The sequence below is a fragment of the Dendrobates tinctorius genome, unplaced genomic scaffold (genome assembly GCF_039654945.1).
Source record: "Dendrobates tinctorius isolate UK_male_01 unplaced genomic scaffold, ASM3965494v1 ptg000020l, whole genome shotgun sequence".
NCBI classification, from domain to species: Eukaryota; Metazoa; Chordata; class Amphibia; order Anura; family Dendrobatidae; genus Dendrobates; species Dendrobates tinctorius.
In genome coordinates, this window is record NW_027361688.1 from 1,672,119 (window position 1) to 1,744,207 (window position 72,089).

General features: G+C 47.3%; 2 protein-coding genes and 1 pseudogene across 3 annotated transcripts in view; 2 read left to right on the top strand and 1 right to left on the bottom strand.

Annotated features, from left to right (window-relative positions):
- The first annotated feature begins 7,109 nt into the window (after window positions 1-7,109).
- On the top strand, window positions 7,110-11,959 carry LOC141083261 (E3 ubiquitin/ISG15 ligase TRIM25-like; annotated as a pseudogene).
- A 20,197-nt stretch (window positions 11,960-32,156) lies between these two features.
- Window positions 32,157-47,565, top strand: TM7SF3 (transmembrane 7 superfamily member 3). The gene is made up of 12 exons (XM_073567431.1): window positions 32,157-32,461; window positions 40,658-40,812; window positions 40,960-41,110; window positions 41,222-41,342; window positions 41,418-41,589; window positions 43,911-44,088; window positions 44,185-44,271; window positions 44,360-44,440; window positions 44,630-44,782; window positions 45,296-45,393; window positions 45,841-46,003; window positions 46,319-47,565. Exons 1-12 carry the CDS (start codon window positions 32,398-32,400, stop codon window positions 46,579-46,581), a joined length of 1,686 nt encoding a protein of 561 aa, XP_073423532.1. The 5' UTR covers window positions 32,157-32,397; the 3' UTR covers window positions 46,582-47,565.
- A 15,406-nt stretch (window positions 47,566-62,971) lies between these two features.
- Window positions 62,972-72,089, bottom strand: part of FGFR1OP2 (FGFR1 oncogene partner 2) — a 12,854-nt gene continuing 3,736 nt past the window's right edge. For both annotated transcript variants that reach the window (XM_073567435.1, XM_073567436.1), the window contains exons 5-6: window positions 64,360-64,473; window positions 62,972-64,273 (exon numbers count right to left, since the gene is read on the bottom strand). In XM_073567435.1, coding sequence (XP_073423536.1) covers window positions 64,136-64,273; window positions 64,360-64,473 — 252 coding nt within the window. In that variant the 3' untranslated portion in view covers window positions 62,972-64,135. The remainder of the gene's footprint in view (window positions 64,274-64,359; window positions 64,474-72,089) is intronic.

Below are 72,089 nucleotides of genomic sequence, written 5' to 3' on the forward strand. Positions count from 1 at the left end.
CATAAGAAAAATTACATGTAACTTTTTTTGTGCGTCGCGCCCGCCAAAACACAATGCATCCGTCTCACGATGGATGCGACGTGTGGCCATGCGTCGCTAATGCAAGTCTATGGAGAAAAAACGCATCCTGCAGGCAACTTTGCAGGATGCGTTTTTTCTCCAAAACGGCGCATTGCGATATATGTCACACGACGCTAGTGTGAAAGTAGCCTTACATGGGAAAGAAAAAGGATCTCTCTGCTGCCGAAAAGCATCAAATAGTGCAATGCCTTGGTCAAGGGATGAAAACATTAAATATTTCCCGAAAACTTAAGTGTGATCATCGTACTGTTAAGAGATTTGTGGCTGATTCTGAGCACAGATGTGTTTGTGCTGATAAAGGCAGAATAAGGAAGGTTTCTGCCAGGCAAACGTAACCCTAACCCTAGCCCTAACCCTAACCCTAATGGGAAAATGGAAATAAATACATTTTCTTTTAATTTTATTATTTTTCCCTAACTAAGGGGGTGATAACGGGGGGTTTGATTTACTATTTATGGCGGGTTTTTATGTTCGGCGGCTGTCACACGCTAAAAGACGCTTTTTATTGTAAAAATAGTTTTTGCATCACCACATATTGAGAGCTATAATTTTTCCATATTTTGACCCACCGAGTCATGTGAGGTCTTATTTTTTGCGGGACGAGTTGACGTTTTTATTGGTACCATTTTCGGGCACGTGACATTTTTTGATCGCTTTTTATTCCGATTTTTGGGACGCAGAATGAACAAAAACCAGCGTTTCATGAATTTCTTTTGGGGGGGGTGCGTCTACACTGTTCCGCGTGCGGTAAAATTGATAAAGCGGTTTTATTCTTCGGGTCAGTACGGTTACAGCGATACCTCATTTATGTCGTGTTTTATGTTTTGGCGCTTTTATGCAATGAAAACAATTTTATATTAAAAATAATTATTTTTGCATCGCTTTATTCTGCGAGCTATAACTTTTTTATTTTTTTGCTGATGACGCTGTATGGCGGCTCGTTTTTTGTGGGACAAGATGACATTTTCAGCGGTACCATGGATATTTATATGCGTCTTTTTTTCCGCGCGTTATTGCACTTTTTGTTCGGCGGTATGATAATAAATCATTATTTTTTGCTTAGTTTTTTATTTTTATTTTTGAAGGGATTCACTAAAGGGGTTAACTAGTGGGACAGTTTTATAGGGCGGGGCGTTACAGACGCAGCAATACCAAATATGTGTACTTTTATTGTTTTTTTTTTATTTCCAAAAAATGAACTTATTAGGGAATATTTTTTTTTTTTTTTTAATTATTTTTACACTTTTCTTTTTTTTTAACTTTATTACATAGTCCCAGGGGGGACATCACTGTCATGTGACAGATCGCTGATCTGTCACATCACAGATCACTGTGACAGATCAGCGATCTGTCACAGGCACTGCACAGGCTTTCCTCATGCCTGCGCTTTGCAGGAACTGAGGAAGCCAGCTCCCTGCAGGCCCCCGAAGGTCCCCGTCGCCATCTTGGATTCGGGGACCTGCAGGGATGGAGCCCCCCGCAGCAGCGCTGCACATTGCGCTGCTGTGGAGGGCTCAGGGAAGCACGGAGGGAGCCCCCTCCCTGCCGATGGTTCCCTTTAACCCCCGGTACACCGCAATCGTGTTTGATCGCGGTTTGCAAGGGGTTAACGTGTCGGGGGGCGGTCCGTGACCGCCCCTGACACATTGTGCCGGGTGTCAGCTGTGATAATCAGCTGACACCCGGCCACGATCAGCGGCGCTCACCACGTGGGCGCCGCTGATCGCTGTGACGTACTATCCCATCCCTGGGAATTAAGTCCCAGGGCACATGGACGGGATAGTACGTCACATGACAGAAAGGGGTTAAAAGAGGTCTGGATACACATGATGAGAGCATTATACTGCCTCTGTACAAATCACTGGTTAGACCGCACATGGACTACTGTGTACAGTTTTGGGCACTGGTGCTCAGGAAGGATATAATGGAACTAGAGCATGTACAAAGGAGGGTAACAAAATTAATAAAGGGGATGGGGGAACTACAATACCCAGAGAGATTAGCAAAATTAGGATTATTTAGTCTAGAATAAAGGCGACTGAGGGGCGATCTAATAACCATGTACAAGTATATAAGGGGACAATACAAATATCTCTCCAAGGATCTGTTTATACCAAGGAAGGTGACGGTCACAAGGGGGCATTCTCTGCGTCTGGAGGAGAGAAGGTTTCTCCAGCAACATAGAAGAGGATTCTTTACTGTTAGAGCAGTGAGAATCCGGAATTCCTCGCCTGAGGAGGTGGTGATGGGTGGTGATGATGAACTCAGTCGAAGGGTTCAAGAGAGGCCTGGATGTCTTCCTGGAGCGTAACAATATTGTATCTTACAGTGATTAGGTTCTATAGAAGGACGTAGATCTGGGGATTTAGTCTGACGGAATATAGGCTGAACTGGATGGACAAATGTCTTTTTTTGGCCTTGCTAACTATGTTACTATATAGGTGATGACACAGGAGGACATGGTGGAGGTGATGAGGACACAGGTGGACATGATATAGGTGATACGGGGACATAGAGGAGGTGATTAGGACACACGGGGATATGATGGAGGTGATGAGGACTCAAAGGGAGTTGATGAAGATGATGAGGACACGGGGACATGATGGAAGTGATGAGGACACAAGGGGAGTTGATGTAGGTGATTGGGGAGTGGACCAGTGGCGTAGCGTGGGGGGGGCGGGGGGGGCGGTCCGCCCCAGGCGGCACGTGTGTGGGGGCGGCGCGGCGGCAGCAGCAATTCAATTCCTCTCCTCTGACTGGGAGAACAGCGCGGACTCCGCGGAGGCACAGTGCAGGCGCTTTCTACCCAGTGGCGTAGCGTGGGGGGGCGGGGGGGGCGGTCCGCCCCAGGCGGCACGTGTGTGGGGGCGGCGCGGCGGCAGCAGCAATTCAATTCCTCTCCTCTGACTGGGAGAACAGCGCGGACTCCGCGGAGGCACAGTGCAGGCGCTTTCTACCTTCTACGCCACTGCCTTGCTGGACTCGGACTCGGAGCCCCGGCTGCTTTCCGCTCCTGAGCCGGTGCTGGGCGGAGGTGTTGGCCGCTCGGGGCTGGTTGTTCGGTCGGAGCTGCCAGAAGAACACGTGGCGTGTGGCTGAGGTGACGCAGGAGGAGCGGATCCCGGGACACAGGAGCCGGTGAGTGAGGGGGACGGCGGGAAGCGCTGCCCAGCCTGCCCATGATGTCTGTGAGGGGAGGGAGACACCGCGGTATGTGATTGCCCCTTGAATTTCATTCCATCATGTAATGTTATGCTACAGGGGGCGGCATCTAGGTAATTACTCCCTCTCCCCCATTTACTAATTCTAAAGTTGAGGCTCCCTAATCCTTGGAGTTGGATTGCCTACATCTTCATATAGCTGATATTATGCAAAACAGTTGGGCTCTGTAGGGAGAGGACATGGGGGGCTGTGCAGAGGAGGACATGGGGGGGCTCTGTAGGGAGAGGACATGGGGGCTGTGCAGAGGAGGACATGGGGGGGCTCTGTAGGGAGAGGACATGGGGGCTGTGCAGAGGAGGACATGGGGGGGCTCTGTAGGGAGAGGACATGGGGGCTGTGCAGAGGAGGACATGGGGGGGCTCTGTAGGGAGAGGACATGGGGGCTGTGCAGAGGAGGACATGGGGGGGCTCTGTAGGGAGAGGACATGGGGGCTGTGCAGAGGAGGACATGGGGGGGCTCTGTAGGGAGAGGACATGGGGGCTGTGCAGAGGAGGACATGGGGGGGCTCTGTAGGGAGAGGACATGGGGGCTGTGCAGAGGAGGACATGGGGGGGCTCTGTAGGGAGAGGACATGGGGGCTGTGCAGAGGAGGACATGGGGGGGCTCTGTAGGGAGAGGACATGGGGGGCTGTGCAGAGGAGGACATGGGGAGGCTCTGTAGGGAGAGGACATGGGGGGCTGTGCAGAGGAGGACATGGGGGGCTCTGTAGGGAGAGGACATGGGGGCTGTGCAGAGGAGGACATGGGGGGCTCTGTAGGGAGAGGACATGGGGGGCTGTGCAGAGGAGGACATGGGGGGCTCTGTAGGGAGAGGACATGGGGGGCTGTGCAGAGGAGGACATGGAGGGCTCTGTAGGTAGAGGACATGGGGGGCTGTGCAGAGGAGGACATGGGGGGGCTCTGTAGGGAGAGGACATGGGGGGCTGTGCAGAGGAGGACATGGGGGGGCTCTGTAGGGAGAGGACATGGGGGGCTGTGCAGAGGAGGACATGGGGGGGCTCTGTAGGGAGAGGACATGGGGGGCTGTGCAGAGGAGGACATGGGGGGGCTCTGTAGGGAGAGGACATGGGGGGCTGTGCAGAGGAGGACATGGAGGGGCTCTGTAGGGAGAGGACATGGGGGGCTGTGCAGAGGAGGACATGGGGGGCTCTGTAGGGAGAGGACATGAGGGGGCTCTGTAGGGGGAGGACATGGGGGGGCTCTGTAGGGAGAGGACATGAGGGGGCTCTGTAGGGGGAGGACATGGGGGGGCTCTGTAGGGAGAGGACATGAGGGGGCTCTGTAGGGGGAGGACATGGGGGGCTGTGCAGGGGAGGACATGGGGGGGCTCTGTAGGAGGGACATGGGGGACTGTGCAGGGGGGTACATGGGGAAGCTGTGTAGGGGAGGACATGGGGGGCTGTGCAGGGGAGGACATGGGGGGCTGTGCTGGGGGGTACATGGGGAGGCTGTGTAGGGGAGGACATGGAGGGGCTGTGCAGGGGGGTACACGGGGGAGGGGGGCTGTGCAAGGGGAGAACATGAGGGCTCTGTAGGGGGTGTACTGTGGGTCTGTGCAGGGGGAAGACACGTGGGTCTCCTTACACTGTTTTATGGTGCAGCTCTCGGCAGGGCAGTGGTGGAGGTTCAGTAGTGTCATCACGCTAATACATACACATATATATATAGAGAGAGAGAACTGCAAGAAGATGAAAGTCTAGAAATTTAGAAATAATAACAGCAGAGTTAGTAGTAGACTAAAAATTAGATCTTCGAGTGTAGTGTGGGCTCTTCGGATTCTTCCGGATTATCAGCGACCAAAGGGGCGGCAAATTTTTCGACCGCCCCGGGCGCCACAAACAGTTGCTACGCCACTGAGTGGAGCTGCTCTCACACATTACCTGATGGGCTCTTTGCTTTGACAATCAAGAGTGATAGCTATGCAAACTCTTCAGAAAATTAACACCTTATAAGCAGGAGAGTATCAATATATGGTACAATCAATAAAACCTAATCAATGATAAAAAAAAAGGAACTACTCAGGAGACCTTCAATCATTATACAAACAAGGTGATAAGCAGCCGATAAAAACTGTATTGTTAGAGCAAGAAAGTGCTCAGTGAAAACAGTGCCAGAAAAAACAGGTTTGATCTCACCCAAATCTTGTAGTGAAGCCAAATCGTGGACAAAGGCAGGAGTGCAAAGTCCATATGGCAAACTTTTGACCTATTATCCACTGTTGTGCCCTGTATGAATCCCGCCCTAACAAGGGCAGTACAGAAGTGTGTCACCTAAAGTTGGGTAAAAAGTAACCTCCAGAAAAGCCTTCTCTTTATTTACCATATATTGATACTATCCTGCTTATACACATTATCTGATATAACAAGAACTGGAAATGTGACCTTCCTATGTGCAGGATCCCGCAGACACATTACTGAATGAAAATATAGTTGATGATGATATTGATATTACAACCAGAAAACTGCAGACTGGAATAAAAAAAATCACTTGTAGCTACTGTATATCTGTGGTGTTTGCAGGTACGCAGGATGCAGTGACGAGTCGCGAGACAATTTGGTGCTTTCTACAATAACGTTTATAAGACTAGAGGGAACTTTCCTCAGTCACGGCCTGTTCGCCAACAGGGGTAACACGGGCTGCCATCGCGGGGGCTCGAGACAAGCAAACACAAATGGGTAGAACACGACTACTTCCGGCAATAGCCGGTCGCTATAGGGTCGCGGTATGGCTGACTACGGGTTCTTAATTGTAAAGTCAACTTAGCTGTCCAAAAGTCCCTCGCCTTTTGGGTTGGTGGTCTTTCGGCGTAGTAGCTGTCCTTGGACAGGTGGGCCGCAGGCTCCGGACTGGGGCAAGCGGTAGCAATGGGTGGTGGCGAATGACAGGCCACCTGCGCAGCTAGCGGCTGCGACGGGGAGTCCGCGGTGAGCAGAGGCCTGGTCCCTGCTGCGGACCAGAGCGGGACAGTGGTGGCTGCCGACGGCACGGTACTTGCCGCGGCCACGGGCGAGAGTGGGGCAGCTGCGGGTGGTGGGTAACAGGCCGCAGCCGCAGGCTGAAAGGAGGCAGCAGCGGCCGCGGGTGACCGTGGGTAGGCTGCAGCCGCGGGCTGAGAGGAGGCGGTAGCGGCCGCGGGTTGAACTGAGGCCGCAGTGGCCGCGGGCTGGAGCGAGGAAGCAAGTCTCGGCCGGTCGCCTTGGCACCATCCCTCTGGAGTCCTCGGTGAGCGTCCTCTCTGGCACTGGTGGGTCGCTCTAGCTTTCAGTTGCTCCCACGCTCTCCTGCAGTCTCTGTCCCGGTCTGCTGACTCATCGTTCGGGGAATTCCCCGCCTTCTTTATACTGGTCCCTCCCCCCAGCCCATCTGTCTGTCAGAACGGTCCGTCCCCGAATTCTGTCCCCCGGGGACAGTTTCCCCCGGAACCCAGATGACGGCTCCTTTGGTTCCGTCCCGGACACTCGACGGGGGCCATTCCTCCCACATATCTATCTTACTTTACAGGATTATTATGAAGTGATAAGCAGCAGGAGGGCATTACTGGGATGAGAAGATCACTGAGAAGAAGGAGTGAGGGGTTGTGTTGTCCCAGTACAGACAGAAGCGGACATCATTCTCTGTTACTGTATAGATATAATAAGCCTGTTCTATTAGCTTAGCTTTTCCTATTGTGAGTAAATCTCAATACAAATGTTTTGCGTTGCTAGCATATCTATGCTGTAAACACAGTTCATAGTGTAAACTGTACAATGCAATATTTACTGGAACACGCCCCATGACACACGCCTTCAGTTTCGATTCTTGTAAATCCTGAAGCGATGGCGTCTGCTATTCTGAGGGACGAGCTTCTCTGCTCCATCTGTCTGACCCTGTATAGAGATCCCGTAACCCTGAGATGTGGACACAACTTCTGCCGGGTCTGTATTGGCCAGTTCCTAAATACACAGGATGAATCTGGAGTTTATTCCTGTCCTGAATGTAGAATAATGTTTCTGGAACGTCCTGAACTGCAGAGGAACATAACTCTATGTAACGTAGCAGAACGCTTCCTGACTACACAATCAAATCAGGAGGAGATCACCGGGATCTACTGCACTTACTGTATTCACTCTCCTGTACCCGCTGTTAAATCCTGTCTGCTGTGTGAAGTTTCTGTGTGCAATAATCACCTGAGAGTTCACCTAGAAACAGCACCAGAACACGTCCTCACTGATCCCAGCACTTCTCTGAAAAACAGAAAATGCTCCATCCACAGGAAGATCCTGGAATATTACTGCACTGAGGACGATGCTTGTATCTGTGTTTCCTGCAGTTTGGCCGGAGAACATCGGGGACACCGGGTGGAGATGCTGGAGGAGGCCTCTGAGAAGAAGAAGGAGAAACTGAGAAATGTTCTGCAGAATCTGAACACAAAGAGAAAGAAGACTGAGCTAAGAGTCCAGAGTCTGGAGGAGAGCAGGAGAAAAGCTCAAGAAAAAGCTTCTCGAGAGGCCGATAGAGTTACTGCCATGTTTAGAGACATTAGGAGACGGTTAGATGACCTGGAGAAGAGGATCCTGAGTGAGATCTCCAGGTCGGAAGAGAAGGTGATATTTTCACTGTCTGATGTGATCGAGAAGCTGGAAATAAAGAAGGACGAGCTGTCCAGGAAGATGAGGCACATTGAGGAGCTGTGTAACATGACGGATCCACTGACTGTCCTACAGGAACCAGACACCGGTGACTTGTGTGATCCAGAGGAAAAGGGAGGTGACGAGACCACAGGAGGACATGATGGAGGTGATGAGGACACAGGAGGACATGATGGAGATGATGGAGGTGATGAGGACACAGGAGGACATGGTGGAGATGAGGACACAGGGGGACATGATGGAGGTGATCGGGGTGCGGAGATGATCTCACACATATCACACACATTATATGATATAATCAGAGATTTAAATGTGACCTTCTATGGGGAGGGCCCTGTAAACATATTACTGGATGTAAACACAGCTAATAATAATCTCCTTATATCAGACAACATGAAAATTGCAACCTTGACAAAAATAATGCAAAATCGACCAGAAACAGCAGAGAGATTCAAGGATTATCCTCAGGTGATGGGCGGGAGAGGATTTACCTCAGGACGACATTACTGGGATGTGAAGATCTGTGGATCAGTGTTGTGGAAGGTGGGGATGTGTTACCCCAGTTTAGAACGGAAGAAAAATCCATCAATTATTGGATATAATAAAAAGTCCTGGAGTTTATATGGAAGACAGGGGTATAATAATCAGTGTTCAGTGATACATGACTGTAATGAGATCCGGTTACCTCACCAGATCTCCAGTGATGGAGTCAGGATCTGTCTGGATTATGAGGCCGGGCAGTTGTCCTTTTATGAGCTGTGTGACCCCATCAGACACTTACACACCTTCACTGCCACCTTCACCGAGCCCCTACATGCTGCGTTATTTGTAGGGGGAGCTTCTATAAAGATATCAAGGGGAGCAGCTGTGAAGAACCGTCATAACAGACGAAATCTACCCAGTGACTGGTGACATCTCAGACAGCGGGAGATGGTTATTAGTGAAGCATTCAGTTAGTAAGGTCAGCAGTGAGATAAAGGATATTAATGCTCCATGGTATCCAGGTGTAAATTAACACCAATTGTTGCATATCACCATTGAAAATAGACACCGTTCCATAGATAAGATCTATCTCATAGAAACCTGGTCCCTCAAAGGCTATTGAGACAAGGATCATTGAAAATGTATGTTTATGTTTTGATTTTCATTATTTAGTTATAGTTGATGTTGTAGAACATTCTCTGCTTTGAGCAGGGGCAGAAATCCAATGGCTGTGAGAGTAATTTTGATTTAAATACTGCACCCTTTCACAACAGGTCAGATCGCCCTCTCATATTCACGAGGGGTCACGCGTACGCCATTCATATTTTATATTTATCCATTTCTTTTAATTGTAAGTTCTTTTATTTTATAACTTTCATGTTATTCAAATCACATGTGAAGACCAAATGTTTGCTTGGAATACAGATTTCCAAATCGGTTGGTGGAGAATGCGGGAACAAGGTCCTGTATTTTCTACAGCTTCAGTGGACTGTGCCAGTCTAGGTGTCACGTGTACCTCCCACCTGCCCTTTGTGACACGACCCGCAGGTCGGTAACTAAAACAAGACAAAAGGGGGACACCGGGGAAACAGTTACAACGGTGGGACCTGCAATAGGGAACGGGGACGTGGAGACCTCCTGCACTCCCCTGAGGCAGTGTCCCTAAACACTCCTAACGTTCCATATACAGGCTCTTCATCTGTCGCCGACCAGAATCCCTCACTAACCCTGCACCTATCCCTCACTAGGGAACTGGCTAGTGCAGACACTGGACCCACCGCTGCACTAATACACACCAAGGAAAATACACCAAACGGGGGAAAACACCAAAAACACTTATCTTTTCTCAGCTGCAGTCACCAGGCAGCAGAGTTCATCACCGGATTAACTTTCAGCAGTGGCTCGACACCTTAGAGCCAGCTGCTCACTTCACCGTGGTTGGAATCCAAAAGGGACCTGCTATCACCAACACCTGCTGATACACCATGTGACCTTATATAGGAAAAGGGAATGGTCACATCAGCAGGGAAACAACATGTAATAACCCCTGTGGCCACCAGGGCAAAAACCCACATTAAGCCCCAGAGGCCTGAAAGGGAAAAAAAAGGTTTACATGAGGAATCCAGAACCTGACACAGATCCAAGAATTGGACTGTGACACTAGGATGGTGAGACTGGGTGACACTTCTGATGAGGAGATTCCTTAAGTTTGGTGGCTGTTTGTAGAAGTGAAGTGGTAGATCTGATAATAGTTCATTCAGCCTTTTGGTCCCTGTGGAACATGAGTTGAGGACCACCTCCAATTCTCATCTATATGCTAATGCGGGGTTTGTATGTAACCATAAGACGTGCCTTACTGCTATCCTCCCTTCTGTGGACTACTACAATATAATTTTAATTTTGTACATCATTCTTCCATGTAGCAACAAAAGTTTTTCTACCTACGATAAATCAATCACTGATTCCGTTTGGAGATCTCAAGCCACCGGCCTTGTTAATTCTATAGGTAATTGTAGCTGGGCAAAATAGATCAGCATAATTAATATAGAGTAGTTTTATAGAATTGGGTGATAGATGATTTTTATTTTTTTTTTTTACCAGTAGCACAGGATGTGTATATTTTGGTAGGGGATGAATAATGTCTTCACAAGTCTGATAGGGCTGTTTATACACAAGATCAGAGCTTAAAGTTAACATCGAAAGATGACTGAATGAGACCTGTTCTTGTGGATGGGTCTCATAGGAGCTTGGTTGAGCAAGTTCTTGGGTTCAATTCCTGGTTTTAGAAAGAAAAAGGATAAGCCTGCAGGTATTGTTGGAATGTTGTTCAATAGATAAGATATTCTCACAGAAACCAGGTGCCTCCAAGTCTTTTGACGCAATGATCCTTGAAAATGTATAATTGTTTTTGCTTTGCGTTGTTCAATTATTGCTGGTGCCGCAACATTCTCTTTTATTCGAGCAATGGCTATGAGACAGAATATTGATTGAAATGCTGCACCCTATCTCTTATTCCTAGGGGTCCCATATATGCCTTTTATATCGTATCGTTATCTATCTCTTTTAATCGTAACTTTTATTATAAATACATTTTCATTTTATTCAAATCTCCTGTGAAGACCAAATGTTTTGCTTTGAAGGGAACAGTCAGATGACTGTATAACACGGACGACGATCGCATTGCAATGCTCGGACTGACCGGCGGCTCTCCTGACCCGAGAGAGAAATACAGGCCGTCATGCCCGGGTCAGACGAGCCGCTAGCCAGTCTGAGCATTGCAATGCGATCATCGTTAGCGTTATATGGCCGTCCGACTGCAACTGAATACAGATTTCCATATCATACATAATAACGACATTAGGTAGTATTTCATTTCATTTTTTTGGGGGGGAAATCTTGTGTCATGCTGTTCAGAATTTCATCAAAACCACAAAAAAAATATTAGAATTCTCAAGACTTTTTTGTCTTGAGAATTCTAATATTTTTTTTGTCATTTTGATGAAATTCTGAACAGCATGACACATGAACTGCTTTCATATATCAGCAGCAGGGTTGTTAAATATGTATATATATTAAAATGAATGGTTTTGCAATCCTGCACAATACCGAGATTTTTTGCTCCTTAGTTGTTCCTACATTGTCGATCCTCATTGATTTCCAGACTTTCAGTTTATAAACAACATAGTCAAATCGTTAATACCATTGAAAAATGAGAGGTGTCTATCAATTTCAACAGAGGGGTAAACACAAAGGGAAGGGACACATAGACCCCCCAAAAGTCAGTACATAGACCCCCCCAGAAACGCATCAGTCTTTCAATATCCCCTCCCTCATCTGTTTTTAAATGGGCTAAAATAAAGATTCATATATTAGCTTAAGATTTATGAATGTGCTCCACCAGATGATTCGGCGACCCACCGCATACAGCAGTTCCCGGCTTCCTGGATGATCGGCAGATGTGGTGAGCTTCGCCATCTCTTGTTTCATGTAATTATATTATTTTTGGTTTTGTAAATTAAAGCAGTTTGTATAAGTTCCATGTTCATTGATGTGGTCATTTGTATGTTTTTCCATCTCCTCACTGATCACTATTGTAGCACGGCTTATTTTCGATATTAGTTTTATTTCCAACAATTGGTTTCTAGTAGAGTTGGGCAAAAATATTCCCAGGATCCTGGTCCGGTAGCCACATCAGTAATCCTTGGCTGTTGGACCATAAATATGCAACCTTACAACCTGTCAGCTTGCCTTTTCTTAGTAGTAGGATCAGCGAGACACCAATGTTGCAGTATACACAATGGGCTGCCTAATCAGAAGAGGCGCTGTAGATACCGACAGTTATAATGAAGAGGTACTGTTATGGACTAGAAAAGAGAGGCGTTCCAGCTTCTAAAATGAATTTCTTTATTTGTTTGTTCGATTAAAACTTGATGTGCCTATGTACTCTTCATATTACAGTGGATGTGCCAGCACGGCATAGAGAGAACCAGCAACGCGTTTTGACCCTAGAATGGGTCTTTGTCACTGTTATGGACTGACCTGAGTTGCAGTAGTGATATTGCAACCACTAGGGGAAGAACCAGCAGGTTGCGTCTTTAGGAAATAACCAGAGGTCAGTACACAGAGCAGCAGTATAGTTGGGAGGATAAGCAGGTATCGTAGCCAGAGGTCAGTACACGGAGCAGCAGTATAGTTGGGAGGATAAGCAGGTATCGTAGCCAGAGGTCAGTACACGGAGCAGCAGTATAGTTGGGAGGATAAGCAGGTATCGTAGCCAGAGGTCAGTACACGGAGCAGCAGTATAGTTGGGAGGATAAGCAGGTATCGTAGCCAGAGGTCAGTACACGGAGCAGCAGTATAGTTGGGAGAATAAGCAGGTATCGTAGCCAGAGGTCAGTACACGGGGCAGCAGTATAGTTGGGAGAATAAGCAGGTATCGTAGCCAGAGGTCAGTACACGGAGCAGCAGGATAGTTGGGAGGGTAAGCAGGTATCGTAGCCAGAGGTCAGTACACGGAGCAGCAGTATAGTTGGGAGGATAAGCAGGTATCGTAGCCAGAGGTCAGTACACGGAGCAGCAGTATAGTTGGGAGGATAAGCAGGTATCGTAGCCAGAGGTCAGTACACGGAGCAGCAGGAAAGTTGGGAGGATAAGCAGGTATCGTAGCCAGAGATCAGTACACGGAGCAGCAGTATAGTTGGGAGGATAAGCAGGTATCATAGCCAGAGGTCAGTACACGGAGCAGCAGTATAGTTGGGAGGATAAGCAGGTATCGTAGCCAGAGGTTAGTACACGGAGCAGCAGTATAGTTGGGAGGATAAGCAGGTATCGTAGCCAGAGGTCAGTACACGGAGCAGCAGTATAGTTGGGAGGATAAGCAGGTATCGTAGCCAGAGATCAGTACACGGAGCAGCAGGATAGTTGGGAGGATAAGCAGGTATCGTAGCCAGAGGTCAGTACACGGAGCAGCAGTATAGTTGGGAGGATAAGCAGGTATCGTAGCCAGAGATCAGTACACGGAGCAGCAGTATAGTTGGGAGGATAAGCAGGTATCGTAGCCAGAGGTCAGTACACGGAGCAGCAGTATAGTTGGGAGGATAAGCAGGTATCGTAGCCAGAGGTCAGTACACGGAGCAGCAGTATAGTTGGGAGGATAAGCAGGTATCGTAGCCAGAGATCAGTACACGGAGCAGCAGGATAGTTGGGAGGATAAGCAGGTATCGCAGCCAGAGATCAGTACACGGAGCAGCAGTATAGTTGGGAGGATAAGCAGGTATCGTAGCCAGAGGTCAGTACACGGAGCAGCAGTATAGTTGGGAGGATAAGCAGGTATCGTAGCCAGAGGTCAGTACACGGAGCAGCAGTATAGTTGGGAGGATAAGCAGGTATCGTAGCCAGAGATCAGTACACGGAGCAGCAGTATAGTTGGGAGGATAAGCAGGTATCGTAGCCAGAGATCAGTACACGGAGCAGCAGTATAGTTGGGAGGATAAGCAGGTATCGTAGCCAGAGGTCAGTACACGGAGCAGCAGTATAGTTGGGAGGATAAGCAGGTATCGTAGCCAGAGATCAGTACACGGAGCAGCAGGATAGTTGGGAGGATAAGCAGGTATCGCAGCCAGAGATCAGTACACGGAGCAGCAGGATAGTTGGGAGGATAAGCAGGTATCGCAGCCAGAGATCAGTACACGGAGCAGCAGTATAGTTGGGAGGATAAGCAGGTATCGTAGCCAGAGATCAGTACACGGAGCAGCAGGATAGTTGGGAGGATAAGCAGGTATCGTAGCCAGAGATCAGTACACGGAGCAGCAGTATAGTTGGGAGGATAAGCAGGTATCGTAGCCAGAGATCAGTACACGGAGCAGCAGTATAGTTGGGAGGATAAGCAGGTATCATAGCCAGAGGTCAGTACACGGAGCAGCAGGATAGTTGGGATGATAAACAGGTATCGTAGCCAGGAGATAGCCAGAGGTCGGTACACGGAGCAGCAGTAGAATATTGAGGATAAGCAACAGGTGGAAAGAAACTAGACTAAAGGCAGGGAGCTCAATAATCTCGGAAGGAAGTGCAGTGCCAGGCTTAAGTAGGGTGTTCACTCAGGAGATCACAGGGTTGATCCAATCAGGAACTCAGGGTGGAGACAATCATGAACAACACAAGTGCTAGTATCTGGTTTAGCAAGGAACGGTGCAGTGAACTGAATAGCTCAAGGGAAGATCTGCCGCCAGGTGCAAACAGCTGCTGGGTTCGAGTCCTGACAGGTACGTAAGGCCAAAAAGCTGACAGAATGATGTCAAATTATATCCCTGCTGAAGCACAATACCTCAGTACATTATAGATGAAAAAATGTGTTCAGTACATAGTGTTATACAGATGCTCCAAGCTGGATCTTCAATGTATTTCATTTGAACTGACTTTTCCCTTTACATTGTTGCCAAACTGATACAATTTATACCAAATCACTAATATTGGCGCTACAAAGCCTATAACTATCAAAAACACTAGCAAAACATGGATGTATAAAACTAGCCTTAGAAACACTTGCACATACTGTATATATTGTAGAATGAGGAGAGCAGTGAATATATATTACCTAACATACAGATGAAAAACTGGAGGCTGAATGAATGATGATCTGATCACAGGAGCTTACACTCTAATATGTAAGGTAAGTTTATATGAGCAGAAATCATCTTCCTTTTACGGATATTGATCGTTCTGTTTCCATCTGACAGATTATAAGGTTAATTGTGATCAGCCATATCTTATACAATGTCATATTTTCTTCAACACGCCCTATAAAATACACCATTTGTAACCTTTCTTGGAAATCTTGAAACAATGGCATTTGCTGATCTGAGAGACAAGTTGTTCTGCTCCATCTCTGTAACCTTTTCTACCATGAATGGTCTATTAATTTTCCAATTATCTGCCATCAGAGACTGTGACTGTTGTGAAGGCCGAACCAACCAGTCGAACTTCATTATTCTGATTTTTCTTAACATGGTTTTATATACTTTATCTCGGGAGACTAGATCTTGGTGCCAAGATGTCAATCTGCGCATGCGCCGCCTCTGACGGCCATTTTCCCGGAGGCCACCGCATTGCAGCAATGGATGTGCGGGAACTCTGGACATTCACAAAATGTTGGCGGAGCCTCGCACCACCATGCATCGCCGAACTTGCCGCACCAGCCTGGGATGGGACTGAGATCATCGCCAGACCAACGAATGCCTCCTGTGACCCCGCTCCACCAGCGCTGCCGATTCCCCCACTCCCGGTAAGCTGAATTCGGCCTGCAAATGGGACACCCACTTGATGCATTCATTTTTCTCCCTATTTTCCTTCTGAAAATTTGGGTTGGGTCTTCTGGTCCAGTGCGTCTTGTAGTCTGAATAATACGGTAAGTTGATTAGCTGCTAGTACATGTTACTATAGGGCTTATTGTATCATCTATGCTAATCAGTAGAGAATCAAAACCAGATAATTTACTGATCCTTATAAAGTTTATTAAAAACATTAAATCGTAATGCTCAACCCTTGTACCTTGATTAACAGCTCTTCACACAATATGATGAAAGCCACAGTCCCCAAAGAATGATGTCCCCACACAGCCCCACAAACAGTATGATATCCCCTCAAAATAATATGATGTGCCCACACAGCTCTATATCCCCACATAGCACCTCTGGTGCAGCAATGGTAGCGCAACCTGCTCTGCAGGGAACCGCTCCAGAGGCTAAGTCCTCATGCCGTGCTACTGGGCATGCCCGTAAGGTGACTGTCAGGAATCGAACCGGGAACCTCTTGTCTGCTGGCCAGCAGCTCAGCCATCTGAGATATGCGGCTGCTTGGAAGATCCCATGCAAAACCAGATACCAGTGATTCTTGTTCTTGATCAGCTCCAACCTGTGCTCTCCTAATTGGCCCATTGATTGCTAATTGCCCACCCTATATAACCTCAGCCAGTACACTTCCTCATTGCGTGATTATTGTGCTTCCAGCCTGTAGTCAAGCTCCTTCTCCTGCTGCTGCTCCATCTGCTAAGTATCGCTGATCCCGTGTACCGACTTCTGGCTTTTCCTCTGACTTCGTTATCTGCCTGCTCCATTGCTAAAGTATTGCTTATCCAGTGTACTGACTTTCGGCTTCACCTGACTACGCTTCCTGCCTTGCTCCCTCTAGTGGTTACAATAACACTGGCTCCAACCTGAACCAGATCGTGACAGAATAATCACGCGCCAAAATGGAGTCTGTTGTAGCCACCCTGACAAAACAAGTTTCTGAACTTCAAAGTTTTTGTACCACTTACCAAGAAAAATATTCTAAACTACAAACAGTAGTATCAGGCCAACAAAAGGAAATAATTGAACTACAAAGGCAACTTCTTGACATGCGCAATTCAAGCCCAGAATCAAACGCACGAATGCCGCTGCCTGCAAAATTCAGTGGGGATCGTCAGCAGTACCGAGGATTCCTCAACCAATGCCGGATATACTTCCAAATGCAACCTGCTCCATTTACCAGCGATAGGAAGAAAGTATTTTTTCTGATTAATCTCCTGACTGATGAAGCTCTTGCATGGGCCTCACCATATGTGGAAAAGAACTATGACATCCTTAATCATAGAATCGTAGAGTTGGAAGGGACCTCCTGGGCCATCTGGTCCAACCCCCTGCTCAAAGCAGGATTCGCTAAATCATCCCAGTCAGATGTCTGTCCAGCCTCTGTTTGAAGACTTCCATTGAAGGAGAACTCACCACCTCTCGTGGGAGCCTGTTCCACTCATTGATCACTCTAACTGTCAAAAAGTTTTTTCTAATATCTAATCTGTGTCTCCTCCCATTCAGTTTCATCCCATTGCTTCTAGTCTTTCCTTGTGCAAATGAGAATAAAGTTGATCCTTCTACAATGTGACTTAATAATAATAATAACAATGTGACTTAATAATAATAATAACTTAGATTCCTTCATCACAGCTATGAATCAAGTTTTTGATGATCCAAACCGTTGTGCCACAGCAGAAACCAAATTGCATAATTTACGCCAAGGACGACGCTCGGTCGCTGAATATACATCAGAGTTCCGTCGCTGGGTGGCCGACACCACATGGAACTCAGCGGCCCAGAGAAGTCAGTTTCGACGAGGATTATCAGAGTCAGTAAAGGATGAGCTTGCCAGGGGCGAAACCCCTGATCAGTTGGAAGACTTTATTCACCTATGTGTTCGAATAGACCAGAGGCTCACCGAGCGGAGAAAGGAGAGACTTCGAGTACTGGAAAATAACCCTGCCTTTTCTTTCTCTTCGTCTAATCATGAACAAAAGACGCAAAGTGTGTCTGAACCGATGCAAATCGATGTTATTCGAAAACCGCTCTCAGCACAAGAAAAGCAGAGGCGACGGGCTGAAAATTTATGTCTCTATTGTGGGGGCTCAGGTCATTTCGCCATCAATTGTCCTAATAAGAGGACTATAGCCTTCATAAGCGACATGACTGCAAGCGATACAGACCTCTCCCAACAGCCATATCCTAGTATGCAGAAGATTTCATCAGTAACGCAGGAGAAAAACAAGATGTGTGCATCATCATCTCATTTTGTCATTCCCATTCAGGTCATAATGGGCAACCAAACAGTACGATGTTCGGCCTTGTTAGATTCTGGAGCAGGAGGGAATTTTATGGACTTAAAATTCACATTGGATAATAATATTTCAAGCAGAACTAAATCCATACCAATCGAAATGGAAACGGTGGACGGATCACCCTTATCTTCTGGACCTGTTACTCATGAGACGATTGAACTTGAGATTTGTATGGAACCTGATCATCACGAAACTGTCAGTTTCCATCTGATTTCCTCTCCAAAATTTCCCGTTATCCTAGGAGTTCCCTGGTTCTCAACTCATAACCCCTCTATCAACTGGACTTCAAGGACCATTACCTTCCCTTCAGAATACTGTAAGAACAATTGCCATAGTGATCCACCTGTTCCTAAACAAATCCAAGTATCTGAGATTTCTCATACGAAGGAAGATAAACTACCACCACAATACCAGCAATTTTCTGATATCTGCAGCAAGAAAAAAGCTGATCAATTGCCTCCTCATCGTCCGTATGACTGCCCCATCGAGCTGCTTCCTGGAACAACTATTCCATTCGGGCGAATTTACAATCTCTCTGAACCAGAACTGAAGGTACTGAGAGAGTATCTGGATGAAAACTTAGAGAAAGGCTTCATCCGACCTTCTACATCTCCAGCTGGGGCACCCTTATTCTTTGTTGAAAAGAAAGACTCAACTCTGCGGCCATGTATCGATTACAGGGAAATTAATAAAATTACCGTAAAAAATCGCTACCCACTTCCGTTAATTCCAGAGTTATTAGAAAGACTCTGCTCTGCTAAAATTTTTACTAAACTGGACCTGAGAGGGGCCTACAACCTCATACGGATTCACCCTGGAGATGAGTGGAAGACCGCCTTCAGAACAAGATACGGACATTTTGAGTACCTAGTGATGCCTTTTGGCCTTAGCAACGCCCCAGCCACCTTTCAGCACTTCATTAATGATGTGTTTCGAGATTTTTTGGATCAATTTGTTGTTGTTTATCTCGATGACATTCTTATATTTTCAGATACCTTGGAGGAGCATCGCAGGCAAGTCCAGTTAGTCTTGGAACGTCTACAGGAGAATCATCTCTACATAAAACTTGAGAAATGTGAATTCGAACAACCCACGATCCAATTTTTAGGATATGTCATCTCCCCAGAAGGTCTGAGCATGGATCCTGGTAAGATCAATGCAGTGGTGGATTGGCCACCCCCAAAGAATTTGAAACACGTTCAGCGCTTCATTGGCTTCGCCAACTTCTACAGAAGATTCATTAAAAACTTTTCAAAAATTATTCTGCCAATCACCTTGCTAACCAAGAAAACCCAAGTTTTTTTTTGGTCTACAGAGGCACAGGAGGCTTTTGACAAATTAAAAAATCTTTTTACTTCTGCACCACTACTAGTCCATCCAAATCCGGAACTACCATTTGTTGTTGAAGTGGATGCCTCGGATTCTGCAGTGGGAGCCATTCTGTCTCAGCGAGTTGGAGATGAGATGCAGCTTCATCCTTGCGCATTTCTTTCTCATACCATGTCACCGGCGGAAAAGAACTACGACATTGGAAATAAAGAACTTTTAGCCATAAAAGTCGCCTTCTCCGAGTGGAGACATCTCCTAGAAGGTGCCAATCATCCGGTGACCGTCCTCACTGACCACAAAAATCTAGAGTTTTTACGCACAGCAAGAAGACTGTCTGCGAGACAGGCACGGTGGACCTTGTTTTTCTCAAGATTTAATTTTGTAATTTCCTATCGGCCTGGTTCGAGAAATGGCAAAGCTGACGCCCTGTCCAGGATTTGTTCTGAACCTCAGGAGAGTTCTAATACTGACAGTACTATTCTGGGCCCCAAAAATTTTTTGGGAATATTGGACTCTAAAGTTTTTTTTGCTCAGATTAAAAATGGCTACCACAACGACCCTTTTCTTAACCATCCTCCTAAAGATGTCAATCTTTTTTTCAAGAAGGGATTTTGGATGCTGAACCACAGGGTTTATATCCCAGAATCGGTGAGACTCGAAGTCCTCAAATTAGTCCATGAGTCTAAACTTGCAGGACACCCCGGAGTCATGAAAACCCAAGAACTACTACTTCGTTCCTTTTGGTGGCCTAATTGTAGAAGGGATGTGAAAAAATATGTGTCCTCCTGTGTAACATGTGCACGTAATAAGACACCACGTTCCTCTCCTTTAGGACTTCTACAACCTCTTCCAGTTCCATCCAGACCTTGGGGATCAATCTCAATGGATTTCATCGTGGATCTACCTCCATCTAAAAAGATGACTGTGATTCTCGTTGTGGTAGACCGACTCACAAAGATGGCCCATTTCATCCCAACTAAAAGAATTCCTACTGCGGAACAAACTGCTGAGTTAATGATCAAAGAGGTTTTTAAGCTGCATGGGACTCCTGATAATGTAGTCTCCGACAGAGGGGTGCAGTTCACATCGAAATTCTGGAAAAGCTTCTGTACAGCCCTGGGAGTCACTGTGAATCTTTCTACGTCTTTTCATCCGCAATCAAATGGCCAGACGGAGAGGACGAACCAGACTCTCGAGCAATACCTCTGCTGCTTCATTTCATATCTTCAAGATGATTGGGTGGACTATTTACCAACAGCGGAATTTGCCTATAACAACGCTAAACACAGCTCTACAGCCCAAAGTCCTTTTTATGCTAACTATGGCTTGCATCCAGTATGTATTCCTAATCTTCCTTTTGAAACTTCTACCCCTGCGGTTGCTGACCGACTCAACAGATTAAAGGAATCCCAGGAGAAATTAATTGAGATATTGCAAAAGGCCCAAGAAGACTATAAAAAAGCAGCAAATAAACACCGTAGAGAACCTCCTAATCTGCACGTGGGTGACAAGGTTTGGTTGTCCACTAAAAACCTAAAAACACACGTGCTATCTTCTAAATTGGGACAAAAATTCATAGGACCCTTCCAAATTGCTGCACAAATTAACAAAGTTGCTTTCCGGTTGGAACTTCCCAGCAGTCTTAAGATTCACCCAGTGTTTCATGTATCTCTGCTCAAACCATTCTGTGAAAATCCATTTCCAGGAAGAACTCAGCCTCCTCCTCCACCTGAAAGGGTCCATGGCGAGGAAGAATTTATTGTGGAGAAGATTCTGGACTCTAGAAGAATCAGAGGTAACCTGCAGTATCTTGTGCAATGGAAGGGTTACGGACCAGAAGAAAACTCATGGGAACCGGAGGAAAATGTTCATGCTTCTAGGTTAACAAGAATCTTCCATCAGAGGTATCCAGATAAACCAGCCCCTGAGATGTCCAGAGGCCATCCTGGAAGGAGGGGAGTACTGTCAGGAATCGAACCGGGAACCTCTTGTCTGCTGGCCAGCAGCTCAGCCATCTGAGCTACGCGGCTGCTTGGAAGATCCCATGCAAAACCAGATACCAGTGATTCTTGTTCTTGATCAGCTCCACCCTGTGCTCTCCTAATTGGCCCATTGATTGCTAATTGCCCACCCTATATAACCTCAGCCAGTACACTTCCTCATTGCGTGATTATTGTGCTTCCAGCCTGTATTCAAGCTCCTTCTCCTGCTGCTGCTCCATCTGCTAAGTATCGCTGATCCCGTGTACCGACTTCTGGCTTTTCCTCTGACTTCGTTACCCGCCTGCTCCATCTGCTAAGTATCGCTGATCCCGTGTACCGACTTCTGGCTTTTCCTCTGACTTCGTTATCTGCCTACTCCATTGCTAAAGTATTGCTTATCCAGTGTACTGACTTTCGGCTTCACCTGACTACGCTTCCTGCCTTGCTCCCTCTAGTGGTTACAATAACACTGGCTCCAACCTGAACCAGATCGTGACAGTGACCTCTCAGTGGAGAGCAGGGGTCACATGCTCAGGTCCTGCGTCGGATCTGATTGGTCCTTTCCAGGGTACTGGAAGGTCCCGGAAGCGCATGGCTATAAAAAGTCAGCATGGCGGCTCGGCCATGCGCTAGTGTAGCATATTATGCTGTGTGTGTATGGTGATGGATGCATGGACTGGTGACTGACTTATTAAGAAACCCCTTCCCTTGGATATTACGAGTGGTGACTGAGTGTGTACATAGGTCAGCGCCAGGTAGTGGCTAACTAGCGCCACTGTGCTTACTGCACCATACACTAGCGTCCGACGGTGTCCGGTCCCCCGGCATCGTCGCTTTGCGGCAGTAGTTACCGCCGCGCTGCTCTTTGCAGCGTCCATTGGCGTTTGCGGCTGCAACGCCATCCGCTGGTTACCCTGTGAGGTTAACAGGGCCAGCGTCTTTATTTAATTTACTTTGAGGCGTCTCTGTGTCTGAGCAGAGCCGGTCTTAGGCTCTCGGGTGACGTTAACCCGAGCGCCGTACTGCTCCTCCTAACGTATCTGCCATTGTCCAGCAGCGGTCTTATCATCTACTGCACGGTGGACCCCGGGCGGCGAACGCACCTCCTATTTATATTTGGTGCGTTCCGCCGTCCCGGAAGGACGTTGCTATAAAAGGGTCGCATGGCCGCTCGGCCATGCGCTAGTATAGACTCAAATTGTTTGTAGTGTATGATGATGGATGCATGTATCTGGTGACTAACTCATTATGAAACCCCTTCCCTTTTGATACATATGTTGGTAGGGTTTAGAGTCCGAGTCAGCGCCTGTCAGTGGCTAGTCTATAGGCCAAAGTGCATACCAGCCGTCTGCACACTAGCGTCCGAAGGTGTCGCCCACTGCAGGGCACTATCGAACCGCGGCAAGTGACAGCCACGCCGCTGCAACGCCTTGCATAACCTGCACGCTTATCTTGCCCAACCCAGGGCGATTAGGGGCGTTCACCTGAACGGCACGGTGCACACTTGCACGCGTTATCTATTTAACCCTTGCTAGCATCGCAGTCGCGGTGCCGAGCGCTAGCGGTCTAGAGGGACTTCAGTCTTGCGGCCTAAGGGCTGAGTTCTGTGACTATACGCTAGCGCTCACACTGCCGAGCTTTGTGAGCAATAACAGGCTACGGCATTTATTATTTGGCGGTTGTGCGGCTCTGAGATAACAGAGTCCGCCTCTGTACACATTGGGTGAGGTTAACCCCGTGTATTCCGTTATTATACCGCCATATCGCATCCGCCATTACCGAGCAGCAGTTAACACCTCTGCACGGTGGACCCCGGGCTGCGAACGAACCTAAATACCATCTTTATTATTTGGTGCGGTACGCCAGCCAGTAACAGTATCCACAGTATGATGTCTCCACACAGCCCCTCACACAGTATGATGTCTCCACACAGCCCCTCACACAGTACGATATCCCCACATAGCTCCTCACACAGTACGATATCCCCACATAGCTCCTCATACAGTACGATATCCCCACACATCCCCTCACACAGTACGATATCCCCACATAGCTCCTCACACAGTACGATATCCCCACACAGCTCCTCACACAGTACGATATCCCCACACAGCTCCTCACACAGTACGATATCCCCACATAGCTCCTCACACAGTACGATATCCCCACATAGCTCCTCACACAGTACGATATCCCCACATAGCCCCTCACACAGTACGATATCCCCACATAGCCCCTCACACAGTACGATATCCCCACATAGCTCCTCACACAGTACGATATCCCCACATAGCTCCTCACACAGTACGATATCCCCACATAGCCCCTCACACAGTACGATATCCCCACACAGCCCCTCATACAGTACAATATCCCCACATAACTCCTCACACAGTACGATATCCCCACATAGCCCCTCACACAGTACGATATCCCCACACAGCCCCTCACACAGTACGATATCCCCACATAGCCCCTCACACAGTACGATATCCCCACATAGCCCCTCACACAGTACGATATCCCCACATAGCCCCTCACACAGTACGATATCCCCACATAGCTCCTCACACAGTATGATATCCCCACATAGCCCCTCACACAGTACGATATCCCCACATAGCCCCTCACACAGTACGATATCCCCACACAGCCCCTCACACAGTACGATATCCCCACATAGCCCCTCACACAGTACGATATCCCCACATAGCTCCTCACACAGTACGATATCCCCACATAGCCCCTCACACAGTACGATATCCCCACACAGCCCCTCACACAGTACGATATCCCCACATAGCTCCTCACACAGTACGATATCCCCACATAGCTCCTCACACAGTACGATATCCCCACATAGCCCCTCACACAGTACGATATCCCCACACAGCCCCTCACACAGTACGATATCCCCACATAGCTCCTCACACAGTACGAGTAGTATTTTTACTGACGATAATTAAACGTTATAGTTTAAGGTAGTTTTTCTTCTGAGCCAAATTTTTCTACCTTCATATCTTTTCCTATACTTGTTGGTACGAAGCACCCTGCAAAATATGATGTTCCCACAAAGATCCCATGCAGCTCAAAGTCCCACAAAGCCCTTACACTGTATGAGGTCTCCACAAGTACTAACAATTTCAAATAAAAATGATTCCCCTAACTCTGCTGCAATGGTCTATGTAGTGTTTTGAGCATTGCACAAAAAAAACAAACAAACAAGTAGCAATAAAACCATCTGAAAACAAACCACCGATTAATGTCAACATTTTAAACTATCAGCAAAATGGCAATTAAAGCTTAACGTTTATTAGGTCATTTAAAAGGAAAAAAAACGGTCACAAGAACATAAAACAGAAAATGAGAAATACCAAAACAAAAATTGAATATACTGCAAAAGCATCTCAGCAGCAGATGCAAAATCGTGTGCTCTAGCAAATAGTCCATCCCATCTATCATGCCTCCTGAAAAGCAATTTGATTAAAATGATGCTAACATAGTAACATAGTTAGCAAGGCTGAAAAAAATACATTAGTCCATCCAGTTCAGCCTACAGTACGTCAGAATAAATCCCCAGATCTACGTCCTTCTAAAGAACCTAATCACTGTAAGATACCATATTGTTACGCTCCAGGAAGACATCCAGGCCTCTCTTGAACCCCTCAGCTGAGTTCGCCATCACCACCTCCTCAGGTAATGATTCCAGATTCTCACTGCCCTAACAGTAAAGAATCCTCTTCTATGTTTTTTCCTCCAGACGCAGAGAATGCCCCCTTGTGACCGTCACCTTCCTTGGTATAAACAGATCCTCTGAGAGATATTTGTATTGTCCCCTTATATACTTATACATGGTTATTAGATCGCCCCTCAGTCGTCTTTATTCTAGACTAAATAATCCTAATTTTGCTAATCTCTCTGGGTATTGTAGTTCCCCCATCCCCTTTATTAATTTTGTTGCCCTCCTTTGTACCCGCTCTAGTTCCATTATATCCTTCCTGAGCACCGGAGCCCAAAACTGTACACAGTCCTCCATGTGCGGTCTAACCAGAGATTTGTACAGAGGCAGTATAATGCTCTCATCATGTGTATCCAGACCTCTTTTAATGCAGCCCATGATCCTGTTTGCCTTGGCAGCTGCTGCCTGGCACTGGCTGCTCCAGGTAAGTTTATCATTAACTAGGATCCCCATGTCCTTCTCCATGTCAGATTTACCCAGTGGTTTCCCGTTCAGTGTGTAATGGTGATATTGATTCCTTCTTCCCATGTGTATAACCTTACATTTATCATTGTTAAACTGCATCTGCCACCTTTCGGCCCAAGTTCCCATCTTATCCAGATCCATCTGTAGCAGAATACTATCTTCTCTTGTATTGACTGCTTTACATAGTTTTGTATCATCTGCAAATATCGATATTTTACTGTGTAAACCTTCTACCAGATCATTAATAAATATGCTGAAGAGAAGAGGTCCCAACACCGACCCCTGCGGTCCCGACTGGTCACAGCGACCCAGTTAGAGAATATACCATTTATAACCACCCTCTGCTTTCTATCACTAAGCCAGTTACTTACCCATTTACACACATTTTTCCCCAAACTCAGCATCCTCATTTTGTGTACCAACCTGTTGTGTGGCACGGGATCAAATGCTTTGGAAAAATCAAGATATACCACATCCAATGACTCACCTTGGTCCAGCGAGTAAAAAAGTCAAACACCACAATTACATTTTCTTGGTCGCCGCAATATTGCATTAAAATGCAATAACGGGTGATCAAAAGAACGTATCTGCACCAAAAAGTTATCATTAAAAACGTCCGGTCGGTGCGCAAAAAATAAGCCCTTACCCAACCCAAGATCATGAAAAATGGAGACACTACGGGCAGGGCTGCCACTAGGAATTTCGGGGCCCCATACTGGCAAAATTCTCGGGGCCCCCTTGAGACTCCGCCCAGGCTCCACCCCTCAACCCATGGTGCCTGTACCGCCATATAGTGCACAGTCATACTGCTATGAGGGGCCTTTACTGCCAAATAGTGCACAGTCACAGAGCTATGAGGGGCCTGTAGCGCCATATAGTGCACAGTCACAGAGCTATGAGGGGCCTGTAGCGCCATATAGTGCACAGTCACAGAGCTATGAGGGGCCTGTACCGCCATATAGTGCACAGTCACAGAGCTATGAGGGGCCTGTACCACCAGATAGTGCACAGTCACACTGCTATGGGTGGCCTGTAATGCCATATAGTGCACAGTCACACAGCTATGAGGGGCCTGTTGCACCATATAGTGCACAGTCACACAGCTATGAGGAGCCTGTACCGCCATATAGTGCACAGTCACACAGCTATGAGGGGCCTGTAGCGCCATATAGTACACAGTCACACAGCTATGAGGGGCCTGTAGCGCCATATAGTGCACAGTCACACAGCTATGAGGGGCCTGTACCGCCATATAGTACACAGTCACACAGCTATGAGGGGCCTGTAGCACCATATAGTGCACAGTCACACAGCTATGAGGGGCCTGTAGCGCCATATAGTGCACAGTCACACAGCTATGAGGGGCCTGTAGCGCCATATAGTGCACAGTCACACAGCTATGAGGGGCCTGTAGCGCCATATAGTACACAGTCACACAGCTATGAGGGGCCTGTAGCGCCATATAGTGCACAGTCACACAGCTATGAGGGGCCTGTAGCGCCATATAGTGCACAGTCACACAGCTATGAGGGGCCTGTACCGCCATATAGTGCATAGTCAGACAGCTATGAGGGGCCTGTACTACCATATAGTGCACAGTCACAGAGCTATGAGGGGCCTGTACCGCCTTATAGTTCACAGGCACACAGCAGTGAGGGGCCTCTAGTCCTGTGCTGCCAGTCACCACTGTCTAGGAGCGGGCTGATACCTTCAGAGGATTTGGAGCTGTTTGGGTGGAAACTTTCCTGTAGCTCATTCCTGGTGCCTCAGTGCTAGTGCTGCAGCCTGCAGCAGTGCGGGACACGTGACTTCTGGGGGTCCTACCTGAAAGCAGTGTGTGACCACTTTCCCTGACACCATGATGAGGCTGCCCGACTGTGTGCTGCTGCCTACTGCTCCTTGTGGCTGGAACCAGAGGTAAGCCTGGCAGTCCTGGGGTGGGCTCGGCCCTGAGACAGCTGAGCTGCTATGTATAGTTGTGTTGTGCACCTGCCTGCTGTCACCTGTGACTTACTGCTCCCAGTCCCCAAGTGGCCACGCGCACTGCTCTGCTGAATGAGGAAGTGGAGCAGAGCGGCGTGTGACGCCACGTGAGGGCGGCACTCAGGCGCTGGACCATGGTGCACAGGGGGAGGGGCCCAGCAGCGCTGCCTGAAAAAGTGGAGTAGCCTGAATAAAATGTAGGGAGGGGGCCCGGGGCCTGAGCGCGGACCGGGCTGTCAGCGTGCTGGGGCGACGGGCGGGCCCCTGGGCCCCCTCAGTCATCGGGCCCCATACACCTGTAAGGGCTGTCATGCCCTGATGGCGGCCCTGACTACGGGTCTCGGAAAATGGAGCAATTTTTTTTGTTTTTAACAAAGTTTGGCATTTTTTTTCACCACTTAGATAAAAAAGAAAGTAGACATGTTTGGTGTCTATGAACTCGTAATGACCTGGAGAATCATAACGGCAGGTCAGTTTTAGCATTTAGTGAACCTGGTATAAAAGTCAAACAAAAAGCAAGTGTGGAATTGCACTTTTTTTTTGCAATTTCACCGCATTTGGAATTTTTTTCCCATTTTCTAGTACATGACATGGTAAAACCAATGATGTTTTTCAAAAGTACAACTCGTCCCGCAAAAAACAGGCCCTCACATGGCCATAGTGATGGAAAAATAAAAAAAAAAGCTATGGCTCTGGGAAGAAGGGGAGAGAAAAATGGAAACGCAAAACCAAAAAAAGCTGTAAACTTTTGACTTTGCAGTAAGTAATAAAACTGTCTTAAAATATTCTCTCTCTCATTCTGGCATTTGGCAAATAATAATTATGGTTATCCTAATTGACCTACAAGGGAAAGGTTTATTCTGATTTCATGTCAGGTATTGAGAAAAACCTGCGGATGTGTCTTTTCAGATAGTGTATGTAAACTTCTGGTTTAAACTGTTTATTTCCAGTGAGTTTTTTTCATGAGTTTCAACACAATTATGTTTATCTTTTCTGATTAAGGGGTTCGATTCTCGTAATTGGAGCAGCTTTATAACACAGCGAGCATCTGTTATGTATAAAGCCATATACACAGAGCACAACGTCTTCTTAAATTAAATGTTCGGCCCCGATAGCCTATCCTCAGCTCCTGGGCTGGCGCCATTCCAGCAGTGTCAGCACTCGCGGTCTCGGGGCTATGATGCGGTGAAATGACACGTGATGGCGTAGCTGTCTCCGCCTTTGCACAAACGGAACATGAAGCGGAAGTCCAGGCTACAGCTGATCGCGGACTTGTGCTTCATGTTCATTTTGACAGAAGGCGGAGACCGTGACGCCAGCGCTGTTCGGGCACCGGGCATCACGTTTCTTTTCACCCCATCACAGCCCTGGGACCGCAAGTTCAGACACCGCAGGAACAGAGCCAGTATGGGAGGTGAGAATATGTTTATTTTATCAGGCCCAAACATTTAGTTTAAGTAGGGGTTGTCCTAGTAGTGGACAACCCCTTTAAGTTTACTCTACAGAGAAGAGTGTGCTCATTATTGTGAAGTGTGTGCAATTTCATTTATGAACACTAGATGTCCCTGGTGAAATCACTTCTGATCACCTGTTATATACTTGACACTTATATATGCATTGTGTGCAGTTATAAGATGTGCACAGTAGGAAGAAGGTGTATAGAGGTCGAACCTAGGCCTAAATGCCAAAGTGAACATAGAAAGAGGTACAGTTGTGGCCAAAAGTTTTGACACCCCTGCAATTCTGTCAGATAATACTCAGTTTCTTCCTGAAAATGATTGCAAACACAAATTCTTTGGTATTATTATCTTCATTTAATTTGTCTTAAATGAAAAAAACACAAGAGAATGAAGCAAAAAGCAAAACATTGATCATTTCACACAAAACTCCAAAAATGGGCCAGACAAAAGTATTGGCACCCTCAGCCTAATACTTGGTTGCACAACCTTTAGCCAAAATAACTGCGACCAAACGCTTCCGGTAACCATCAATGAGTTTCTTACAATGCTCTGCTGGAATTTTAGACCATTCTTCTTTGGCAAACTGCTCCAGGTCCCTGATATTAGAAGGGTGCCTTCTCCAAACTGCCATTTTTAGATCTCTCCACAGGTGTTCTATGGGATTCAGGTCTGGACTCATTGCTGGCCACCTTAGAAGTCTCCAGTGCTTTCTCTCAAACCATTTTCTAGTGCTTTTTGAAGTGTGTTTTGGGTCATTGTCCTGCTGGAAGACCCATGACCTCTGAGGGAGACCCAGCTTTCTCACACTGGGCCCTACATTATGCTGCAAAATTTGTTGGTAGTCTTCAGACTTCATAATGCCATGCACACGGTCAAGCAGTCCAGTGCCAGAGGCAGCAAAGCAACCCCAAAACATCAGGGAACCTCCTCCATGTTTGACTGTAGGGACCGTGTTCTTTTCTTTGAATGCCTCTTTTTTTTCTCCTGTAAACTCTATGCTGATGCCTTTGCCCAAAAATCTCTACTTTTGTCTCATCTGACCAGAGAACATTCTTCCAAAACGTTTTAGGCTTTTTCAGGTAAGTTTTGGCAAACTCCAGCCTGGCTGTTTTATGTCTCGGGGTAAGAAGTGGGGTCTTCCTGGGTCTCCTACCATACAGTCCCTTTTCATTCAGACGCCGACGGATAGTACGGGTTGACACTGTTGTACCCTCGGACTGCAGGGCAGCTTGAACTTGTTTGGATGTTAGTGGAGGTTCTTTATCCAACATCCGCACAATCTTGCGTTGAAATCTCTTGTCAATTTTTCTTTTCCGGCCACATCTAGGGAGGTTAGCCACAGTGCCATGGGCTTTACACTTCTTGATGACACTGTGCACGGTAGACACAGGAACATTCAGGTCTTTGGAGATGGACTTGTAGCCTTGAGATTGCTCATGCTTCCTCACAATTTGGTTTCTCAAGTCCTCAGACAGTTCTTTGGTCTTCTTTCTTTTCTCCATGCTCAATGTGGTACACACAAGGACACAGGACATAGGTTGAGTCAACTTTAATCCATGTCAACTGGCTGCAAGTGTGATTTAGTCATTGCCAACACCTGTTAGGTGCCACAGGTAAGTTACAGGTGCTGTTAATTACACAAATTAGAGAAGCATCACATGATTTTTCGAACAGTGCCAATACTTTTGTCCACCCTCTTTGTTATGTTTGGTGTGGAATTATATCCAATTTGGCTTTAGGACAATTCTTTTTGTGTTTTTTCATTTAAGACAAATTAAATGAAGATAATAATAACAAAGAATTTGTGTTTGCAATCATTTTCAGGAAGAAACTGAGGATTATCTGACAGAAATGTGACCATTTTCATAGTTTATTATACTTTGTGGTTCCGGATCCCGTCGAAGATTTCACATTATTGATGTAGGACATTAGATTTAGGGCTCACTCACACGTCCGATGTTCTTGTATGATTGCTATCCGTGGTTTTCGGGGATAGTACTCATTCCTGTGATATTCACTTTTCTGTAGACAGGTTCGATTTTGATCTGAGTGATGGATTCAGCTTAGGCAATGCAAGTCTATGGGGACTGTGAAAAAATGTGTACGGCGCTCGGATAATATTGCAGTGTTTTTATCCCGATTTTTAAAAATCACAGGGAAAAATCTAAGCATTTTTACAACAATTTTAGAAAATTCCAGCCAAAATGCAGGGAGGTTTCATTTTGTACCCGATGCCACCTCCATGCGTTTGGGCTGAAATTCTCTAAAATAGCTGTAAAAATTCACCGTTTACGTCGTGATTTTCAAAAATCATGCCAAAAACAATAACAGTTTTCCTGCATCTTGGGAAAATTGTGGCAAGAAAAACGCTGTGTGATTGCATTGTCGCCTCTACATAATTCACATAATTCTCCAGATAAGTACCATGACCGCGATATCAAACTCTTATTATTTGAAGGCTTAAAAAAATTGAGAACTTTGTAAAAAAAAAAAAAAAAAAGGTTTTCGTTGCCAGTTTTGAAGACCTGTAACTTTTTAAAAAATTTTCATTGATTTATACAGTGAGGTAACATTTTAATATTTTGGGGTACATGTATAATATTTTGAGCACTTTTATTGTAGGGCAGCACGGTGGCTCAGTGGTTAGGTCCTGGGGTTAAATCCCACCAAGGACAACATCTGCCCCTTGAGAAAGGCACCAGTGAAACGCGCGTCGGGGCGGGTGGGTCGGTCCAGTTAGGCGTTTCACTCTCCACAAGGTATTTATCTATTACACTGTGATTCTATGTTACATGTAAAAGGTTATCTATTCACCCTGCTGTGTCACCTGGTATGGATTGTGACCTATTGACTGGTTTCACCCATAATGTCCATCAGAATTCTTTTACCAGGACAACATCTGCAAGGAGTTTGTATGTTCTCCCCATGTTTGTGTGGGTTTCCTCCCATACTCCAAAGACATACTGATAGGGAATCTAATCACAACCAATTAAAAAGCAGCTTTCAACTTCCATTAGATAAAATGAAAGCCACAATCTGATTGGTTGTCCTGGGTCACCTGCTTCCTGTGCACCTATTATGTGTCCCCTGATGCCGTATATATGGGTAATTACAGCCTATGAGAGATCACAGTGCGGCACTTATCACCACAGAACCAGATGTTATCGGCGTACACCGGAAGTGAGCTGTGCACCGAGCTGAACGACCCGGAAGCTGCGTTCCACGGACCGGAAGTTCACTGCGCTTTGTCTTTATTGTCACAGCTGCTTGTTACAGTCCAGAGGCGGGGCCGGAAGTGCGTTCCAGTCGGGGCGGTTTGGTGGTGCTTGATCTCTGGCTGATGTGATCACTGTGTGTCTGCAGCCAGGACAGAGCAGCGACATGCGGGGCTGGTGGACGATCACCGCGCTGGTGCTGCTTGGAGGCTCCTGTGCGGCCTCTGCGGGTAAGAAAGGCCTGAGCCTGATGTGTGTCCCCCCCCACCCCCCAATACCGGGGTCTGTGCCCTCCTCCCCCCATTATACCGGGGTCTGTGCCCCCTCCTCCCCCCATTATACAGGGGTCTGTGCCCTCTCCTCCCCCCATTATACAGGGGTCTGTGCCCTCTCCTCCCCCCATTATACCGGGGTCTGTGCCCTCTCCTCCCCCCATTATACCGGGGTCTGTGCCCTCTCCTCCCCCCATTATACCGGGGTCTGTGCCCTCTCCTCCCCCCATTATACCGGGGTCTGTGCCCTCTCCTCCCCCCATTATACCGGGGTCTGTGCCCTCTCCTCCCCCCCATTATACCGGGGTCTGTGCCCTCTCCTCCCCCCCATTATACCGGGGTCTGTGCCCCCTCCTCCCCCCATTATACCGGGGTCTGTGCCCTCTCCTCCCCCCATTATACCGGGGTCTGTGCCCTCTCCTCCCCCCATTATATTGGTGCCTGTGTGCTTCCCCTCTTTACCTCCAGCATGCCTGTGCACTCCAACCCCCCTCCCCCCATTGTACCTGTGTGCTTCCCCTCCCCCCATTGTACCTGTGTGCTTCCCCTCCCCCCATTGTACCTGTGTGCTTCCCCTCCCCCCATTGTACCTGTGTGCTTCCCCTCCCCCCATTGTGCCTGTGTGCTTCCCCTCCCCCCATTGTGCCTGTGTGCTTCCCCCTCTTTTCCCCCCATTATACCATTACCTGTGGGTGCTTCCCCTCCCCCCACTGTACTGGGGCCTCTGTGCTCCTCTCCCAGTTTACCAGTATCCCAAAATAACAAGTTATTCCGTCTCCATGGAACTGTGGTCTCGATCTGTGGTGCTCGGTGTCGGCTCCATTCATCATATGTGGGCGATGAATGGAGTGGGGGATCGGGGCGTTCCAGTGGTCAGCCCCCAGTGATCAGCAGCTTATCCGCTATCATCTGTGTCCTTGTTTCAGGGGGTCTCTGTTTTGTAGGACAGCTATGGGTTGGAGGTCTCCGCTTGGCCGTCTGGGTGGAGGGCGACTTCTCTCATTGGATCGCTCTTCCGTTCCTCTCCATATAGCAGCATTGTCGGCCTCTATTAACGCGTTTCAGGCCCTGTCACAGGTCCCGTCATGTGTTTTGCTCCGAGCTGTTACTCCTCCCTGACTCCCAGGGTCCGTCCAACGACCACCACAGAAGTTCTAGGAGGAGGATGTAGCTCGTGCGTCCATTTTCTGGTGTTTTTATCATTTTAAAGGGACGGCTGCAATGTTCCTACTTAGATTATTTATGGTTGTGAAAATTCCCAAACTGGTTTTTTTTTTTTTTTGTTCCTCTATCGTGTCGGTGGCTGCCCCCCCTCGGCATCCATCAGGATGAATACAATGAGGTTACAGTGAGCGACAAGGATGTCGTATCTTGTCTGTCGGGGTTTTCCAGCTTTCTTTGTCGGGGAAACTCCTGGAAATTCCTGTCTTGGGGAGCCCCTCATCCAAAAAAGAAATATGCGAGTATTTTACGATCACAGTGCCCTCCCCATATAAAGTCAGAGCCCAAAAAGACAGACCCCCTCCCCCCGTGAGTAATTGGGGCCCCAGATGACTTTAGACTCCAAATTCAACCCATTAAGAAATATGGATCCCCGACTTATCGGGAGCCTGAATAAGTGCATTATCCAATCAGTGGGTGATCTGCGTAATGGATTCCATAGGAAATCAGCATTGAGAAAATCCTAGGTGGCACATAACACTAACGAAACATCCAGCCTTCCCCGCGTAGCTTCCCTTTTCAAACGTCTTCTCACAACTTCTGCAGTTTCATCGACCTTAAAAGCTAATTTTACTCCAGTATTTTCCCCTCAACAAAATTGCGGGTTCTGTGTCTTCTTGGGAAATAGTTTTCTTTTCTTACATAGAAAGTCAAATGACGTAAATATTATGTAATGTGATCACTGTGGGCATCATAGGATTAGGGCATACTATAATACTGCCCCTATGTACAAGAATATAACTACTATAATACTGCCCCTATGTACAAGAATATAACTACTATAATGCTGCCCCTATATACAAGAAAATAACTACTATAATACTACCCCATGTACAAGAAAATAACTACTATAATACTGCCCCCTATGTACAAGAAATTAGAATAGATCTACTATAATACTGCCCCCTATGCACAAGAATATAACTACTTTAATACTGCCCCCTATGTACAAGAATATGACTACTATAATACTGCTCCTATGTACAAGAATATAACTACTATAATACTGATCCTATATACAAGTATATAACTACTATAATACTGATCCTATATACAAGTATATAACTACTATAATACTGCCCCTATGTACAAGAAAATAACTACTATAATACTGCCCCTATGTACAAGAAAATAACTACTATAATACTGCCCCATGTACAAGAAAATTACTATAATACTGCCCCCTATGTACAAGAAATTAGAATAGATCTACTATAATACTGCCCCCTATGCACAAGAATATAACTACTTTAATACTGCCCCCTATGTACAAGAATATGACTACTATAATACTGCTCCTATGTACAAGAATATAACTACTATAATACTGATCCTATATACAAGTATATAACTACTATAATACTGATCCTATATACAAGTATATAACTACTATAATACTGCCCCTATGTACAAGAAAATAACTACTATAATACTGCAACTATATACAAGAATATAACTACAATAATACTGCCCACTATGTACAAGAATAGATCCACTATAATACTGCCCATATATACAAGAGTATCACTACTATTATACTGCCACTATATACAAGAATATCACTACTATAATACTGCCACTATATACAAGAATATAACTACTATAATACTGCCCCCTCTATACAAGAATAGATCTACTATAATACTGCCCCTATGTACAATAATATAACTACTATAATACTGCCCCTATATACAAGAATATAACTACAATAATACTGCCCACTATGTACAAGAATAGATCTACTATAATACTGCCCCTATATACAAGTATATAACTACTATAATACTGCCCCCTATGTACAGGAATATAACTACTATAATACTGCCCCATGTACAAGAAAATAACTACTATAATACTGCCCCCTATGTACAAGAAATTAGAATAGATCTACTATAATACTGCCCCCTATGTACAAGAATATGACTACTATAATACTGCCCCCTATGTACAAGAATATAACTACTATAATACTGCCCCCTATGTACAAGAATATAACTACTATAATACTGCCCACTATGTACAAGAATATAACTACTATAATACTGCCCACTATGTACAAGAATATAACCACTATAATACTGCCCCCTATGTACAAGAATACTGCCCCTATATACAAGAATATAACTACATTAATACTGCCCACTATGTACAAGAAATTAGAATAGATCTACTATAATACTGCCCCCTATGTACAAGAATATAACTACTTTAATACTGCCCCCTATGTACAAGAATATAACTACTATAATACTGCCCCCTATGTACAAGAATATAACTACTATAATACTGCTCCTATGTACAGTGAGGCAAAAAAGTATTTAGTCAGTCAGCAACAGTGCAAGTTCCACCACTTAAAAAGATGAGAGGCGTCTGTAATTTACATCATAGGTAGACCTCAACTATGGGAGACAAACTGAGAAAAAAAAATCCAGAAAATCACAGTCTGTTTTTTTTTTTCATTTTATTTGCATATTATGGTGGAAAATAAGTATTTGGTCAGAAACAAGCAATCAAGATTTCTGGCTCTCACAGACCTGTAACTTCTTCTTTAAGAGTCTCCTCTTTCCTCCACTCATTACCTGTAGTAATGGCACCTGTTTAGACTTGTTATCAGTATAAAAAGACACCTGTGCACACCCTCAAACAGTCTGACTCCAAACTCCACTATTGTGAAGACCAAAGAGCTGTCAAAGGACACCAGAAACAAAATTGTAGCCCTGCACCAGGCTGGGAAGACTGAATCTGCAATAGCCAACCAGCTTGGAGTGAAGAAATCAACTGTGGGAGCAATAATTAGAAAATGGAAGACATACAAGACCACTGATAAACTCCCTCGATCTGGTGCTCCACGCAAAATCCCACCCCGTGGGGTCAGAATGATCAGAAGAACGGTGAGCAAAAATCCCAGAACCACGCGGGGGGACCTAGTGAATGAACTGCAGAGAGCTGGGACCAATGTAACAAGGCCTACCATAAGTAACACACTACGCCACCATGGACTCAGATCCTGCAGTGCCAGACGTGTCCCACTGCTTAAGCCTGTATATGTCCGGGCCCGTCTGAAGTTTGCTAGAGAGCATTTGGATGATCCAGAGGAGTTTTGGGAGAATGTCCTATGGTCTGATGAAACCAAACTGGAACTGTTTGGTAGAAACACAACTTGTCGTGTTTGGAGGAAAAAGAATACTGAGTTGCATCCATCAAACACCATACCTACTGTAAAGCATGGTGGTGGAAACATCATGCTTTGGGGCTGTTTCTCTGCAAAGGGGCCAGGACGACTGATCCGGGTACATGAAAGAATGAATGGGGCCATGTATCGTGAGATTTTGAGTGCAAACCTCCTTCCATCAGCAAGGGCATTGATGATGAAACGTGGCTGGTCTTTCAACATGACAATGATCCAAAGCACACCGCCAGGGCAACGAAGGAGTGACTTCGTAAGAAGCATTTCAAGGTCCTGGAGTGGCCTAGCCAGTCTCCAGATCTCAACCCTATAGAAAACCTTTGGAGGGAGTTGAAAGTCCGTGTTGCCAAGCGAAAAGCCCAAAACATCACTGCTCTAGAGGAGATCTGCATGGAGGAATGGGCCAACATACCAACAACAGTGTGTGGCAACCTTGTGAAGACTTACAGAAAACGTTTGACCTCTGTCATTGCCAACAAAGGATATATCACAAAGTATTGAGATGAAATTTTGTTTCTGACCAAATACTTATTTTCCACCATAATATGCAAATAAAATGAAAAAAAAACAGACAATGTGATTTTCTGGATTTTTTTTTTCTCAGTTTGTCTCCCATAGTTGAGGTCTACCTATGATGTAAATTACAGACGCCTCTCATCTTTTTAAGTGGTGGAACTTGCACTATTGCTGACTGACTAAATACTTTTTTGCCCCACTGTACAAGAATATCACTACTATAATACTGCCCCTATATACAAGAATATAACTACAATAATAATGCCCACTATGTACAAGAATAGATCTACTATAATACTGCCACTATATACAAGAATATAACTACTATAATACTGCCCCCCATGTACAAGAATATTACTACTATAATACTGCCCCCTATGTACAAGAATATAACCACTATAATACTGCCCCTATGTACAAGAATAGATCTATACAAGAATATAACTACTATAATACTGCCCACTATGTACAAGAATAGATCTACTATAATACTGCCACTATGTACAGGAATATAACTACTATAATACTGCCCCATGTACAAGAATATAACTACTATAATACTGATCCTATATACAAGAATATAACTACTATAATACTGCCCCTATATACAAGAATATAACTACTATAATACTGCCCCTATATACAAGAATATAACTACAATAATACTGCCCACTATGTACAAGAATAGATCCACTATAATACTGCCCATATATACAAGAATATCACTACTATAATACTGCCACTATATACTTGTATATAGGGGCAGTATTATAGTAGTGATATTCTTGTATATAGGGGCAGTATTATAGTATTATAATACTGCCCCCTATGTACAAGAATATAACTACTATAATCAGAGGTCGCATTAACGCCTGTCTGGGCGTCTATGACGCACAGGCAGGCGAAAAAACGCCTTCAGATTAGTACGATACGTCCAGGGGTCCCCAACCGCCGGTCCGCGGCCCAGCACCGGGCCGTTGCAGTGCCCTTGCCGGTCCGCAGACAAAAGAGGAGCCGGGGGGCGGTACAGCAGCTGATACTCACCCTGCATCCCGCGGTGGCTTCATCCAGCGCTGAGCGGTCACGTGCTACCGCTCATTTAAGGTCATGAATATGGACGCCACTCATCTCCCATAGGCGTGGCATCCATATTCATGGACCTTAATGAGCGGTAGCACGTGACCGCTCCGCACAGGAAGAAGCTGAAGCGCCGCGAGATGCAGGGACGTGCAGCGACGGGAAGGAAGCTCAGAGACGTGAGGGTAAGTATGATGGGGAGGATGGGGGAGCCAAGCGGAGCCATAAATATAAGGGAGAGAGAGTGGGAGTGGAGCCATATACACAGGGGAGGGAGAGTGGGAGCGGAGCCATATACACAGGGGAGGGAGAGTGGGAGCGGAGCCATATACACAGGGGAGGGAGAGTGGGAGCGGAGCCATATACACAGGGGAGGGAGAGTGGGAGCGGAGCCATATACACAGGGGAGGGAGAGTGGGAGCGGAGCCATATACACAGGGGAGGGAGAGTGGGAGCGGAGCCATATACACAGGGGAGGGAGAGTGGGAGCGGAGCCATATACACAGGGGAGGGAGAGTGGGAGCGGAGCCATATACACAGGGGAGGGAGAGTGGGAGCGGAGCCATATACACAGGGGAGGGAGAGTGGGAGCGGAGCCATATACACAGGGGAGGGAGAGTGGGAGCGGAGCCATATACACAGGGGAGGGAGAGTGGGAGCGGAGCCATATACACAGGGGAGGGAGAGTGGGAGCGGAGCCATATACACAGGGGAGGGAGAGTGGGAGCGGAGCCATATACACAGGGGAGGGAGAGTGGGAGCGGAGCCATATACACAGGGGAGGGAGAGTGGGAGCGGAGCCATATACACAGGGGAGGGAGAGTGGGAGCGGAGCCATATATACAGGGGAGGGAGAGTGGGAGCGGAGCCATATACACAGGGGAGGGAGAGTGGGAGCGGAGCCATATACACAGGGGAGGGAGAGTGGGAGCGGAGCCATATATACAGGGGAGGGAGAGTGGTCGCGCAGGGCGCCCTCCATCCATAGCAAGGTCGCCTGTACGGTACTAATCCCCGGGGACTCGCAGGGGGAGGGGGGCTGTTATTGCCGCTGTGCTGAGGCCTGTGGCCAGTGACCTGTATGTGCATGCTGTTATCTGCCGGACTGCTATAGGCAGAGCCGACCACCGGTGTCTGGGGGCACTGATTTGTTTCCATTGTTATCATGGACAATGTGTACAATTGGGTCCTGAGCGTCAGCAATCATATGTGTAACAAATGGATTATGTCACTGAGGGGGCTGTGCAATGGTGTGTGTGTGTGTGTGTGGTGGTGGTCTGTGGAATGGTGTGTGTGTGTGTGGGGTGGTCTGTGCAATGGTGTGTGTGTGTGTGTGTGGTGGTGGTCTGTGGAATGGTGTGTGTGTGTGTGTGTGGGGTGGTCTGTGCAATGGTGTGTGTGTGTGTGTGTGTGTGTGTGTGTGTGTGTGTGTTTGGGGTGGTCTGTGCAATGGTGTGTGTGTGTGTGTGTACGCCTCCGTGGTGAAAAATACTCCTCAAAAATATTGGGAGGAGTATTTTTACTCCTCTGAAAAATATGTAGCGCGACCTCTGACTATAATACTGCCCCCTATGTACAAGAATATAACTACTATAATACTGCCCCCTATGTACAAGAATATAGCTACTATAATACTGCCCCTATGTACAAGAATATAACTACTATAATACTGCTCCTGTGTACAAGAATATAACTACTATAATACTGCCCCCTATGTACAAGAATATAGCTACTATAATACTGCCCCCTATGTACAAGAATATAGCTACTATAATACTGCCCCCTATGTACAAGAATATAACTACTATAATACTGCCCCCTATGTACAAGAATATAACTACTATAATACTGCCCCCTATGTACAAGAATATAACTACTATAATACTGCCCCCTATGTACAAGAATATAGCTACTATAATACTGCCCCCTATGTACAAGAATATAACTACTATAATACTGCCCCCTATGTACAAGAATATAACTACTATAATATTGCCCCCTATGTACAAGAATATAACTACTATAATACTGCCCCTATGTACAAGAATATAACTACTATAATACTGTCAGATTTTTTTCTTTTTTTAATGCATTGATCTGAGGTCCAGGTCAGCGCTGGATCCATATTAATTGTTGCGGTCTTCTATTTCCAGGACTCGCAGAGGTGTCAGTAGGAAGGTTTGTGGACATTACACTCAATCATTCGTCCCCCACGGAGTTCGTTCTACATAACATTCCCAGCAATGTCTCCTTCATCCTATTCCAAGTGCACAGTCAGTATGCGAACATGACACTGTCTGTCAGCAAGGTGCGTAACCCCCATGAACTGTATTGCCTTTTCCAGAGCTGCACTCCCTATTCTTCTGGTGGATTCACTGTGTGCACAGATTACCCATCCTGCAGTAGACTCCAGAGCTGCGCTCACTGTAGCTATTTTCTTTCTTTTCTCTTTTAGGTCCCAACCATTAATGCCTCTGAGACAGGCAGTGACGCCGGCCTCCTGAGCGTCCTCACTCCCAGCCAGACCTCGTGCTCCTGGTACCTGGACACGTCCTCCCCGGCTCTACTGCTGGCATCGGTCATCACAGTTTCATACTCCGAGCGAGGTACAGATCTGTCTTACTCCATTTCTCTGGGTCACATCTTGTAGGAGCTGGCACAGCAGCCATATTGGTTGCCACTCGGCTTTCCTAGACACAACCCTTTCCTGTCCACAGACCCCATCCCTGGCGCCTGTAACTTGGAGTTCAGTTTGGACATCGACCCGAACGTGCACCTGCAGTACAACCTGTACGAGACGGTGATTGTGTTTGCTCCGGCTAACTTGGGCCACACCAGGTACGGGTCATATTGGTGTCCTAGAGAGGAGGGCGGGCGTCAGTCAGGGTGATACCGTCTGATTCTTCCCTGTAGAGCGGCGCAGCCTCCGCCCTGCGATGTCCAGACAGGCCAGGACTCACGGTTTCGCCTCCAGTATGACATCTACCAGTATTTCCTGCCGGAGAACAATCTGAATGACTCTGTGCTGCTGGCACATTTGCAGAGGATGTCCATGGTGCCGCAGATCTCCGCCAACGGGGTCAAGGTAAGAGGGTACTGAGGAGTCACACACTGAGCCTTACATAGTGGTAGGGGAAGTGTTTCCCAGCAGCGCTGAGTATTTCAGGATATGGGGTATTGTTGACGACATCTGTATCCCTGATGGTTGGGCGTAAAGGGGTTGGCGACGGCGTCCCTTGTGGTCTAGGGCAGAGAAGGGATTATCATCAGTGTTACTGGGGGTCTAGGACAGAGGAGTTACAATCGGCTTCACTGGTGGTTTATGGCAGAGAAGGGGTTAGCGTCAGCATCTCTAGTGGTGTAGGGCAGAGAGGGAGTTGGTGTCGGCATCTCTGGTGGTGTAGGGCAGAGAGGGAGTTGGCGTCGACATCTCTGGTGGTGTAGGGCAGAGAGGGAGTTGGCGTCGGCATCTCTGGTGGTGTAGGGCAGAGGGGGAGTTGGCGTCGACATCTCTGGTGGTGTAGGGCAGAGAGGGAGTTGGCGTCGGCATCTCTGGTGGTGTAGGGCAGAGGGGGAGTTGGCGTCGGCATCTCTGGTGGTGTAGGGCAGAGGGGGAGTTGGCGTCGGCATCTCTGGTGGTGTAGGGCAGAGAGGGAGTTGGCGTCGGCATCTCTGGTGGTGTAGGGCAGAGGGGGAGTTGGCGTCGGCATCTCTGGTGGTGTAGGGCAGAGGGGGAGTTGGCGTCGGCATCTCTGGTGGTGTAGGGCAGAGGGGGAGTTGGCGTCGGCATCTCTGGTGGTGTAGGGCAGAGGGCGAGTTGGCGTCGGCATCTCTGGTGGTGTAGGGCAGAGGGGGAGTTGGCGTCGGCATCTCTGGTGGTGTAGGGCAGAGGGGGAGTTGGCGTCGGCATCTCTGGTGGTGTAGGGCAGAGGGGGAGTTGGCGTCGGCATCTCTGGTGGTGTAGGGCAGAGGGGGAGTTGGCGTCGGCATCTCTGGTGGTGTAGGGCAGAGGGGGAGTTGGCGTCGGCATCTCTGGTGGTGTAGGGCAGAGGGGGAGTTGGCGTCGGCATCTCTGGTGGTGTAGGGCAGAGGGGGAGTTGGCGTCGGCATCTCTGGTGGTGTAGGGCAGAGAGGGAGTTGGCGTCGGCATCTCTGGTGGTGTAGGGCAGAGATGGAGTTGGCGTCGGCATCTCTGGTGGTGTAGGGCAGAGAGGGAGTTGGCGTCGGCATCTCTGGTGGTGTAGGGCAGAGGGGGAGTTGGCGCCGGCATCGCTGGTGGTGTAGGGCAGAGAGGGTTAGCGTCGGCATCTCTGGTGGTGTAGGGCAGAGGGGGAGTTGGCGTCGGCATCTCTGGTGGTGTAGGGCAGAGGGGGAGTTGGCGCCGGCATCTCTGGTGGTGTAGGGCAGAGGGGGAGTTGGCGCCGGCATCTCTGGTGGTGTAGGGCAGAGGGGGAGTTGGCGCCGGCATCCCTGGTGGTCTGCATCAACTCACGCTGCAAAAAAACAAGCCGTTCCATGACTGTCAAGACGAAATATTGAAAAATTATGGCTCACAAAATGTCGATGCAAAACTTTTGCAACAAAGAGCATCTTTTAGTGTATGACAGCAGACAAACATAAAAACCTAATATAAATCTGGTAACACTGTATAAACGCACTGACCCAAAGAATAAAGTCATCTAATCACTTATACTGCACGAGGAACGGCATAAAAAAACAAAATCAATTCTTCACCTGCTGTTGATTTGTTCAGTCTGCCTCCCGAAGATCACAGTAAGGCTCGGTGCACATTTATCCTGCGCTCTACGCTGAACGCTTGCATCGGGGGGTTTCCGTGTAAATCTGTAAAGTATGTAATTCAGATGGAATCTCTGGTGGCGGAAGATTCCCTATAATGAGGCAGATGGAGGCACTGTGGACGCAATCTGGCCTATGATCTGGCGGTGTCCGTCTTTTTAGGATTGCGTAAAAATGCTGTCCGCCACAGTTTTGTGCACTTGTGAAAGACATCACTAAACAGAGGCCAGATGGAGTGCAGAGTAACTCTGCTGCCTCATTATAGTGAATGGATCCCTCAGTTTTCATCTGAATAGCGTCATTCTAAGATTTAAATGGATGCGCTAAAGTAAGTGCTCAGCATGGAGTGCCGGATAAATGTGGGTGGGTTAGGGCAGAGAAGGGTTTAGTGTCAATAGTCTCTGGTCTAGAGCAGAATAGGGCTTAGCGTTAGTATCCCTGGTAGTCTACGGCAAAGAAGGGGTTAGCGTCGGCATCCTTGGTGGTCTACGGCAAAGAAGGGGTTAGCGTCAGCATCCCTGGCATTTTAGTGCGGAGAAAGGCCCTAGCAGCGTCCTACGGCAGACACTGCTGAATCCTTCTGATGGGGCTCCTCTGTTATGTTCGCAGCTGGCTACTCTGACTTCCAACGACAGAACCACCATGTCCTTCTCCTCGGTCCCCGGACAAGGAGTCATCTACAACGTGGTGGTCCATGATCCCGTGCTGAACACGTCGGCCGCCTATGTTCCCGTCCACACGTACGCCTGCAACTTCACTGCAGCCATGGACAGCTGCTCCACCCTGGGTAAGGGAGAGCAAGGGGTGGTCAGTAGGATGTGCCCATTTCGGGGTCCTCACCGTTGGGCCCCGCAACATTTATAATATTCTCTTCCCTTTGCAGGTAAAGTGTCCACCAAAGTCTTCTTCACGTTGTGCGCCGTCTTCGGTCTCCTCATCTGCTTCTTCGGCCACCGCAGTCTTAAGCTCGGTGAGTCCTCCACTGTGTCCTTCATCCTCCGTGTGTCTGAGGCCTCTACTCCCTCAGGACGGTCATCATCTCTGCCTTTTCTCCCCAGGTTTCTTCTGCATGGGGTTTATAATCTTCGGATTCTTCATCTTCCTCCTCCTCACAAGCGTCACACATCTCAACCACGATGGTAAGACTTTGTGTTTTCAGGAAGTAGATGTCAGCCACGTTCCTTCAGCTGTTCCTCCTGGCACACAGTGTGTGGTGGGGTCTCTCTCGCTATTCCTGTCACTGTGCTGAGAGGGACTGGTCTATATCGATGGAGTATCACACAGTCCAGCGTCAGAGCCTTCACCCGCCACCATTTTTCTCTCCGCAGCTCGTCTGTTGCTGACAGCGCTGGCCGGGGTGGTCGGGGGGATCCTGCTGGCCGGTTACTGGTGGAGATTCGGCTGCATTTACCTCTGTATAATGTTTGTGGGGTTGGTGCTGGGATTCCTGGTGTCGTCCATTGTGTTCTTCACCCCAATAGGTAAAGTATAAAGTCTTAAAACGGCAGAAGGTTGCTTTCATTATTAATACCGTTGTGAGTATGCAGCACCCAGGCAGATCTATGTGTCTCCATAGTTAGACTACAAACACCTTTGTGTAGTCCGATCCTGCAGCCGTATGTTATCTGGGAAGAGAGTGGCACACAGCTGCAGGATGGGACCATGTGAGGTGTGTAACCATGGAGACACAGTCCTGCGTGAGAGCTGCATGCACAAAACGGGACATTTTAAAATCAACTCTGTATCAAAGCAATACAGAGGCTGCAGATAACAAGCTTCAGAAGCTTTCATGCATAAGTGGGGGGTGGATTCGCTCCTTAACCCTACAGAGTCAGCGGTGATCTCCACCCGCAGCATACGAACTGTGCACTGATGTGCCGCAGGGTCAGACCTGTCAATCACTCTGCAGCCCCGCCCACATCTTTATACAGTTCTTTTTCCCCTTGTGGACAATCCCTTTAAGGCAGCCCTTTTAACTTTTGTCTTTTCCGCAGGCGAATATTCCTCCTTCCGGAACGACACCATATTCTGGCTGACGTTCGCCTGTATCGCCCTGATGGTGCCGGCGTTTCTGCTCCCCTTCCCAAAAACGGTGAGTGTTAAGAGGACGAGATCCCTTTAAATAAATTTGTGCATTGCCATGTACTGCCCTTCCCGACCCTGGGAATAAGGAAAGCTGGACCGTGAGAGTGGCTGCCGCCGTCACGTGAGGTCATCCGCGTGTTGCTCAATTAACTGTTTCTCGTGGGTAACGGTACGCAGCTCACATGACGAGAAGTGGCGTCACGGCGCCACCTTGTGGCCGATTCCACTTGTGCAATACATATATTTTTTTCGTAGTTTTCTGCATGATGTGTCAGACAGGTCACATGTCAGCGCACGACACAAAGGTCAGTGGAAATCATGTGAAAAGGGTGTCGACCAGCCGCGGCTATGAAAGGAGAACTCCAGCATTATGTATATATTAGATGTAATATACTTGAATAAGTATACACGCCCTGTTGTGGGTACTGATGGGATTTCTCTCCTCTTCCGACAGCTGAACATCCTGAGCTGCGGTGCGGTCGGCTCCTATGCGGTGGTGCTGGCGATTGACAGCTTTGTGTACACCAGTCTCAGCTACATCACGTTAAATGTCCTGAAGAGGGCGCTAAGCAGGGACTTCAGCTCAGCCTATAGCAGCGTGCCGTTCCAGAGAAACGGTAAGTGCGACGACGTCCGCAGTCACATGCGACCATTGCTGTAGTGTAAATCATGGAGAAAGGGGCCAGAGCTGCAGTGTAAAATGGGGAAGCTATGTAGTGTCCAACCCACAGGATCAAATGGCAGTTCTGCCCATCTCCTTTCCCCTTGTGATTTACACTGCAGCTCTTACCACCTCATACCCTTTGATTTACACTGCAGTTCTGCTCCCCCTGCTGGCACCACGTGTAGTCAGTCCAGGACGGGACACAGTTCCCCAAAAATATTTGGCTCCTCTTCGCAGCCCTAATGTCTTTCTCTCATCTCCTCCGCAGACTTCATCATCATGGCAGTATGGATGATCCTCGCAGTCAGCGGCGTCATCACCCAGCTCTACCGGGAGAGGGAGCGGCCTGCGTTCCCCCCGACCCCCTACGTGGTGTGGAAACGTCGGCGGGAGCGGCGGATCACCAACATCCTGGATCCCAGTCACCACCTGCCACCCCTGAAGGATCGTATCCGGGCCGGCCTGACGCAGTTCAGAGATTACTTCCGCCAGCCGCAGTCACATGGGGAGAGGACGCCCCTGCTGCTATAGCCGAAGGCTGGACTTGTCACAGTTGCAGGGCGTTGCCTGCTCAGATGTTTACATAGGACTGCACAGGGGCAAGACTCAGTATTAAGCTGCGCCGTCTTCCCACTGACTACTGACGTCATTAGCTGCTTTATATGATGGCAACCCAAAGTGTTTATCGTGTTTTTAGAGAGGTTCTCCCCAGAAATCTGATTACTGAAGCCGCCCATGATGGCGGAACGCTCGTGGTGAGTAGCGCTCCTACTACAGCCGTGCTGTCTGCTCAATGCCAGGTAGCTAGGTGAAAGGCCTGACCATCTGCCTGCGGCCAGGTCCTGGCACTTCTCCCATCCTGCTTTATTAATCAGATTTTTTTTCTACAAGTGGATTACCCCTTTAAATAATGCCAGATACTTGTAATTTCACAGACATTCCTCCAGTGTTGCACATTTCTTCATATTTTTTTTTTTTCTTTTTTTTTTTTAGAGCTTTTATACCACAGTAGCGACTTTGAAACACTATGGTGGTGCTATACCATTTTTTTTTTTTTAAGGGGGTCCTCCGGCAGTTTATAAAACTAAGATTAAATACCCATGTCTAATGGAGATTACAGCTCTATTTCATAAAACACTGGCGTGCCCCTTTAAGGGAGGGGATCAAACAATCAGGAGAATGGCGTTTTTGGTTGAATAATTGCAAACCACAAGTCCCAGCATGCGCTAACAGCCCGGGGAATGGCTGGGAGTTGTGATTTTTGCAGCAGCCAGAGGTTGGAGACCGCCGCTCTTCTATTACGGGGGTGTCTCCGGAATCTTGCTGACCCCCCCACCTGCTCGGTTACCCGCCTTATACCACTATCACGGACGCTTCTCTCAGGGCTCGCTCCGCACTCCCCTCCCCAATAATAACCGTGTCTCTTCTGTGCGTTTTCGTATTCTGAATTTTTTTTTGTATGTAAAGTTACTGATAAAAATAAAGTATTACTCGGTGTCATTTCCAGAAATGTCACTTTTGCTTTTTTTTTTATTTTCTTTTTTTATTTAATGGGACCTTGTGCGCAAAAAAAAAAAATTAAAAACCATAACTCTACCTCTGAAATAAGCTCAGAGCAGTTAGGAAAGAGCCTGATTCTGACGATGTCACTTACTGGGCTGCTTGCTGTAGTTTTGATAGAATCCCTGTTTTCTCCTTCCCCATGACGGCACCACAGAGAGGGGAGATTCACCCTTCAGGGACAGGAAACCTACACATAAAAGGGCGGTACCTCTCCCTCACATCTGTTGGTTTCCTGTCCCTGACGGGGAACCTTTAGTTCGGCGTACCTGAAGAGATCCGGAAGAAGATGGTCCACGCCCGGTCAGTCCAGTTCAGGCAGTGGGGAGGCCGCGGTTGGTGCGGTGCTCTGAAGCCACCACTGCTGGGACTGAGGGGTCTTGCGGGGGTAGCGCAGCTGTCACCAGATTTGGGTGCATGGTCTCCGGTTGGCGTACCCGTGAAGCGCCCTGATGATGCTGCCGGGGCGGTCAGTGCAGAGGAGGTACTTCCTGGGCAGACCAGAAGTAGGGCTGAGGATGCCGGGCGGCAGACTTAAAAATTGGGGGAAAGCGTGGAGTCGCTCCTTGCTACAAGCGGTCTCCGGCATGATGGAGGGGCAGCAACCTAAGAGGCATGTTTTTGCAGGCAAGCGAAGCGGACGTTCCAGCAGCGCAGCAGAAAATCTGTCACGATGGTGGACAAATCTCCATCCTCTAAAGTCCACTTAATGGATCCTATTCCTCCAGAAACTGTACCCGCGGCTGCGTCTGGTGAGTGATCTTCGTGAAACTTCACCTCGTAATTGGGGTTCCCTTCTATTCTTTCATTATTCAGAGAAGGAAGAGATGGGGAAAATCCAAGCACAGATGTTGCCTCATCTATAGCAAAGAATTACCAGTTACGTGGGATAAGGGACTATGTCGTTACTGCATAGAGTAAGTGTTGTGTGAAGAAACCCCAGACTTCACTTCCGAGTTGAGATCCGTGGTCGAATCGGAGGTGGAAATTGCCTTTAGATCTTTCCCACAGGGGGGATAAGGTCAGAGAGCCCGCCAAGTACCCCCAGTCCGAGTCCTCTAGCTCCGAGGAAAAAGACTCGGATATATCAGATTCTTCCTCATCCTCGGACGATGGAATGGGGGTGGGACGCCACTGGTTTAATCTAGAGGTGGTAGAAACCCTGGTTAAGGCGGTAAGATTCGCTATGGGGGTGATAGACCCTCGCCCTGAAAAAACAGTACAGGACGTAATGTTTGGGGGGGGGACTGGGCTAGAGGAAGCGGAGAGCATTTTTATTCGGTCGTCCATGACAGCACCACCTGAGAGAGGGGATCTGCCCTCCAGGAACAGGAAATCCTACAGATACATAAGGGCGGCACCTCTCCCACGCATCAGTTGGTTTCCTGTTCCTGGAGGACAGGATTCCCTACAGATCATGCCATCATGGATGAAGGAATCCCCAGGCCGGCTGTCTGACTCAGGTAGCGGTGGGGTCTCCTACCTCGGGCAGTGCGGAGTCCCCTGGAAGCGTCACGGTGGCCCGGGTAGGGTTCCACGTCAGTGTGCGGGGCAGGTGGGAGCGGGGTCCGGCGGATGCCAGTCTCCTGGGCCGGCAGGTAAGTATGGATCCTCCCCCGGGACCTTGGTCCTGCTGGTGCGGTCTCCCTTCGTCTGGGCCGCGGGCGTGCGGCTGTGCGGGGTCGGGCGCTGGTGGCCTGCGCGTCCCCTCAGACCGGAAGTGACGCAGGGGGCGGGACCGGAAGTCGGATGCCGGCCGGCTTTTTCTCCCCGTGCGTCGCCGGGCGCAGCGGCACACTGACAGCGGCGGGGGGGGGGGGGGTCCATCGGGAAGTACCCATGGACATCGGAGGGGGGGGGGGTGAGAATCAGCCCCTGGCCATGACACCTGTGAACCTGGATTGCCAGGGGGAGAAGAGGGCACAGAAGCACTGCAGAGCGGCTTCAGCTCAGGTGCAGGAATGGACGGGCCGTAGGCTCCCGTGGCCCAGCTGGCCCGAGAGCAGGAACGTACCTCAGAGAGGTCCCAAACCAGCTCCCAGCAAAAGAAAAAACGAACTGGACAATCCGGCCATAGAAGTTCCTCAGGGCCGAAGGATCCAGCTCGCGCCCCCCCCCCATTCTTCGTGAATGTGCCCTGATGCAGTGTTCCGCTTATGTTTTCCTCCTATAGGGGAAGAAATGCACAGACAAGGCTAAAAACAGGGAATACGCCCTTTGCAAATGCCCCTTGCCGGATGCCTACCCTAAAAGGCTGTGCCAGTCATGCAGACGGTTAAAAAAAGGGGGGCATAGTACCAAAAAATTACCAGGCATACTTCCTTACTCTGTCCCCCCTCCTGTGGGTGGCGGAAGAAACCCCTGACTTCGCCTATTAGTCTAAAGGAAATTATTAGGATGGAGGTTAAAGCCCTAAAATCTGTACCCCAGGGGGAGTCGTCTAGGAAGAGAAAGAGAGCAAGTTTCTCAGGGTCTTCAGCTGACCCTAGAGGAAATGAAGACTCCTCAGAGCCCTCCACCTCCGCGTCTGCATCCTCTTCAGAGGGAGACGCTAGTCGTTTCTGCCTAGGTCTGGAACAAGTGGACAAACTAGTCAAGGCAGTCAGGGCTACCATGGGGGTAACGGACACAAAACCAGAATGGTCAGCGCAGGACCTAATGTTCGGGGGTTTAGACCCCAGGAAACGTAAGTTGTTCCCGTTAAACGACAAGGTCCAAAATTTGATTAATAGGGAATGGAGGAAACCAGAAAGGAAAGGCTCCCTACCACCAGCTTTTAAACGGCGATATCCCTTTGAGGAGCCCGTGGTAAATAAATGGGACAGCCCCGAAATTGGATGCAGCAGTGGCTAAGGCGTCCAAAAAATCCGCTATCCCCTTTGATGAGATGGTCTCTTTAAAGGATCCGCTGGATAAAAAGGCGGACTCCTACTTGAAAGGCACATGGGAAATGTCGGCTGGCGCCCTGAGACCGGCAGTAGCAGCTACCTGCACAGCCAGATCTATGATGGTCTGGCTGGACCAGCTGGAAACCAAGGTGGAGGACAGAGCCTTGAGGGAATCTATCTTGAAAACCCTACCCACCATCCAGGATGTGGCAGCCTTTTTAGCCGACGCTTCGGCAGATCCCGCAACAATGGCTGCCCTAGAGACCGAAGTTGTTGACCTATGTCAGAAAGCAATACTGATAAAGGTACCAGAGGCGGAGAAGGGTGAAGGCTTCTACTCCCCCCTATTTTTGGTCCGTAAACCAGATAATTCTTACAGGACCATAATCAATCTAAAGGCACTCAACAGATACATGGTCATTTGACCTTTTAAGATGGAAACTATCAGTTCCACAATAAAATTACTGTTTGAAAATTGTTTTATGGTGGTGTTGGATTTAAAAGACGCTTATTACCATATACCCATCTATGCGTCTCATCAGCGTTTCCTTAGAGTGGCAGTTCATTTACAGGGGTCGTTGCAGCATTTTCAATATGTCGCACTTCCCTTTGGTATAGCAGTTGCCCCAGAGTGTTGACTAAAGTTATAGCGGAGGTTATGGCCCATCTACAGGAAGCAAACATCCTAGTAATCCCTTACCTGGATGACTTCCTTATTGTAGGCAAAACAGCAGTCTATTGTCTGGATCAATTGCAAAAAGCTAAATCAGCTCTGGAGCGGTTAGGGTGGCTATTAAATAGTCCCGCCTACAGCCCATGAAGGTCCAGCAGTTCTTGGGCTTAACCCTAGACTCGCAGAATCAGGAGTGTCGTCTTCCACCCGAAAAATTAGTTTGCCTATGTCAGCAGGTCTTGAACGCCTCCAATAGCCCTACCATGTGTCTCAGGAAGGCAATGTCCCTCCTGGGTTCTCTCTCATCCTGCATCCCCGCTGTCCGATGGGCCCAGTTCCATACAAGGGTGCTACAGGGCAAGGTTTTACGCCATCAAAAGATCCTGGGCGGTTATCTAAAAGGCCAGTTGACTCTCCCAACATACCTTGAGATCCCTTGAGTGGTGGCTAGATGAGAATAATCTAGCCAGAGGGGTGCCCTGGGAATAAAACATAACCTGGGTAGTCACCACAGACGCAAGCCCTACGGGTTGGGGGGACCACATGGGGGAAATCTTGATCCAGGACCCGTGGGAATGCCATCAGTTGGGAATGTCCTCCAACCTGAAAGAGCTAACAGCCGTAGAGCAGGCAGTCAAAAACCTTTTTCTGTATCTACAGGGTCACCATGTTCGAATATCCTCCGACAATCAGGTCACCGTGGCTTACATCAACCACCAAGGTGGGACTCGTTCCAGGCCCCTGATGGAGGTAGCAGAACGGCTGTTCCAATGGGCAGCGCAATATCTCCTGTCTTTAACAGCTCTGCACATAAAAGGAAAAGAAAACACCACAGCAGACTTCCTAAGCCGCAACCTTCTAAAGCAGGGGGAATGGTCCTTAAAAACGTCCATCTTCGACCGAATCGTACAAAAATGGGGGCAGCCAGAAGTGGACCTCTTTGCCACCAGAGAGAACGGGAAGGTGCCTCAGTTCTGCTCTCTAAATCCCAGGGAGAGTCCTCTGGCAGTAGATGCTCTTCTGGTCAAATGGGACTTCGGGCTAGCATATGCCTTCCCTCCCCTAGCTCTACTACCCCTGGTGATGAGGAAGGTCAGGAAGGACAAAGCAAGGATTATAGTCATCGCCCCGTTTTGGCCCAGGAGGGCATGGTTCTCATGCCTCAGGACCATGTCGGTGTCCGACCCTTGGGTCCTACCAAACATCCCAGACCTCCTATCCCAGGGCCCAGTTTACCATCCTCAGGTAGCTGGCCTACATCTGACGGCGTGGATTTTGAACGGGCACTACTAAAGGAGAAAGGTTTCTCTCTGGCCCTAATTAACACCTTGCTCAAAAGCAGAAAACCGATTACAACCAAAATCTACGTTAGGATCTGGAAAAGATTCCTTCAGGGGTAGTAGCTGGACAGTCCACTCCCATAGCACAGATCTTACGAGTTCTTACAAAGAGGTCTGGACATGGGACTCTCCACCAGCACCCTTAAGGTACAGGTGTCGGCTCTAGGGGCGCTTTTCAACTGCAACATCACCAGTAACTATTGGATCAATAGGTTTATTAAAGCAACAGGCAGGTCCAGACCGGTAGTGAGAAATAAATTTATGCCATGGGATCTAAACCTAGTTCTTACGGCCATGACAGAGGCCCCGTTTGAGCCTATTTCATCAGCTTCCACAAAAACCTGTCCCTTAAAGTGGCTCTCCTGGTAGCGTTGACATCAGCCCGGAGAGTTACTGACATCCAGGCGCTATCTAGACTCCCTCCTTACATACAATTCAGGGACGACAGGGTAATTCTTACACCCGATCCAGCATACCTGCCTAAAGTAGCCTCCAGTTTTCATAGATCTCAGGAGATAGTTCTTCCATCCTTCCTCCCTAATCCCACGAACGATAAGGAAAGGAAATTACACACTCTAGACGTTAGGAGATGTCTCCTACAGTACCCGACAGTTACCGACCCCTGGGAAAAAGATAATGCCTTGTTTATTTCCTATCAGGGCACTAGAAAGGGCCTTAGGGCTTCAAAAAGCTCGCTAGCGAGATGGATTAGGGAGGCCATTTCATTGGCATACACCTCAAAAGGCAAACCGGCCCCTGACAAGCTGAGGGCGCATTCCACCAGGGCCATGGCAACCTCCTGAGCAGAGAGATCGGAGGTCTCGATCGACCAGATATGTAAGGCAGCTACTTGGTCCTCTCCGAGCACCTTCTACAACCATTATAGACTAGACCTGGGTGCTTCCTCAGACCTCTCCTTCGGTGTCAGGGTTCTGCAGGCGGTAGTCCCTCCCTAAAGTAATCATTACTCTCTGTAATTCTCTCAGGTGGTGCTGTCATGGACGACCGAATAAAGTCGTAGTTACTCACCGGTTAACAGTATTTTTCGGAGTCCATGACAGCACCCGTATATTCCCTCCCTTTAGTTTAGTTTGGGTGTGCACTTCTTCCTCTTATATGTACACGGGTAATTAATAGTCGTGTAGAGTAGTGTGTATAAATTATGCTATTAACCTTGGTGGTCCTCTTGTGCTCTGTAAACCAACTGATGTGTGGGAGAGGTGCCACCCTTATGTGTCTGTAGGATTTCCTGTTCCTGGAGGGCGGATCCCCTCTCTCAGGTGGTGCTGTCATGGACTCCGAAAAATACCGTTAACCGGTGAGTAACTACGACTATCCTGAATGAAAACGTACAGGCCCTGATCAAAAAAAGTAGAAAAAACCCGATCGGAAGAATTCATCAGTGCCATCCGTAAAAAGGAAAAACCCCTTTTGAAGATAAAATCAACATCATGGGATAAAGCCACGAAATTAGATGTTGCGGTTGCCAAGGCTTCTAAAAAAATGTTTCCCTTCCCTTTGAAGACATGGGAACCTTGAAAGACCAATTAGATAAAAAGGCTGATGCTTTTCTTTAAAGGGGCATGGGAAACATCGGGGGGTGATCTTAGGCCCGCTCTAGAGGCTACTTGCACCTCTAGATCCCATATGATATGGGTGGATCAGCTAGAGAAACAGCGTCAGGATGGAGTACCCAGGAGCAAAGTGCTGGAGTCCATCCCCTTGATACGGGGGGGGGGGGGGGGGGGCAGCAGCCTTCTTGGCGGATTCTTCAGCTGACTCAGATTAGCATCCAAGTCTGCAGCTCTCTCGAACGCAGAGCTCAAATGCTGGCCGGGAGATTGGCAGCCCAAATTAAAGCTATGCACAATCCCCAGTGAAGGGAGAGTTTTTGTTTGGCGAGATATTGGATGACCTCCTGCAGAAGGCAGGGGATAAGAAAAAAAAGGGTTCCCCCTAACCTAGCCGCTCCCACGCTCAAGCGGTCCTTTCGGAGTAGAAAATTCTTCCTCCGGAGGCCCCAAGGGATCAGAGATGGGATAAGGGGAAGAAGAAAGACAAGGGTTTCCTCTTCGAAAGCTACTCCCGTGATAGGAAGCCCTCGAAGTGACTGTCTTTCCAAGGTGGGGGGGCAGACTATCCCGCATCCTTCCGGCCTGGGAAAAAAAAAATCTCACAGTCCCTGGATACTAAATCTTGTCGGGACAGGTCTTTGGATAGATTATCATTCACTCCCTCCCCAGAACTTTGTCGTGACTCCCCTACGGTCCTCTCCGGATTGTGAGGTTTTGGACCTTTAAGCAAAACCGTTCTCCAGGAGGTCCCTCCTCGAGAAAGGAGGGAAGGATCCTACTCCCCATTGTTCCTGGTAAACAAACCAGATGGTTCATACTGCACAATTATATACGAGATGGAGTCAAAGTAGACTGTCAAATTACTGTTTCCAAATTGCTTCATGACGGCAAAGTCATCATGTACGAATATTTTCGGACCGTCAGGTGGTGGTGGCATATCTAAACCATTGGGTGAACCAGGTCTGGGGGGCTGGCTATCCTGGATGCTTGGCTCAGATTCAGCAACTGAAGAGTTGGGATCAGTGTGGTGCACTGGAGAAAAATGGGTGACTGGCAATTCAGAACAGCCCCAGGAGAGTACCAATGTATATGGTAGACACCCGGGGAGGGGGAAACAAATTATCTCAAGCTCCAACTCTGGCCATGATCTATAAGGTTTGGGATAGAGGAAAGCACCTGTTGGGTGGTTCTGATTGCTCTTTGTTTACACCATTGTGGCATATTCCTAGTCTTCTGGAATTTCAAACTTGAGAAGGGTGCTCTGATTGGGAGGCGAAGGGGGTGATGACGGTGGCAAACATTCAGTCTAAAAATACATTAAAACTGTTTGAACAACTGCGCACTGAATTTGACCTTCCCCATAGGTTCTTCTACAGATTTTTACAGCTCCGGCATGCGTATGCAGCTCAAATCAAAACTAGAGCTCTTAGTATAGACCCTAATCCCTTGACAATGTTGATGGGGGGCTTGGGCTCCAGAAGAGGACTGATTTCCTCCATCTGTAGAATACTTCTCAATGCATTCCACGATGAGTACCCCCTTTGCACCAATGCAAGATGGGAGGAGGATGTTGGCCAGCTCTCAGATGATCAGTGGGACTATGTGTTGAGTTCAGTGCCCTGTCTTTCCTTATCGGAGGCCCAGAGATTATCGCAGGTGTATCTAATACATAGGAAATATAAAACGCCTGCGTTCTTGCACAAAATCGCGATAAGGAGTGACTCGTGCTGCCCCCGATGTAGCCTACCTGATGCACACCTTATGCATATGTTCTGGGAGTGTCCTCGGCTTGGACGGTTCTGGAATAATGTTCTGAATACATTGGCAAGAGTTTATGGTACAAGCTCCCTGATCGAAAGGTCTGTGTGCTGGGTATTATACCGGATATTCCTGTGGAAGACCCGCTGGCGATCGGTATGGCTAGAATTCTACCTATAGCATGGAAAACCATTGCCTCGCACTGGAACCAATCTGCACCCCCGACGGTGGAGGAGTTTATTAATAGAGTCAATAGTTCTAGAAGGCTGGAAAAAGGAGTGTATATTAAAAGAAAGGCTATCGGAAAATTTGATAAAATCTGGAGCCCCTGGCTTAACACCCCGGGTTTGCCATCCCAAATTTTGCTGCTGGAGAATCTGTTCTTTATGCTTCGTTAATTATGGTTCCCCTTATTCCCTCTTGGTTCCATATGATCTCTTGCTTTATGAATAGGTTTCATGAATATGTCTATTGTAATGACACACAGCTCTGCTCTCCTTCACTTGTAATCATAGGAGGTGTTGCCAGTGGGATCTGAGTGACTTGGCGAGGAGACCAGAGCTGTGTGTCAGTACATCCACCGCTCTGCACCTATCCCAGGTATCTGGGAATAATGCCTCAGTATATGGAGTGGTGTATATGACAAACTGCAGCTCTCCTCTCACAGCGGTGACAGGAGAGCAGCGCTTGTGTTATTACATACACAGCTCTGCACTTGTAATCACACACAAGACACCACAGCAGATAAAGTAATAACATGCAGCTCTCCTCCCTCCCAAAGTTGTCAATGCTGTGAGAGGAGAGCTGCAGTATGCCACATACGTCGCTCAGCAGTGTTGCCAGTCACACGGCTTAGCGCTGTTCTGTTCCCCAGGTCACACAGATCTTCACTGTCGAAACCTAATGTGATTACAAGTGAAGAGCAGAGCTGTGTGACACTACAAACACCTCTCTCCATCTATTCCAGACACGACTCTCACTGTCGAAACCTAGTGTGATTTACAAGTGCTGGGTGAAGAGCGGAGCTGTGTGACACTACAATTGTCTTTTTAGGGAGGAAAAAAAAAAATAAAGCCAAACTGTAGTGTCACACAGCTCTGCTCTTCGCTCGCCACTTGTAATCACACTAGGTTTCGACAGCGAGATCTGTGTGACCTGGGGGAAGAAAGCAGAGCTGTGTTTGTCATGTCACACAGCTCTGCTCTTCTCCTGCCACTTGTAATCACCGTAAGCTTCAGCAGTGAGATCTGTGTGACACAGACACCAGTCTTACCATATCGGACAACGAAAGCCGTGTTTGACATTATTTGTAGGCATGTTTTTCCCCCACTACGTAATTAAGCAATGATAAACAAGAAGGTCCGATGGGTGTCGCGGTCTGGTCCGGCGCCTCCCATCTTCTAACAGTGACGTCCTCTTCTTTGCTGCCTGACGTGGCTCCGGCGCAGGCGCACTGCTCTGCCCTGCCCTTCGTCTCATTGGGGGACACAGAGACTGTGGGACGTCCTAGAGCAGTCCCTGGGTGGGAAGACAACTCACCGCTCCAAGCCGCATGCCCTCCTGTCTAAAGGTGTGCCACTGCTGCCTGGAGAATTTTCCTACCCAGGCTCGCATCAGACGAAGCCTGAGTATGCACATTGTAGTGCTTACAAAAAGTGTGCAGGCTGGACCAGGTTGCTGCCCTGCATACCTGCTCTGCCGAAGCCTGGTGCCGAAGCGCCCAAGAGGCGCCCACTGCCCGAGTAGAGTGCGCCCCTATTCCTGTAGGAACCGGCGTGCCTCTAAGACGGTAAGCCTCCTGAATAGTTAGGCGAATCCATCTGGCTATGGTTGACCGTGAGGCTGCGAGCCCCTTCCTGCGCCCTTCAGGGATCACAAACAGCGAGTCTGTCTGGCGGAAAGGTGCTGTCCTTAACACATACCTCCTGAGAGCTCTTACCAGGTCCAACGTGTGGAGCGCTCTCTCCACTCTGTGAACTGGTGCCGGACAAAACGAAGGCAGAACAATGTCCTCATTAATATGGAAAGAGGACACGACCTTCGGCAAAAAAGGCGGCGGCGGTCTAAGGACTACCTTATCCTTAAAAAAAGTCAAAAATGGAGCCCTACAAGACAATGCCCCCAACTCCGAGACCCGCCTAATGGAAGTTATGGCTACCAGGAATACCACCTTCCTGGAGAGATATGCCAACGAAACCTCCTGTAAACAGCTCAAACGGGACCTCCTGCAGGACACTCAGTACCAGATTCAGGTCCCAGGCCTCCAAAGTTGCCCTAAAGGGGGGTACCAAATGAGAAACCCCTTGAATGAACGTCCTGACCTGCATGATGGTAGCGATCTTCCGCTGAAAAAGGACCGACAAGGCAGATATCTGCCTCTTAAGGGAACTCGGAGCCAGCCCTGCGTCTAGGCCGGACTGGAGAAAGGCCAGGATGTTGGGGACCGAGAAGGATAATGGCGCCACTCCGCGTTCTCGACACCACTGAAAGAAAACCTTCCAAGTGTTATGATAGATTCTCACCGAGGCCGGTTTCCGGGCGCTAACCATTGTAGCCACCACATCATGCCCGAACCCCGCCTGGGTCAGAACCCAAGATTCAACGGCCACGCCGTCAAACACAGGGCCCCTAAGTTCGGGTGGCAGATCGGCCCGAGACAGCAAGTCTGGACGTTCTGGTAGCCGCCAGGGTACGTCTGCGAGGAGCTGCACCAGATCCGCATACCATGCCCGACGGGGCCAGGCTGGGGCCAGCAGAATAGCCGGAACCCCCTCGGTCTTGATTTTTCTGATGACCCTCGGGAGAAGCGGCAGCGGGGGAAACAAGTAAGGGAGCCGAAACTGGTTCCATGGCAGGACCAGCGCATCTACTGCGATCGCTCGCGGGTCCCGAGACCGGGTGACAAACACGCCCACCTTGGCGTTTTCCCTGGAGGCCATCAGGTCCACGTCCGGAGTCCCCCACCGCTGGCAAATTTGCTGAAAGACATCGGGGTGCAGAGACCATTCCCCGGCCGCGATCCCCTGCCGGCTTAGGAAATCTGCTGCCCAATTTTCCACGCCTGGTATGTGAACTGCTGAGATCATCGAGTGGTTCCTCTCGGCCCAGCGGAGTACATGCTCTATTTCGCGCATGGTTGCCCTGCTGCGCGTGCCTCCCTGGTGATTCACGTATGCTACTGCCGTGGCGTTGTCTGACTGAATCCGGACCGGGCGCCCTGCCAGCAAGTGCTGAAACTGCTGCAGTGCCAACCGCACTGCTCGAATCTCCGACAAGTTGATAGGGAGACGCGCCTCTTGAGGCGACCATTGCCCCTGGGCCGTGTGATGGCGGAAGATTGCCCCCCAACCGAAAAGACTCGCATCGGTCGTGATCACTAACCATTGATCCGGGGGAAAGGGCCTCCCCTGACGGAGAGAGGAGTCGCGCGTCCACCATTGAAGCGCCCTTCGGACCTGAGAGGACAACCTGCACTGATGATCGAGCGAGAACGGACTTTTGTCCCATGACGCTAAGAGAGCATGCTGCAGGGGACGGAGATGAATTTGCGCAAGCGGAATTGCTTCCATCGCCGCCACCATTTTTCCTAGAACCCTCATCCCAAACCGGATAGTGTGGGGCCCCGGCTGTTGAAGGGTTCGAACTCCCTGCCGAAGTGCCCGAGCCTTGTCCTGAGGGAGAATCACCAACCCTCGGGAAGTATCGAAAATCATCCCTAGAAACAGAATCCTCTGGGCCGGAGTAAGGGATGATTTCATCCCATTGACCAACCATCCTAGACTAGGGTATCCAGAGTGATGCTGACATTCTCCTCGCAAGCTCGAAAAAACGGACCCTTTACCAGGAGGTCGTCCAGGTACGGCAAAACCACTATGCCCCGAGAATGCAGAGTGGCCATAACGACCGCCATCACTTTCGTGAATATCCTGGGGGCCGTGGCCAACCCGAAAGGTAGGGCCACAAACTGGAAATGTCGCCCATCGATTGCGAACCGCAGGAACTTTTGATGCGGGGGAAAAATAGGGATGTGCAGGTAGGCATCCTGGATATCGATGGAGGCCAAATATTCTCCCTGCTCCATGGACGATATGACCGACCGGAGAGATTCCATGCGGAAATGCCTGACCCTGATGAACCAGAACCGGCTTTACTGTTCCATCCTTCTTGGGTACCGCGAACAGGTTGGAATAAAAACCCCGGGTTTTTTCGCCCTCTGGTACGGGGACAATGACCTCGTTGCGCTGCAGCACCTCGATGGCCTCTAGCAAAGCCTGTGCCCGAACTTCCGTCTTGGGAAGCCGCGAAAGAAAAAATCGTTTTGGGGGATCCCTGATGAATTCTATTTTGTACCCGGAGGACACCAATTCTGCCACCCATGCGTCGCGCGCCACTGCGACCCAGGCGTGGCAGAACCTGAGCAGGCGTCCGCCTACCCAGCTGTCCACGGGTACTGGATGTTTCGAGTCATTTTGTTGAGGTCCTCTGACACCTGGCCCCCCTTGATCTGGGCGGCCGGCCCCGCATCCTGCCCAAGGGGTTGGCCTTGTACGTAACCTGACGCTCTTTGTCTTGGCCATAGCGAGCTGGGACGGAGGTACCGGCCGCTGCCATCCACCCTGGGGCACGAAATGCTCGAAAGCGCGCCTGCGGTTGACGAAACTGCACTTTACTCCTCTGTTGTGGAAGAAAGCTGCTCTTTCCCCCCGTGGCGTCTGAAATAAGCTTATCCAGTTTCTCCCCAAATAACCGGTCCCCCTGAAAGGGCAGAGAAGTCAACGATTTTTTAGAGATTGAATCTGCCCGCCAGAGCCTTAACCATAAGGCTCTCCTAATGGCGATTGCGTTTGCCGCCGCTAGTGCTGCGCCATTAGCCGCATCTAAAGATGCACTAATAGTCCCCTGCCATTGCGATCTGACTTGCTAGCTCGCCTACTTCTGTCGGCAATTCACTATCCTGCAGGATCTTGTTTAAAGAATCCGACCATGACATCATGGCTACCCATGTCGCTGCAAAAGAAGGAAAGAGTGCTGATCCTGATGCCTCATACACCGAGCGGGCTAACCTCTCTATGAGCCGATCCGTGGGGTCCTTAATGGCGGAACCACTGGGAACTGACAACAGGGATCTTGAGGCTAGGCGAGACACTGGGGGATCCACTACCGGGGATTCCGCCCATTTTTTACAGAGTTCTGATGCGAACGGATACCTTGCTTCTAGCGTTTTTTGTCCCGAAAAACGCTTATCTGGACGTTCCCTGTGCCGCTGCACAATGTCCTCGAACTCAGGATGAGTGCTAAACACTCTATGTGGTCTCCTGGTCTTTTTAAAAGACACCTTATGACCTGCAGCTGGGGAGACATCATCCTCAATCCCCAGAGTCTGATTGACAGCTTCAATAAGACTGTCTACCGTCTCCCGACACCCCGGTATATCCAGGTTCAAGGATTCTTCTACGTCGTCACCTGAACTCTGCTCGCTCCCGGAAAAAGGTGACGGTGAGCGTGATGCCACACTCGCGGATGCTGACGCACCGGAGGGGCCTGGAGACGCAGTATGGATTCTTTTCCTGTGCGTCTGCCTAGAGAGTGTGCGGCCCCTGCAGGCCGGAGGCTCCTGTGAGGTGGACGACCCCTCCCACACAAGCGAGCCGTCGTCTCTACCCCTCTCCGGGGCCTGAAGGGTCTCAATCGCCTTTGTAAGTGAAACCATGGACCGAGACAGTGATAACACCCATTCCGGGGATCCAGACCCCTGGGCTATGTCGCAGGGGAGGGCTCCTGGGCGCGTTCGGAGTCGCAGGCTTCACACAATTTGATAGTCTGTGCTTGTGGGAACATCACCCCACAGGAAACGCATGCGGCATAAAGGAACGTGTGCGTTTTCCCTTTTCCAGACATAATGCCGCTTACTCCTATCACCAGTTAAAGGGGAAAGGAGGAGGGTAACCCTTAAATGTACCCGCGCAGCTCCAGGACGGGGTCGCACTTACCCTTCTTCTGTGTGCCCCCCTTCCAGCGTGACTCCTCGCCTCTGGGTAGGTCACCCGCGTCTGTTTCCAGATGCGGCCTACCCTGCTCTGAAGTCGGGGCCTTGATTTAAACCAGCGCCCGCCCTTGGCTGGGGGGCGGCGCCGGATACGATGTCACGCCGGGGGCGGCACCGGCCGTGACGCCGCGCCGGGAGATTGCCCCCCCCGGGACCCACCGGCGCCCAGGCCGAAAACCGCGGCCCACCAAGTCGCCCCTATCCTGCTCAACACTCACCCCCCCGACGGTGACACCTACTACCCCGGCTGCAGGTACTCTGAGGCGAGGAGCGAAGGCGGGAGGCGGAGGCGGGGGGCGGGAGCGATGGCCGAGGGGATCCCTGGCTCCTACTCGCTGCCCAGAGCCCTCCCCAGCTGCATACTTACCGGTATTTGCTCTCTGGACGGTGCAGGCACCCTAACTCCGTCTGCCCTGCAGGGGCAAGGAGAGGGACCGTCCGCCGCCTTGCAGCACCGCCGTCTAGCGTTGGTGGAGCAGTGGGGGCGCACAGACTAGTCTTGTGCCACTGTGCAAGCCCATGGTTTCCCTACCTAGGGGTGGACAGGGCTAAGTCTGGCATAATGTCCCACGTCGCGGGAGAGGGAACGTGGAGGAACACTCGCACGTTGTCGCCGGTTGCTGGTTTGGGGAAATCGGATCCTTTCAATAGGATGCGTTGCCCCTGTCTTATCTTCATAAAATAACAAACACGGAAAAAATAGATGTCTGGGGAAAAGTCCCAGAGATGTCCCTCGGTGCGGGAAAGGATACGCGGAGCGATGCTCAACGCGTGCTCGCCCGTTGTTGGTTTGGGGAGATCGGACCCTTTCTATAGGATCCGTCGCCCCTGTCTCCTCTTCATAGCGAGAGAACCGAAAAGAAATAAAAAAAAAAAAAAAATAGTCTGGAGAACTCCAGACTGCGTGTGCCTCCAAAGACACTAAGCAAAAAACTGGTTTCCGCCCGGTACTGGGGCGAGGGTGTATGTGGCGGAGGAGGAGCTAACTTGTTTTTTTGTATACCTAGTGTCAGCCTCCAGACGGCAGTAGCACACACCCACAGTCTCTGTGTCCCCCAATGAGACGAAGGAGAAAAGAGAAGAACCATGTAAATATTTAATGTATGAGCTTCACGATCAATGTCTGTACAATACTGGTGACAACGGCAGGTCACACAGCGAGATCATCATACAACAGGAATAACGACTACAGCCATCAAGCATACAAACACGACTGACAATACCTAATAGGATGGGGGTACCAAGAATAATGCCAAAACATCCCCTCACTAACCCAAAACAAAAAAATATGCATATATACTTCTCCATAAAGGGGTCCTCTGCTGCGTGTAAGTAATCGCTGCTAGATCGGATATCTTGGTAAGAAAATGGTGCCGAAACCTGGAATAATCAACTGTGATCCGAAGGTAAACCTGGTGGTAAGTTTCCAGTTTCTGTGCAGCACTCCCGCAGGAGAAAAGAAGTATTACACAGTTCATTCATCCCCATAAGCTGTCTTCCAGATAACTGCATTTCACAACAGCTCTGCTTAAAGGACCTCATAATCAAAGGTTTTCTAACCTGGAACGTCCCTTTAAAACTAATTTAGTACATACATTTCAAGGAAAGTTGTGTGAGATCCAGTATCTCTGCAGCAGGGAAGCTGGGAGAACACCCCAATGGGGGTCATTGTGGCCATCACCCAGCTTTCTTCCAAAAAGAGCGCCACCCCTGTTCGATGGTTGTGTCTAGTATTGCAGCAGTGCTCTTCACTCTAATAAAGCTCAGCTGTAATACCATAGACATCCTGTGGACTGGGGTGGCAGTCATGTCTATCTAATCCTGAACAACCCCTATAAAAATAATTTTAAAAAAAGTCTCGGAACAATGGCGACCATCTCTGTGTACAAGAAACATGTGATATCATGCAATCGCTCAGGTAACGGTAGAACGGTCGAGGAATGTGACTGAGAAATGTCCGTCCGCACGATAAAAATAATAATCTTCACAGACATCAACTACAAAAATAGCACTTCAGGGTTTTCAAGTTTTCGGAGTAAAATATTTGATTTCTCTGCAATGCCCTATAAATTAATGGCGCCATTTGGTGCCAATAGTAAAATAACATCTCTCCCATAGGCAGCGGTAATCTTTACTATACACGGGTGGTCACCGAGAAGATGAAATGTCAGTTCTCCAGTGTACCACTAGGTGGCAGGAGAGTCAGTCTCACATCCGGATCCTCTGATTGGTTGCCTTCCGGACGCTCAGCTTTTTCTTAAGTTGTGATCATTGCTGTGGACTAAGACGGAGAGAGACGGGTTCTCCTGCACCTCCTCTTTCCTTAGGCTGAGGAACGACTCCCGAGTGATCTGCAGGATTTCCCGCAATCCCCTGTTCTCTTGCTGCCGAGGAAAGAAGAAAAAATAAACAACTTACATCATCGTTATTAAGAGAAAGATCAGATCTAAATCCGCAGATCACAGCTCACCTCCAGCTTCAGGATCCGGTCACAGTCACCATTACCAAACTGATCATCTATCTCAATAGCGCGTTTCATCACAGCCGTCATCTCCGAGATCTTATCCATGTGATCCTGTAACTCCTGATAAAACCAACACGGGGCGGCATTATAGTAGTTATATTCCTGTACATAGGGGGCAGTATTATAGTAGTTATATTCTTATACATAGGGGCAGTATTATAGTAGTTATATTGTTGTATATAGGGGGCAGTATTATAGTAGTTATATTCTTGTACATAGGGGGCAGTATTATAGTAGTTATATTCTTATACATAGGGGGCAGTATTATAGTAGTTATATTCTTGTACATAGAGGCAGTATTATAGTAGTTATATTCTTGTACATAGGGACAGCATTATAGTAGTTATATTCCTGTACATAGGGGGCAGTATTATAGTAGTTATATTCTTGTACATAGGGAGCAGTATTATAGTAGTTATATTGTTGTATATAGGGGGCAGTATTATAGTAGTTATATTCTTGTATATAGGGGCAGTATTATAGTAGTTATATTCTTATACATAGGGGCAGTATTATAGTAGTTATATTCTTGTACATAGGAGCAGTATTATAGTAGTTATATTCTTATACATAGGGGCAGTATTATAGTAGTTATATTCTTGTACATAGGGGCAGTATTATAGTAGTTATATTCTTGTACATAGGAGCAGTATTATAGTAGTTATATTCTTGTACATAGTGGGCAGTATTATAGTAGTTATATTCTTGTACATAGGAGCAGTATTATAGTAGTTATATTCTTGTATATAGGGACAGTATTATAGTAGTTATACACTTGTACATAGGGGCAGTATTATAGTAGTTATATTCTTGTACATACAGTCATGGCCAAAAGTATTGACACCCCTGCAATTCTGTCAGATAATACTCAGTTTCTTCCTGAAAATGATTGCAAACACAAATTCTTTGGTATTATTATCTTCATTTAATTTGTCTTAAATGAAAAAACACAAAAAGAATTGTCCTAAAGCCAAATTGGATATAATTCCACACCAAACATAACAAAGAGGGTGGACAAAAGTATTGGCACTGTTTGAAAAATCATGTGATGCTTCTCTAATTTATGTAATTAACAGCACCTGTAACTTACCTGTGGCACCTAACAGGTGTTGGCAATAACTAAATCACACTTGCAGCCAGTTAACATGGATTAAAGTTGACTCAACCTCTGTCCTGTGTCCTTGTGTGTACCACATTGAGCATGGAGAAAAGAAAGAAGATCAAAGAACTGTCTGAGAACTTGAGAAACCAAATTGTGAGGAAGCATGAGCAATTTCAAGGCTACAAGTCCATCTCCAAAGACCTGAATGTTCCTGTGTCTACCGTGCACAGTGTCATCAAGAAGTGTAAAGCCCATGGCACTGTGGCTAACCTCCCTAGATGTGGCCGGAAAAGAAAAATTGACAAGAGATTTCAACGCAAGATTGTGCGGATGTTGGATAAAGAACCTCCACTAACATCCAAACAAGTTCAAGCTGCCCTGCAGTCTGAGGGTACAACGGTGTCAACCTGTACAATCCATCGGCGTCTGAATGAAAAGGGACTGTATGGTAGGAGACCCAGGAAGACTCCACTTCTTACCCCGAGACATAAAAAAGCCAGGCTGGAGTTTGCCAAACTTACCTGAAAAAGCCTAAAACATTTTGGAAGAATGTTCTCTGGTCAGATGAGACAAAAGTAGAGCTTTTTGGGCAAAAGCATCAACATAGAGTTTACAGGAGAAAAAAGAGGCAGTCAAAGAAAAGTACACGGTCCCTACAGTCAAACATGGCGGAGGTTCCCTGATGTTTTGGGGTTGTTTTGCTGCCTCTGGCACTGGACTGCTTGACCGTGTGCATGGCATTATGAAGTCTGAAGACTACCAACAAATTTTGCAGCATAATGTAGGGCCCAGTGTGAGAAAGCTGGGTCTCCCTCAGAGGTCATGGGTCTTCCAGCAGGACAATGACCCAAAACACACTTCAAAAAGCACTAGAAAATGGTTTGAGAGAAAGCACTGGAGACTTCTAAGGTGGCCAGCAATGAGTCCAGACCTGAATCCCATAGAACACCTGTGGAGAGATCTAAAAATGGCAGATTGGAGAAGGCACCCTTCAAATATCAGGGACCTGGAGTAGTTTGCCAAAGAAGAATGGTCTAAAATTCCAGCAGAGCATTGTAAGAAACTCATTGATGGTTACCGGAAGCGTTTGGTCGCAGTTATTTTGGCTAAAGGTTGTGCAACCAAGTATTAGGCTGAGGGTGCCAATACTTTTGTCCGGCCCATTTTTGGAGTTTTGTGTGAAATGATCAATGTTTTGCCTTTTGCTTCATTCTCTTTTGTGTTTTTTCATTTAAGACAAATTAAATGAAGATAATAATACCAAAGAATTTGTGTTTGCAATCATTTTCAGGAAGAAACTGAGTATTATCTGACAGAATTGCAGGGGTGTCAATACTTTTGGCCATGACTGTAGGGGCAGTATTATAGTAGTTATACACTTGTACATAGGGGCAGTATTATAGTAGTTATATTCTTGTACATAGGAGCAGTATTATAGTAGTTATATTCTTGTACATAGGGAGCAGTATTATAGTAGTTATATTCTTGTACATAGGGGCAGTATTATAGTAGTTATATACTTGTACATAGGGGCAGTATTATAGTAGTTATATTCTTGTACATAGGAGCAGTATTATAGTAGTTATATTCTTGTACATAGGGGCAGTATTATAGTAGTTATATACTTGTACATAGGGAGCAGTATTATAGTAGTTATATTCTTGTACATAGGGAGCAGTATTATAGTAGTTATATACTTGTACATAGGGAGCAGTATTATAGTTATATTCTTGTACATAGGGGCAGTATTATAGTAGTTATATTCTTGTACATAGGACCAGTATTATAGTAGTTATATTCTTGTACATAGGGAGCAGTATTATAGTAGTTATATTCTTGTACATAGGGGCAGTATTATAGTAGTTATATACTTGTACATAGGGAGCAGTATTATAGTAGTTATATTCTTGTACATAGGGGCAGTATTATAGTAGTTATATACTTGTACATAGGGAGCAGTATTAAAGTAGTTATATTCTTGTACATAGGGGCAGTATTATAGTAGTTATACACTTGTACATAGGGGCAGTATTATAGTAGTTATATACTTGTATATAGGGACAGTATTATAGTAGTTATATACTTGTATATAGGGACAGTATTATAGTAGTTATACACTTGTACATAGGGAGCAGTATTATAGTAGTTATATTCTTGTACATAGGGGCAGTATTATAGTAGTTATATACTTGTATATAGGGACAGTATTATAGTAGTTATATTCTTGTACATAGGAGCAGTATTATAGTAGTTATATTCTTGTACATAGGGGCAGTATTATAGTAGTTATATTCTTGTTCATAGGGAGCAGTATTATAGTAGTTATATTCTTGTACATAGGGGGCAGTATTATAGTAGTTATATTCTTGTACATAGGGAGCAGTATTATAGTAGTTATATTTTTGTATATAGGGGCAGTATTATAGTAGTTATATTCCTGTACATAGGGAACAGTAGTGGGTATGTGCACACGCTGCGGATTGGGGTGCGGATTTGGCTGCGCGGATTTTGTAAAATCCGCAGGTAAATCTGCAGGTCAAAAGACCTGCGGTTTTACCTGCGGATTGCTCTGCGGTTTTGCCCTGCGGTTTTTCATCTCCACAATGGAGGAGATGGCAAACCGCAGCAGAATCTGCAGAAAGAAGTGACATGTCAGTTCTTTCTGCGGTTTCAAAACCGCAGCAAAACCGCGCTGAAAAATCCGCACCGTCTGCACTGCGGTTTTTTATTCCCATAGGGAATAATGGTACTGTACACCGCAGCAAAAACTGCTGCGGACCCGCAGCGGCCAAATCCGCTGCGGAACCGCAGCAGAATCCGCAGCGTGTGCACACACCCTTACAGTAGCTATATTCCTGTACATAGGAGCAGTATTATAGTAGTTATATTCTTGTACATAGGGGCTGTATTATAGTAGTTATATTCTTGTACATAGGGGGCAGTATTATAGTAGTTATATTCTTGTACATAGGGGGCAGTATTATAGTAGTTATATTCTTGTACATAGGGGGCAGTATTATAGTAGTTATATTCTTGTACATAGGGGGCAGTATTATAGTAGTTATATTCTTGTACATAGGGGGCAGTATTATAGTAGTTATATTCTTGTACATAGGGGGCAGTATTATAGTAGTTATATTCTTGTACATAGGGGGCAGTATTATAGTAGTTATATTCTTGTACATAGGGGGCAGTATTATAGTAGTTACATTCTTGTACATAGGAGCAGTATTATAGTAGTTATATTCTTGTACATAGGAGCAGTATTATAGTAGTTATATTCTTGTACATAGGGGCAGTATTATAGTAGCTATATTCCTGTACATAGGAGCAGTATTATAGTAGTTATATTCTTGTACATAGGGGCAGTATTATAGTAGTTATATTCCTGTACATAGGGAGCAGTATTATAGTAGTTATATTCCTGTGCATAGGGGGCAGTATTATAGTAGTTATATTCTTGTACATAGGGGGCAGTATTATAGTAGTTATATTCTTGTACATAGGGGGATAGGGGGCAGTATTATAGTAGTTATATTCTTGTACATAGGGGGCAGTATTATAGTAGTTATATTCTTGTACATAGGGGGCAGTATTATAGTAGTTATATTCTTGTACATAGGAGCAGTATTATAGTAGTTATATTCTTGTACATAGGAGCAGTATTATAGTAGTTATATTCCTGTACATAGGGAACAGTAGTGGGTATGTGCACACGCTGCGGATTGGGGTGCGGATTTGGCTGCGCGGATTTTGTAAAATCCGCAGGTAAATCTGCAGGTCAAAAGACCTGCGGTTTTACCTGCGGATTGCTCTGCGGTTTTGCCCTGCGGTTTTTCATCTCCACAATGGAGGAGATGGCAAACCGCAGCAGAATCTGCAGAAAGAAGTGACATGTCAGTTCTTTCTGCGGTTTCAAAACCGCAGCAAAACCGCGCTGAAAAATCCGCACCGTCTGCACTGCGGTTTTTTATTCCCATAGGGAATAATGGTACTGTACACCGCAGCAAAAACTGCTGCGGACCCGCAGCGGCCAAATCCGCTGCGGAACCGCAGCAGAATCCGCAGCGTGTGCACACACCCTTACAGTAGCTATATTCCTGTACATAGGAGCAGTATTATAGTAGTTATATTCTTGTACATAGGGGCTGTATTATAGTAGTTATATTCTTGTACATAGGGGGCAGTATTATAGTAGTTATATTCTTGTACATAGGGGGCAGTATTATAGTAGTTATATTCTTGTACATAGGGGGCAGTATTATAGTAGTTATATTCTTGTACATAGGGGGCAGTATTATAGTAGTTATATTCTTGTACATAGGGGGCAGTATTATAGTAGTTATATTCTTGTACATAGGGGGCAGTATTATAGTAGTTATATTCTTGTACATAGGGGGCAGTATTATAGTAGTTATATTCTTGTACATAGGGGGCAGTATTATAGTAGTTATATTCTTGTACATAGGGGGCAGTATTATAGTAGTTATATTCTTGTACATAGGGGGCAGTATTATAGTAGTTATATTCTTGTACATAGGAGCAGTATTATAGTAGTTATATTCTTGTACATAGGAGCAGTATTATAGTAGTTATATTCTTGTACATAGGGGCAGTATTATAGTAGCTATATTCCTGTACATAGGAGCAGTATTATAGTAGTTATATTCTTGTACATAGGGGCAGTATTATAGTAGTTATATTCCTGTACATAGGGAGCAGTATTATAGTAGTTATATTCCTGTGCATAGGGGGCAGTATTATAGTAGTTATATTCTTGTACATAGGGGGCAGTATTATAGTAGTTATATTCTTGTACATAGGGGGATAGGGGGCAGTATTATAGTAGTTATATTCTTGTACATAGGGGGCAGTATTATAGTAGTTATATTCTTGTACATAGGGGGCAGTATTATAGTAGTTATATTCTTGTACATAGGAGCAGTATTATAGTAGTTATATTCTTGTACATAGGAGCAGTATTATAGTAGTTATATTCTTGTACATAGGAGCAGTATTATAGTAGTTATATTCTTGTACATAGGGGGCAGTATTATAGTATATTCTTGTACATAGGGGGCAGTATTATAGTAGTTATATTCTTGTACATAGGGGGCAGTATTATAGTATATTCTTGTACATAGGGGGCAGTATTATAGTAGTTATATTCTTGTACATAGGGGCAGAATTATAGTAGTTATATTCTTGTACAAAGGGGCAGTATTATAGTAGTTATATTCTTGTACATAGGGGCAGTATTATAGTAGTTATATTCTTGTACATAGGAGCAGTATTATAGTAGCTATATTCCTGTACATAGGAGCAGTATTATAGTAGTTATATTCTTGTACATAGGGGCAGTATTATAGTAGTTATATTCCTGTACATAGGGAGCAGTATTATAGTAGTTATATTCCTGTGCATAGGGGGCAGTATTATAGTAGTTATATTCTTGTACATAGGGGGCAGTATTATAGTAGTTATATTCTTGTACATAGGGGGCAGTATTATAGTAGCTCTATTCTTGTACATAGGAGCAGTATTATAGTAGTTATATTCTTGCACATAGGGGCAGTATTATGTCAAAAATTATGGAATCACCGGCCTTGAAGGATTTTCATTCAGTTGTTTAATTTTGTAGAAAAAAAGCAGATCACAGACATGGCACAAAACTAAAGTCATTTCATATGGCAACTTTCTGTCTTTGAAAAAAACAGTAAAAGAAATTAAGAACAAAAAATGTGGTAGTCAGTAATGGTTCCCAAGGAGAGGGAAAAAATTATGGAATCACCCTGTCAATTTTCATTCCCAAAACTAACACTTGCATCAAATTAGATCTGCTCATTAGTCTGCATCTAAAAAGGAGTGAGCACACCTTGGAGAGCTGTTGCACCAAGTGGACTGACATGAATCATGGCTCTAACACGAGAGATGTCAATTGAAACAAAGGAGAGAATTATCAATCTCTTAAAAGAGGGTAAATCATCACGCAATGTTGCAAAAGATGTTGGTTGTTCACAGTCAGCTGTGTCTAAAATCTTGACCAAATACAAACAACATGGTAAGGTTGTTAAAGGCAAACATACTGGTAGACCAAGGAAGACATCAAAGCGTCAAGACCGGAAACAAAGCAATATGTCTCCAAAACAGGAAATGCACAACAAAACAAATGAGGAACGAATGGGAGGAAACTGGAGTCAACGTCTGTGACCGAACTGTAAGAAACCGCCTAAAGGAAACGGGATTTACATACAGAAAAGCTAAACGAAAGCCATCATTAACACCTAAACAGAAAAAAAACAAGGGTACAAAAATCGCGAATCTGCATTGGTAAAGGTGATGATGCTGGAACTTTTCTTTGGTGCCGTTCCAATGAGATTTATAAAGATGACTGCCTGAAGAGAACATGCAAATTTCCACAGTCATTGATGATATGGGGCTGCATGTCAGGTAAAGGCACTGGGGAGATGGCTGTCATTACATCTTCAATAAATGCACAAGTTTATGTTGATATTTTGGACACTTTTCTTATCCCATCAATTGAAAGGTTGTTTGGGGATGATGAAATCATTTT

Bases quoted from the DNA above. Each gene is read 5' to 3' on its own strand.
- TM7SF3 (XM_073567431.1), top strand. From the start codon at position 32,398: ATGCGGGGCTGGTGGACGATCACCGCGCTGGTGCTGCTTGGAGGCTCC. The intron at 41,590-43,910 runs GTAAGAGGGTAC...TTATGTTCGCAG, and splicing joins TCTCCGCCAACGGGGTCAAG to CTGGCTACTCTGACTTCCAA. The intron at 45,394-45,840 runs GTGAGTGTTAAG...CTCTTCCGACAG, and splicing joins TGCTCCCCTTCCCAAAAACG to CTGAACATCCTGAGCTGCGG.